The sequence below is a fragment of the Pavona decussata genome, unplaced genomic scaffold, assembly GCF_977016875.1.
Source record: "Pavona decussata unplaced genomic scaffold, jaPavDecu1.1 SCAFFOLD_137, whole genome shotgun sequence".
Lineage (NCBI taxonomy): Eukaryota > Metazoa > Cnidaria > Anthozoa > Scleractinia > Agariciidae > Pavona > Pavona decussata.
Window position 1 is genome coordinate 257,363 of NW_028145550.1, and position 60,948 is coordinate 318,310.

General features: G+C 37.9%; 1 protein-coding gene and 4 long non-coding RNA genes across 6 annotated transcripts in view; 4 read left to right on the forward strand and 1 right to left on the reverse strand.

Annotated features, from left to right (window-relative positions):
- The window catches only part of LOC146467139 (uncharacterized), a 76,876-nt gene extending 65,295 nt beyond the window's left edge, over positions 1 to 11,581 (forward strand). The window contains exons 1-4 of one of the 2 annotated variants that reach the window (XR_014867758.1): positions 1,556 to 1,594; positions 9,495 to 9,582; positions 9,715 to 9,817; positions 9,898 to 11,581. This is a non-coding gene — a long non-coding RNA (uncharacterized LOC146467139). Of the gene's footprint in view, positions 1 to 1,555; positions 1,595 to 9,416; positions 9,583 to 9,714; positions 9,818 to 9,897 lie in introns of those variants that run through there. The other variant, XR_014867759.1, reaches the window with a different exon arrangement.
- Positions 11,582 to 11,767: 186 nt separating this feature from the next.
- On the forward strand, positions 11,768 to 14,512 carry LOC146467148 (uncharacterized). The gene is made up of 2 exons (XR_014867767.1): positions 11,768 to 12,388; positions 14,299 to 14,512. It is a non-coding gene; the product is annotated as an uncharacterized LOC146467148 (long non-coding RNA).
- Positions 14,513 to 19,580: 5,068 nt separating this feature from the next.
- Positions 19,581 to 21,290, forward strand: LOC146467149 (uncharacterized). Its single transcript, XR_014867765.1, has 2 exons — positions 19,581 to 19,820; positions 21,055 to 21,290. It is a non-coding gene; the product is annotated as an uncharacterized LOC146467149 (long non-coding RNA).
- Positions 21,291 to 26,658: 5,368 nt separating this feature from the next.
- Positions 26,659 to 30,215, reverse strand: LOC146467150 (uncharacterized). Its single transcript, XR_014867788.1, has 2 exons — positions 29,180 to 30,215; positions 26,659 to 26,902 (listed from the first exon to the last, which is right to left on the reverse strand). It is a non-coding gene; the product is annotated as an uncharacterized LOC146467150 (long non-coding RNA).
- Positions 30,216 to 34,453: 4,238 nt separating this feature from the next.
- LOC146467151 (uncharacterized) lies at positions 34,454 to 60,639 on the forward strand. Its single transcript, XM_085126095.1, has 22 exons — positions 34,454 to 34,816; positions 35,724 to 35,755; positions 40,630 to 40,735; positions 42,637 to 42,721; positions 44,042 to 44,145; positions 45,012 to 45,126; positions 46,229 to 46,361; positions 47,432 to 47,507; positions 48,322 to 48,459; positions 49,018 to 49,086; positions 49,363 to 49,482; positions 50,467 to 50,508; positions 52,008 to 52,097; positions 52,932 to 53,012; positions 53,561 to 53,645; positions 54,180 to 54,270; positions 54,876 to 54,945; positions 55,815 to 55,961; positions 56,962 to 57,047; positions 58,018 to 58,081; positions 59,007 to 59,201; positions 60,076 to 60,639. Exons 1-22 carry the CDS (start codon positions 34,601 to 34,603, stop codon positions 60,127 to 60,129), a joined length of 2,199 nt encoding a protein of 732 aa, XP_084982221.1. The 5' UTR covers positions 34,454 to 34,600; the 3' UTR covers positions 60,130 to 60,639.
- The last annotated feature ends 309 nt before the right edge of the window (positions 60,640 to 60,948 follow it).

Here is a 60,948-nt window from a genome sequence, read left to right on the forward strand (position 1 = left end):
GGCCGCCGTGTGCACTCGAACTTGTTACGGTGGCCAAATTACGGCTTATCAACTCACTCAATAAAAACAAACATTCGTTTTTACTCCGCCACTTACGCACCACCACATTGTTTTGAAACTGACTCCATGACTGACTGACTGACTGACTGACTGACTGACTGACTGACTAGCTGGCTGGTTGGCTGGCTGGCTGGCTGGCTGACTGGCTGACTGACCGACTGACTGACTGACTGACTGACTGACTGACTGACTGACTGACTGACTGACTGACTGACTGACTGAGATGCTGAGCGATCAGAACTAAATGCTGACTGACTAACGGGTTGGCTGAATTATATACTGACTGATAGATTGAATTTCTGACAGACCAACATATTGCCTTATTGAGAGACTGGTCAACTGCTGCTAAGTTTGCATTAGCGCAGTGTAAATTATGAAGAATTCAAATGCGCTGTAATGTAAACATCCCTAATGAATCCGAATAGTATGTGACGAATTCCGATGATATTTAGGAGAACAGAGACGTTTCTTCCACGTCTGCAGGCTGAATGAGCAACTGACACAGCAACGTTAATTAACTCGTAAAAACACCGACCAACTCTATAAAGAACTGCCGTTCTGTCCAAAAACTAGAAGTGAGTTTGTATATTAGCAGCCCGGTGGCATGGTACACAAGGGTGGTAAATGTAGTGTACTCTATTGTAATGTGACGAAAGTAGCACTGCAAAAAAAAAAAATCAGAAACAAAAACAACATCGAACTCTTCAAAGTCTATTCTTTACATTTTTCTTTTTATAAGCCAATAATTTTCAGCGAGTCTTGAAATCGCAAAATTTACTTCTGTGACACCACAAGAGGTTATGATTTACCAATATATACTGCAATCATTAAACTTAGGACGCTTTTCAAGCTGAAAACTAAACTTGGACACGAAAACTGCTTTCAGGTAATTTCAACCTTAATAGATTAAAACATCACGTTAATGCGCAATCCGACAGCAAAACGACCATCATTCACACGCAAGCTTTGTTGACAGAAGTGGCTAAAAGATCAAGCATTTGTTCGTAACTCAAAATGTTGGATGAAAATGTTTGTTAAATGCAAAGTCGAGAGAACCGGCTAAACATTAAAATATGTTTTTCAGCCCGATGTTGGACGAAAACGTTTGATAGGTTAGCCGGGACATGAGAAACAAAATTTCATCGCTAGCAGAAGATTCCAAACGACGTCTAAGTTTGCGTCATAAAAAGTTCACTCAGAATCAGAGTTTGAAATTTTGTGGGGGAGACATCGTTGAGTTTACCGTGAAATGGGTCTTATAGAAAAACTCTCGAGCACGATAATTAATACCGAAAGGAGGGGCAAGAAGTGTTTTCACATAATGATTTTTCTCGATCGTTCATTACCGGGGGCTTTTAGAAGCGGCATTTCACCGCGCGCAGATGAATTCAAATGACGCGTAAATTTTGCGTCATAAAGGAAAAGTTCGTTAGAATACGTTTGACACTTTTGAGAGTGAGACATCCGTTGGTTTATCGTAACATGAATTTTATAGAAAATTCTCTAGCACGACAATGAATACCGAAATACAAAGGTCAGCTTACTGATCTTATCTTCCTGTTAAATTAGTAAGGGAAGTAGCCATGTTGATTCATTGCATTTTAACGAAAACGACGTTTATCTATACGTTCATGTGAGAGAGTTAAGTGCTAAAAAAAAATGAAAAACAAACTAATAACTAGTGACCAAAGCTTTCTTTATCTTTCATGGAAATCGTTACAAATTGAACTATGAGTTGGAACTTTACTTTAACCGGTGTTTCCTGAGAAAGAAAAAGTTATGAGTCAAATACATAGCCGTAGTGAAAAACAACTTTCTTTCCATGGAGCGAGCCTGGAATTGTAGCAGCGCGCGAGAAATATAGTGCACGCCATAACAACATCACTGCCAGTTTTTTTGTTTAGTTTTGTTTTGTTTTTCTGGTAGCGAAAGATGACGGAACTAGCAAATTCAGTTTTCTGGACCAAACTTCACTTTGCCCTAGTCTTAACACAATAAATAAAACGGCGGCCTTAACTAAAACTTGCAACAGAGAATTATTGTAAGTTTAAGCTACAGCTACATCGGCCTCAAACATTCTCAGTCCAATTCCTAAATCAATGAACATCTGTAGACAGACTCTTTGTAGTATAGGCTCAAAAAGTTTCGTCGGTAAGCTTAGAAAACATCTGTTAGTATGTCCTGTGTTTTCATCCAGATAGATTTTTATTCAAGAATACATCTATTTTGTGGGAGAACAAAATTAATTGCAATTCACCGGAGTCTGAAGTTATCCATTTTTGTTAGCCGATTAAGTTAACAGTTCCACTGTTTGAAAACTAGCGATAAGCGGCTGCCCTGGGTTTATCCCAACCTGACGTGTGCCCAAGGAAAAAAGTTTTACCACCTACTAGATTCATTATTGCATGCAAGTCGCGTATAATCCTAGTTCTAGGGTAACCATAAGTTGCCTTGCAAAAAAGGAACGCCAAGTAGAGATGAAACAAGTCTTCCATCTCTGCTTCGTGTTTTCTTTCTGCCTTCAGTCGAACAGGAGAGTCGTACAAGAAAATATTCTAAATAGTTTCATAGCTTCTTTTAAATGCTCCAAGAAGAGGGAAAAACTCACTGAGGTTTAAAGGAGCGTGAAGTGGAGATGAAAGAGTTCTTGCATCTCTGCTTTACGTTTTTTTCTCTGATCAAGTCAATCGGAAGAGGCGTATAAGAAATTGTTCTAAATAGTTCCATAGCTTCTTTGAAATACTCCAAGAAGAGGGAAAAAACTCAGTGAGATTTAAAGGAGCTTAAAGTGGAGATGAAAGATTTCTTGCATTTCTGCTTTATGTTTAAAATTTTCATTCTCTCTCAAGTCGTCCGGTAGAGTCGTGCAATAAACTGTTGTAAATAGTTTCATAGCTTCTTTGAAATACTCCAAGAAGGGGAAAAACTCACTGAGATATAAAGGAGCGTAAAGTGGAGATGAAGGAGTTGTTGCATCACTGCTTTATGTTTTCTTTCTCTCCCGGGTCACACGGAAGAGACGTAAAGTGGAGATGAAAGATTTCTTGCATCTCTGCTTTATATGGTTTCTTTCTTTCTCAAGTCACATCGAATAGTCGTAGAAGACAATGTTCTTATTAGTGTAATAGCTTCTTTAAAGATGCCCTATGAAAAGGAAAAAATGCTTGCTGAGGTATAAAGGAGTGTAAAGAGGAGATGAAAGAGTCGCTTGCATTTCTGCTTTGTGGTTTCTTTCTGTCACAAGTCACACCGAAAAGTCGTAGAAGGAAATTTTCTTATTAGTGTAATAGCTTCTTTAAAGATGCCCTAAGAAAAGGAAAAAAAGATTACTGAGGTTAAAAGGAGTGTAAAGAGGAGACGAAAGAGTTCTTGCATTTCTGCTTTGTGGTTTCTTTCTGTCACAAGCCACACCGAAAAGTCGTAGAAGGAAATGTTCTTATTTGCTATAGTGTAATAGCTTCTTTTAAATGCCCTAAGAAAAGGAAAACAAGCTCACTGAAGTATAAAGGAGCGTAAACTGAAGATGAAATATTTCTTGCATTTCTGCTTTATGGTTTCTTTCTTTCTCAAATAACACGGAAGTGTCCTGCAAGAAATGTTTTCTTAATAGTTTCATAGCCTCTTTTAAATGCCCTAATTAAAGGGAAAAAGAATTACCGAGGTCTAAAGGAGTGTAAAGTGGAGATAAAAGAGTTCTTGGCCATGGATCTCTGCTTTATGCTTTCTTTCCGTCTCATGCAAGTCACCCTGAAGAGTCGCAAATGAAATTGTTCTTGCATCTCTTCTTTATGCTCTGTTTCTGTCTCACGTCACACGCAATGGCGTACAAGAAAATGTTCTTAATAGTTTTAAACCTTTTAAGTGCCCCAAGAAGAGGAAAAAATAGACTGCAAGCAGTCCCTTTCTGGATAGTCGAGAGGTCGCGCGAAATAGCCGAGCGCGAAAAAAAACTAGAGCGAACGAGCGGAAGGGGGCTTGGGGAGAGGCGAAAAAAAGGGGAAAGGAAAAGAAAGGGAGTGCGCTCTTAGCTGTAACAGACGCGTTCAGGGTAACTCCGCCCACAATTCGTTAAGCCCATTAAAAATCCAATTAAAATGACAGCTAATAGATAACAACTCCGCATTGTTATTCAATGACCAGAACACCGGGCCAGAACATTAGGAGCGAAGGGAATAATCGGCGAGCTTCTTCGAAAAGGCCAAAATTCCAATTTTTCTTCAGGGCCCAGAGTAAAAGAAATCAACGACACAAACGCTCGAAGTGTAATTAAGAGCGTGGCTCAAAACAACTGGAAAGCTGTTGTTATATCATTTTAAAGCATCTTGCGGTGAATTCTGCCGACAAAGCTTGTTTGTTACAGTTAAGAGCGCAGTCCCTTTCTTTTCCTTCTCTCCCCCAGTCTCTTCTCGTTTATTTCTCCTCGCTCCAGTCTCGCTGCGCTATGAGCACACCATCTCGACTAACCAGAAAGGGACTGCTTGCAGTCTAAGGAAAAAACTTCCTGAGGGATCAAGGAACGCTTTATGTTTTCTTTCTCTCCCAAGTCATACGTAAGAGTGGTGCACGAAATTGTTCTAAATAGTTTCATAGCTTCTTTTAAATGCCCTAAGAAAAGGAAAAAACTTCCTGAGGTATAAAGGAATGGAAAGCAGAGATGAAAGAGTTCTTGTATTTCTGCTTTATGCGTTCTTTCTCTGTCAAGTCGTCCAGTAGCGTCGCGCAAGAAATTGTTCTAAATAAATTCATAGCTTCTTTTAAATGCCCTAAAGCATACGTATAAAGCAACGTAAAGTAGAGATGAAAGATTTCTTGCATCTCTGCTTTATGGTTTCTTTCTGTCTCAAGTCACACGGAAGAGTCCTAGAAGAAAATTTTCTAACTAGTTTCATAGCTTCTTTTAAAGGTTCCGAGAAGAGAGGAAAATCGTTGAGGTCAAAGGAACGTAAAATGGAGATGAAAGAGTTCTTTCTTCCATCTCCTTTCTATGGTTCCTTTCTGCCCTATGTTACACCGAAGAGTCGAACAAGAAATTTTTCTAAATAGTTTCATTGGTTCTTTTAAACACCGCAAGAAAAGGGAGAAACTTACTGAGGCATGAAGGAGCGTAAAGAGGAGATAAAAGAGTTCTTGCATTTCTGATTTATGTTTTCTCTCTCTCTCAAGTCGTTCGGTAAAGTCGTGCAATAAATTGCTTTAAATAGTTTAATGGCCAACTTTAACTGCTCCAAGAACAGGAAAAAGCTCACTGAGGTATAAAGGAACGTAAAGTGGAGACAAGAAGACTTCTTGCATTTCTGCTTTATGTATTCTTTCTGTCTCAAGTCATACCGAGGAGTCGTACAAGAAATGTTCTAAACAGTTTCATAGCTTCCTTTAAATGCTCCAAGAAGAGGAAAAACTCACTGAGCTATAAAGGAACGTAAAGTGGAGATGAAAGATTTCTCGATCTCTGCTTCATGCTTTCTCTCTCTCTCTCAAGTGACACGGAAGAGTCGTAGAAGAAGTTGTTCTGACTAGCCGGCTTCTTTTAAATGCTCCAAGAAGAGGAAAAAGCTTATTGAGGTACCAAGGAACTTAAAGTGGATATGAAAGAGTTCTTGCATCTCTGCTTTGTTGAAGTGTCGTCAAAGAAATGTTTTAAATGGTTTCATAGCTCAAGAAGAGGAAAAATCTTACTGAGTAATAAACGAGAGTAAGTGGAGATGAAAGATTTCTTGCATCTCTGCTTTATGGTTTCTTTCTGTGTCAAGTCACACGAGAGTCGTAAAAGAAAATGTTCTTATTAGTTTCATAGCTTCTTTAAAATGCTCCAAGAAGATGAAAAAACTTGCTGAGGTATCAAGTAACGTAAAGTGGATATGAAAGAGTTCTTGCATCTCTGCTTTATGCTTTCTTTCTGTCTGTTCTTTCTCTCTCAATTCACACAGAAGAGATGTACAAGGAATAGTTCTAAATGTTTTCATAGCTTCCTTTTAATGTTCTAAGTAGAGGAAAAACTCACTGAGCTGTAAAGGACCTTATGCGTTCTCTCTCTAATCACAGGGAAGAGTGGTACAAGAAATTGTTCTAACTACTTTCATAGCTTCTTTTAAATTCTCCAAGAAGAGGAAAAAAACTCACTGAGATATAAAGGAGCGTGAAGGGGAGATGAAAGAGTTCTTACAACTCTTCTTCGTGCCTTCTTTCTATCTCAAGTCCAACGGCAGAGACGCAGGAGGAACTGTTCTTGTTAGCTTGATAGGTTCTCAGTTTGAAATGCCCTCAAAAGAAGAAATAAGTCATGGAGTTATACAGGAAAGTCATGTGGAGATGAAAGAGTCTTTGCATCTCTACTTTATGCTTTCTTTCTCTCGATGATTGTGCAAGAAATTGGTATAAATGGTTTCATAGCTTCTTTTAAATGGTGCAAAATAGAGAAATCTCACCGAGGTATAAAGGAGCGTGAAGTGGAGATGAAAGAGTTCTTGCAACTCTTCTTTGTGCTCTCGTTCTGTCTCAAGTCGCACGGCAGGGACGCAGAAGAAACTGTTCTTTTTAGCTTCATAGGTTCCTTTTAAATGCTCTCAGAAGAGGAAATAACTCATGGAGGTATGAAGGAACGTAAAGTGGAGATAAAAGGGTTCTTGCATTTCCTGCTTTATGTTTCCTTTATCTCTCAAATCACACTTGTCTCCGGAAGAGTGGTAGAAGAAATTGTTTTAAACAGTTTCATAGCTTCTTTTAACTGCTCCAAGAAGGGGAAAAATCTCACTACTTTATAAAGGTACATAAAGTGGAGATGAAAGAGTTCTTGAATCTCTTCTTTATGCTTTCCTTCTGCCTGCTATTTCGATTCTCTCGGACGTCATCAAGAAGAGTCGTGCAAGAAATTATTCTCAATAGATACATAGATTTTTTGAAATGCTCCAAGAAGAGGGAAAATCTCACTGAGATATAAAGGAGCGTAAAGTGGAGATGAAAGAGTTCTTGCGTCTCAGTCTGCTTTATGTTATCTTTCTGTCGCCAGTCACAGTGAAGGTTTGTACAAGAAATTGTTCTTTAAATAGTTTCATAGTTTTCTTTAAATGCTCCAAGGAAGAGGAAGAAACTCTAGGAGGTATAAAGGAGCCTAAGGTGGAGATGAAAAAGTTCTTGCAACTCTGCTTTATGTTTTATTTCTCTCAAGTAACACTTAAGAGTCGTACAAGAAATTGTTGTAACTAATTTTCATAGCTTCGTTTACAATGCTCCATGAAGAAGTAAAATGTTGAGGTATAAAGGAGCGTCAAGTGGAGTTGAGAGGGTTATTTCTTCCGTCTCCACTTGATGTGTCCTTTTTGGCTCAAGTCAGACGGAAAAGTTGTACAAGAAATTGTTCCATCATAATTTCGTTTCAAGACTCAAAAAAAAAAAAACCCTTGTTAAGGTCTAAAACAGCCTAACGTGGAAATGAGAAAGGTCTTTCATCTCAGCTTCAGGTTTTTTTCTGTCTTTCAATCGAGACAACATCGGAACTCAAGTTTTAACTCGGTTTGTTTTTTGTTGTGACAGCAGATCGATAGCTACTGTAGTTAGCTGCAGTAAATGTAGGAGATGTGCTGCATGAGGAGTAGTAAATTAGGTTAAACCAATGAGAAATTACAAAAAAACTTATTTGGAACAAATTAAAACAAAACTAAAGCGCTTAATATCCATACTTGGCTTAATTCAGTAACATTATACGTACGCGGGTTGGTTCTCAACTGCACATCGGCGCAGTCCGATGAACACTTTAATAGAACAGAAATTACAAAGGTAAACGAGTGTCAAAACATGGCGGCGCCATTTTACAAAAGCACACTGATGTTCAGCTTCCTCCGCGAGGGAACCCGAGAGCGAAAAGTAGAACAAGCGCTGAGATTTTGGCCTGCGAGCTCAAGACAACTTTGAAAGAGTTCAATCTCCGCAGCAAATATTAAAAAGTAATTTCTTAACACACCTGGAGGGTGAGCGGTCGCTGCGATGCAACCTGGAGCAAAAAATCAAAATGTCACAAGCTAAAGGCTTCTTTCGACCTTTCAGAATCACTCCTCCACTTGATCACTCTTGCATCCCTCGCTATTAGGTCCAATCTCCGTCTCCACTGCGACAAGTATGGGACTGAAGGGACTGAACTGCGGGACTACATTAGTCTATTGCACCTCGGTACTCATGAACTCTCTTCCCAGTGCAGTAGCTCTTGTACAGGACTGTTACTCGAGATCTGCGCACTTTACCGTCTTGACCTGGAAACGCATCTTTCACTAGCGAAACCGATAATCTTCTCTTGGAGACTGTCACGGCATCCAAGCAGGTATGCGGTCTTGTATACAGCTTCAGTGCGTGCTAATAGCAGGAGCTGGTATATCACCAACGTTGACCCAGGTCATGTTGTGCACGTCTGGATCCCTGTCTGTCTTTAGATCACGCCACAAGAAACGATGGCAATGTTGTTCTAAGGGCTTCAAGTGGTTGGAGTTCAGCATCTTACGAATGTCCCCCACGAGTGCCACCTACACCTCGTCCTCTTTCCAGCGAAGCAATACATCGATCAGATTGTTCATGTCTGTCCGGTCTCTTAGACAGATAGGAGTTAAGGGAAATTCCTTGGTATACTTGACTGGAATTAAACAATCCACCCACAGGGGTAGAATTTGACCGTGGGTTGACCACTGCCAAGTGAGAAATGTGAAACGTGGGACCATCCCATTACTGCAAAACATCCTGGAACAACTCTTTTCGCGAAACTTTGAGCCACCATATCCTGCATCTGTTTCTGGTAAGTTCAGCCCAGTTCATATCCTTGCTTGGATGTGGTTCTCTCAGTCTTCTTTAGAGTAGCTAAGGCTGTTCCATAACTGTTGGGTAGCGTTGATGGATTTTCGAACCAAGGATAACTTGTTACCCAGCACTGATTCACTTAGTCATATACTCAAGGCTCTCTTGAATAATTTTAACTTCTGCTTCTCCCTGAATCAGTAGTTGTGTCCAACAGTTGGAAAATTTTCCACAGCGACATCCATCACACCTCGGAGTGGTTTCCTTGACGTTTCATACATTTGTAAACTGGTACAGGATTGTACAGCGTTACACAGGGTTTTGAGGTCCGCGTTCTTTCTTTTCTTTTTTTGTCTTTTTTGCTGACGTCTATCAGCTCAACAGATTCAAAGCCTTCTTGCTGAAATTCGGAGTGAGTGTTTGAATGCGGACATGATAGACCTCATTCTTAATTTTAGACTTGTCAATTGTCTCAATGAGAATTGAATCTCGCTCCGTTGCTTCAACCAGGTCAGGATGGCAGTTTACCTTGCAGGCTGACTCCAAACTTCCCTCTCATAATACTTAAATTCTCCCCACAGTTGCCTCCTCATACTTTGGGTGCAAGCCGAAGTAGTCACACCCGGAAGAATGTCCACCTGTTTTGTCTTCCTCTGCAGGGATTCTGGGTCAAAGTCAGGGACCGACTCTCCCTAGAATTTCGTGTCAAGCTTACTGAAAGGACCAGCAATTCTGTCCATATCAAAGGTAGTGAAATTTCTTATCAGTACTTGTTATTAATGTGAACTGATACTGCCGAGTGTCATAAGTTTTTTCAACATTTCCCATAGTCGTAACATCAAGTGTTAACTTAAGTTTTTTCGCTCTGACTGTCAACAGCCTGGTGGGTCATGTAAGTTGTGTTGGAAAAACCATCACAGAGTATAGTGACAATCCTGCCACGCTCACGTACCTTTTCTTGCTGGATGGGCTACAACGCAAGGTTAGCTTCTTTGGAGGCGTGATGTGCTTTCTCAACAGGAACATGATTAACAGTCTTGGGGCCTTCCTTTGCTATCTCAGATGTGAGGACGTAACGACTCTCACTTTCACAACAGGAACACGGTTTCTTGTTGGGGCAATTAAGTTGCGGGTGGTCTCCAAAACAAATGAAGCCACACATCATTTATTCTATGACAAGTAAGAGCGCGACAGAATCAGATAATCATAATATTTACAGAATAAAACTTCCGCGAAGCTTTATGATGTGCGAAGATGAAAAACACTTATACCATACGTATGGATAATAACTATTCCTCCTTGAATAATTTCGAACTAATTCAGCACGAAAATTGCGATTGCGTGGGTGTTTGAAAAACAGCAGGAATAATATATTACTGACTCCCTTTCTGATCTGTAAATGATGAACAAAATGGCATTCAGGAAGGTTTAGAATATGATGTACCAACCCAGATACATAAACGCCGGCAGCTATAGCGAATTCCGTTATTAAATTGTCAATGTTTAAATGTACTTTACTATTAAAATTGAGACTAGTATTGGCCTTGAGTATATCCAGAAGACGCAAATGCCAGCTGCTATCTGTCAATTTTTAACTTCAACCCACCTTTTCAAGTTCCCCTCTAATAAACTTCCTCATTTCTTTCATTGCCACGTCCTTGATGTTCAGTTATCAAAATCCTAGTTGTTTAATTAGTATCCATGGACTCCCAACGAGAAAACCTCTCGGATAAGGAAGAAAAACCGTAGGCCCCGTCTCACAGTACTTTCACTTAATCGGTCTCTGTGGGACGTAAAAGAACCACTAGCGACGTAACAAATCTCTGACAGTGACCACCCCTAGTGTCTATCTCAAATTCACATTCACATTAGCTAGGGGGCATTCATAACTCTACTTCATTAAGTATAAATTGCGCCTCAAGTAGTCTGGAAAAGTCCCCCACACAGTGTCGCAAATTATGCCTGAAAAGCCCCGAGGGAAGTGGATAATAAGATATCTGGTTTTAAAACAGCGAGCGTTTAGTAAAGCAAAAACATGTTCAGGTGGTGATTTCTACCGTTTGCCGTGTATGTAATTCTAAATCTCTCTATAGTAGTCAAGCACTTCGTATAATCAACGGTTTTTGCCAGACAAAAGTCCATAAAGTATATCTAATAAGATGGCTTGATGTGTAGTATCACGGTTTATTATAGCGACAAGAGTGTTTTAATGGAAAATACGTCACTCGTAAAAGTCATACGAAGGTACATCCGGGACCCAAGTGGCGTATTTTCCATATCCTTACTAGTAAGGATATGAAAAGGCTTTTTCGTGGTTGTCAGTTGGGCAAAGAGTCGGTGAAATAAAGCGAGCGATAAATTCGCCTACATCGCGAGCGAGTAAAACATTGTTTTAAAGACGAGAAAATGAAATTCAAATCCTCAAGCCACCATGCAATATCCTCTATGTACTTTTACGACTCGTGCCGTAAATTTTGATGAGCCCGCAGATGAGTCAAAGTACAAACAATGAATGAAAAATATACAGCGATATCACACATCAAAACAGTTAATACGAGATTTATTATCTTAGTAAACTTTTCCTGATAAGGCCCAAAGAAAACCATGATGAGTGCGCGGGCGATACTTGAGTTGTCTTTCACTGTTCAAATAACCTCCAACCCGGTTTTTCCCCTTTTTTACTGTCAAGTATAAACCAACTTTACAATGATTATCTCTAGTCAACACAGCCGGGGGGCTTATAAATTAGCCTTGAAAACTTTTCAGGCAAGATCGCTCGGTGGACAATTGAGTTGACAATAATGCCCTACATAAGTTTGCTATTAAAAATGATAAATGTTTTGTCAAAAAATCATTAGTAAGACGGATAAGTTATAAAAATAAACCAACCAAAAAGCGTTTTTTCAATTATGCATAGTTTTAAAAAGTGTGGTTCCAGTGAAAATGTTCATTTTCTTTCCAGTAAGGCAAAAGCGATGATTTCGTAGAAAACATGGCGGCTGAAATCGAGTGTATGCTCCTGTTTTGTTTCGTAGTAAATTTTCAACCGTCAGCGTTGCAAAAAAAAAGGGCTAGATTCTGTTGGCTCAACAATCTTAAACTTGTCGGCAGCTGAAAATTAGTAACCTACTCTTCTCCTGTTTAATGCAACTTTCCTCAATTAAAAATTCATTAATCTTGTCAACAATAGCATCCAACTTTCGTCAAACGACAAATTACGACTCTATATGACCAATTTCAATGAAGAAATTGCTTTCAGTAACGCCTCCAATAGGCTCTATAAAAGAAGTCATTGAGCTATAGACACGGTATATTCTAGCAGAGCACTTACAGCTCACTCACTCCAAGCGAATTCACACTGTTCATCGCTATGAAGAAGTTCTCGCCCTCCCTGGGTTTCCTTTGTCTCTACGTTTCATTGGTTTTCCTGTTGGTGAATTATCAGTATGCAGAGGCATTGGTTGTATTTCCATGCAATGTTCGTTCAGAGAAAGGAAAATGTAAAAAGCTGGAGGCAACTGGAAACTCAGTCCTCGAACATCGAAATGTTAAGGCAAGTGGACTTATTTTGTGGGTTACTGATAACCTAGAGCCCAGAAGGATAATTTGGGGGGATTTTGCCTGCGGAGACTTTGAGCTGAATAGCTTTTTAATCTTCTAGTTCTGAATATCACTTAACTTCGTTAGTTTTTTGAAAAATTTACCTGGGAACAATTCGATGTGGTTGGTTAATGATCAGGGAATTCGATGTTACAATGGCAGCCAATTTTTGACGGAGAGGTTTTTCAGAAAATGGAATATTCCTGTTTTAATAAAAGAAAAATTACTTTTTTGCAGCGACTTCCATGTTTTTAGCTCATTTTAGTGTTCTTCTGTTGGTTTTGATTTTGTTCAATTTTGGTGGTTCCTGAAATTAATCAAACTTTTCGTTAGATGAACTTTTCACAACAAAGCTATCATTAGAAAATTCAAAATTGCGGTTAAAGTATAAAGCTTACGAAATCAATACGTATTTCCACTGTCTTTGTTTAAGGGTTTCAAATCTGTAGAATTAAAGATCTTACTTAACGTTTAACTAACGTTATTGGGCTCAAAAATGTAAGGCTATGTCTAATTAATCTATAAGGGAAAAACAAGGTTACCGGGTTGGTGAGTGTGGTTCGATTTCATCACTTACTGTGTACAGTCAACTCTCGCGTTGCAGACACTTCGCTATCACGGACATCCCGATAATACGGACAGCAGCTAAATCCCCGGCAAAAATAAATTACAGACATTTGACTGAAATAAATTCCCACTATTACGGACTCTCGCTACAATGAACTCTCGCCTTGCAGACATCTCGCTATTACCGACACCCCGATAATACGGACGGCAACTAAATCCCTAGCAAAAATAAATTACAGACGTTTGATTGAAATAAATTCCCGTTTTTACGGTCTATTACGGACTCTCGCTCTAAGGGACTCTAACTCGCGGTCCCGAGGGTGCCCTTAATAAAAGGAGTTTTGCACGAAAAGAGTCTGCATAAGGGTGCTGGGTCCCGTTTCTCGAAAGTCCGGTAACTTACCGGGCACGATAAGTGTCTTTGGTGATAAATGTTTTTTTACAGAAGTCAATTTTTGTTAGCTTTGAATACTAAATTTTAAAATCTTATAATTCTATGAACACATTGGCCAAGTACCATGTCTGTAATCACTCTGTAATCGGCGAAAAAACATTTCAAAATACACTTATCGGGCCCCGTAAGTTACCGGGTCTTTCGAGAAACGGGCCCCTGGATTCTTAGCTATCAGTTAAAATTAAGCCCGATTTCTCAGGTATCAGTTTAAATTTCGGCCATTTCTCATCTATCGCGATCGCCGGGTTACCTATGCAGTTAACTTTTATTCCTCACGTGTAAACGTAACCCAACTCTTATTTACTGCCTGTGCGCTCGGGTAGCAGGCCAAGTACGTCTAAATCTCTTCGGAATGTCTCAATCACCTCAGAAATTTGCATTTAGTCGGATAGGGAAGCTTAAAGTTTCTTTTCATCAGAATGGCAGCTGAAAATTTTGTAACTGTGGCAAAATAAATGCTTTCGTTTTCGAAGCGGGAAAATATTTCGTTAAAAACGCGAAAAAAGGTTACTAACAGGTAGCATTTTCATTAAAGCAACAACGTCTGGGCGGTAAATTTGGGGTCGGAATAAAATTTCATTTCCTAACACTTTCTCAGTACGACTAAAATTTACCGCTACAGCATTTAGACAGATCAATCTGTATTAGCTCAGTTACACAAGTTATCTCCGTTAAAGGGGCAGAGAGCTAATTTGGCAACACAGGAGACAGTATTTTGATTGTTTTTGCTTAAGTGTTCTTGCATGTTGGATTCCCATAATTAATAGTCCCGTCACAAAAATATAAAACACACTTGTTATAATTCAATCCTCTAACAGTTCCCTACTTGATCTTGTTTTTAGTTCTTGCGTCACCAAAGAAACATTTGTGAGGTCGCACGTTCACTTAACTGTCATCAAGAAGACTAAAACATCTTGAGGTAGAGACTGGTGGAGGCCCTTAGAGAAAACATCTAACATCAACGAGATCCTATCAAGAAGCTATTTTGTCACGCTAAATGGCCATTGTAATTTAGTTTACCAAGACAGGCGAAATAAAAGGCAAAATAAAGCCTAATTAGTTTATGTCTTCTATACCTTACTATCCATGCTTAAAGGAGCAGCCTCACCTATTTTTGTGTTACTTTGAATAGTCAAAAGGCATATTTGAATTGATGGAATCCTCAAAATAATGATTCAGTTTTGTTACCAATGACCCTACTAAAGCACAGACACTAGTAGTAATTATGTATGGCTGCAGATTGCTAGGATGGAAATGGATTGCAACTTGAAAAAATTGGCTAACTCAGTTTTAACCCTTTCCCGACCAAGAGTGCCATATGGCACAAGACGCCGGCAATTATGAGCTCAGTATTTGGTCAATTTGTGTGAAATTTGCACGACCAAAAGATCTTTGAAAGATCTATAAAATTGAAGGCATAAAATCATGCCCCCCTCCTATATGAGACTTGATTTACCACCCCTCAAACTTTTGGATTTTTTTTTCTTTGTACATTAAGGGTCCAGTTGATATCTTACAACAAGCAATGCACTGAGAGCTGTACATTAAGCTATAGTTTAGGGGGATACCCAGTATGTACAACGAATAAGAAAATTTTCAATGTTTTTGTTCTTTCGTTTTGGACTTTTCTCACTCTCATATGTGACCTCCTCCACCTCTGTTGGTGTGATTTATAGCACACTCCAGAAAATACCTTTTAAATGGTATATCACATGTGGTCTCCCAGTTCATAGTTAGCGATTTAGAAAAATTCGCCATTTCCCTCGGACGGGAAAGGGTTAAAGTTCCTCCTGCGTATCGTAGAGAAGTCGCTAAAAACTGATTATAGCTTGTTCTTCCTCGGTTAAAGCCTTTAACATTTCAGTTCTGCCTGGCGCTCTAACAGCAATTTTGTGTTAGAATTCGAAAAAGCTTCTTTGTCAAATATATGAGCAGTTTTGACAAACATTGCAGCAAAATTGCCGTGTCAGTTCCCCTCTAAACCCTTCACTCCCAATCATACATTTTTTTTTGAATCGTATGATATCATACACTTCTATTATGAAAAATTTCTCTACCAAATTTCGTGAAATTCTAACGAGAAGTGCCCTGAGAAATAAAGACATCTCTACTTTAATAGTCTTAAAAAATCATTTTTAGTAAACCGTACATGCATTACATTATACTGTCTTTTCACAGCAAAGACGATAACATCGTAAAAGAGTGGGATTTCTAGATCTCGAACTTAAATGTTACTTGCATAATTCGGAGCGCATAAAATTGTTTACATACAACGGAAAATTTGGCTTTGCAATCAACAGGAGGTTCAATAAAATGCTCGCTTAGTTTGTTTTCCTGAAGTTCTGTACGCGCACTGCCTCTCTTCAGGAAAGGCTTCTGAGCTTGCCTTGTCAAAAAAAAAAAAAAAAAGAATGCAAGGAGGGGGAGGATAGTGGGGTGGGGAGCCGACTTACTTTGGCCTTCCGAGCCTTCCCCCCCCCCCCCCCCGCCTGCCCTAGCTCTCATTTGATATGAAATTCAAAAAAGAAGAAAAAGAAAAGAAAACAAAAAAAAAAAAGACCGCAAGACGAACAGGTGCATTTGAAGAAAGAGCTCTTCGCGCTTGTGCAAGGGAAGGGCTGAGAACGAATCAATCGTTTTTCTTTTCTTTTTTGTTTTGTTTTTTTTTTTCTTCTTTTGGAACGGCGGGGTGAAACAGCTTGCGCCGGAACGCCTGTAGAAAGAGCGAAGCCCGTTGTTTTATAGAAACAGTCACGTCTTATTTTTTTAACATCAAACGTCGGCAAAAATAATGAAATGAAGATATAGATGGCGCCACAAAAGACGGAAATGTCTCATTTATAATAGAAGCGATTCAGTTACGCGTTAAAATGTTCATACATCAGCTACGAAGCAAATTAAAAACAGTGCTTGAGATATTCTTTTCCCAAATTGATTAATCTGCGAACATCCTTTGTACGGTGCTACCAGTGAGGCTCTCATGCACATACAGCCTTTGTTTTGGTTAGGAAACTAAGAAAGGCTGGAGGTTTAATAGGTCATTGTCAGACGTTCAACTAGGCCAGCAGGGGTGCCCTTGAACGGTTTGTTTCAATAGAATACCTGTTCGAAAAGACATTGCCCGCCTCGAGAAATCCGAATTAAGTTGCGAAGAAAAGCAAACGTTTAAATTTCCTTTAGCGAAAGCGGGTCACCTCAAACTTCCGCAACACGGAAAAATTAATCCCTTGAATTTGTTTTCGAAAAAGAAAAATACGGGGTTAGAAATGCGAAAAAAGTCAGTTAGCATTTTCGGAAAGCGAACAGCGACGCGTAAATTCGGGAAATAAGGGGGGGAATCCATTCCCTAAAATTTTCGGCAGTTTAAATTTTTAGCTAATAAGGAATCCGAAAATATTTTAGCATAAAATATAAAAATAAAAGATCAAACTGTGTTATTTTTCACAAATTTACCTTTAAAAAGGCCATGAAATTATATGGGAATACAGCGAACAACATTTTAACAACTCTGCTTTGTTGTTTTTGTTGGGCTCTTCTAGGCGAGATCATCCTTTTTACCGTTTGGCACCAACTGACCTACGCCTGCAGTTTAACGTATTTCGTCCACTTTTTAAATTATACTTAACACGCCGAGATTTGTATTATTTTCTGTTTAGAAATATAGCTTTCGGTTTCATAGTAGGAAAAAAAGATAAATTAAAAATAACCTTTCAGTGAGCGTTTTTGTCGATTGTCAAAAACGTCCCATGATATTTTTCCGCCAATACAGCTGCAGAACTGAATTAAGACAGTTTGATAGAAAAGGTGCACGGTAAATTGATGGGAAAGAAAACTCACAGCTCTTTCAAACTAAATTGGGCGGTAACATTTGTGCGATATGAGATGGATCAGTTGTTGCGTAGGAAAAATGAGAAGCGCAAAAATTATTTGAGAGTTTTATCGTCAATGATGTTGCTTGCAATCACTTAACCTTCGCTAGCCGTCGGCAAATGTGCGTTTAATTATAGAAATTTGCCTTTTCAGTCCCTAGTCATAATGAAAAGGTGTTTTAAGATCGAATTGTTTAGAAAACTAAGCTTAATTCCTCTCCGATAAAGCAAATTGAAAAAAATTGTTAATACATAGATCGAATAAGACAAAATTGCAGTTACGTCAGTTTTCAAATGATGATCGTTGTGGGAGTCTCGGAGAAAATATATTGAAACAAGGAGGATAACAGGTTGAGATATTTTGCAAACAATGGTTAGTAATTACTGCATTCCCCCTGATTTATTAAGTCAAGAAAGGTAGAAAAAAAAAGGAAAGGCAAGAGAATTTCAAAGAACTAGAAAAGATTGCCTTCCATTCATTTCGTGAAAAGTGGGCCCTCTATGTAGTAGCGGAATTTTAATACCTTTTCACTAAGCAAATCCTTTGACACAGAACTTTACTCTTGAACCTAAATACGCCAAAACGTTTGCGGGTTTTTGCATATTTAGCCGACCAGCATGTAACTTCTCCCCACCAAATTACTACTCGATCGACCATTCGGGTCATGAGAATGAAGGGGATGATCATCAAAGATAGAATGTCTTGATGTTCAAACAAATTCTCTCAACTAATACCATTAGAGATCTATACAGAACGGCAAGGAGAATGCGTCAATGCGGAGAATGCAAACAGGTTGAATACACTGAGATATTATTAAGCTTTTGCCGGAATATCAAGAGAGAAAATGTTGTCTTCCCTGTTCCCAGCTGATCGTTTTTTGGCCTTCTCATATTTGCGTAAGCTACGCTATGATCTGTTCGGGTGCTTAAGCCGACAATTGAAGTCGCAGAAAGTTTTAGGGAATGGAATCTTCCGAATTTACGAGCCGTTGCTGGTTTTACGAGATACTAGCTACTAGCTGGTCGACCTTACTTCGCATTTTTGTCAAAATATCTACCCATCCAAAACGAAAGGAATAAGTGTTCCAGTGAAACGAAATTTAAAGCTGAAGTTTTTCCGAGGAAATTCGACGCCATTTTGACGGGTAGGCAAACAGGCTTGAAATAACAGTGTTTGTATGGAAATCCGATGTCAAATAATTTTCATAAAACATCGCTTCTGAAAAATTCATGAATTGGAAACTTTTGGCACTAGGAAAAGGATTTTAAGGAAAAAATTGGAGGGATGTAGGTGTGACACAAAAGAGTCCAGTCGTGTTTTGAACTTTCCATACATTTCCCTGTATTTTTTTCCCCGCGAACTATTTCTAGTAGCAGTTCACGGCTGGTTCGCTGCACAGGTAAATGTATGGAAAGTTCAAAACACGACTGGACGCTTTCTGTCACAGCTACATCCCTCCAATTTTGTTCTTAAAATCCTTTTCCTGGTGCCAAAAGTTTCCAATTCATGACTTTTTCAGAATCGATGTTTCAAGAAAATTATTTGACACTGGATTTCCATACAAACACTGTTATTTCAAGCCTGTTTGCCTACCCGTCAAAATGGCGTCGAAAACCGTGATACAAGAGGCCTATTCTTAGGCGATTCAGTAAGGTGTACCGGAACACATATCCATCAAAATGAACTGTTGGAAGCCAGGTTAGCTACTTTCCTCTGTGCTTGCAGAACAACAGGAAATAAACTTCAACTATATTTGGATCGTTAACATATGCACACAGATGTTTCACTCACAGACTGGTGGCTGCGAACAGCCAATGGACTTAGTACTAATTGAGCCTAATAGCTTCCTTTTTGTCGGAAAGAGCGAGAATAATTCATGATAATGGAAACGGTTTTCGGGAACACAACTTGAACACAAAATAATAGGTCAACGTTTGAGAATCAGTAAATTAAGCAACCCTTTCGTGGATTCTTGCGATTAATACAATTGCTTAAACAACTCGATGATAAAATCTCAACTTTTGTGCGTGTGTTTCTTTGTGGTGAACTTGTTAACAATGTTGACAATAAAAAACAGGTCACAGCGGAAACAATTTATATTTATCCATCAAGTCACTGTGGTTAGCTATACTCCTAATCAGTGTTTTTACTCGCATTATAATCCTTTTTGTTGCAATTAAAAGGTGACAGCAACAGGAAGATAAAAGCCTTGACCCTTAATAATAAAGCTAATTGAAAGGAAAAATATTTAAATAACAAAGCGAACGAGATGTATAAAAAGCAACCGTTATCTAGACTGTGAACATCGTGCATTTTACCTCCACCAAAACTCCAGTCCTTGGCAGCGCTGTTTATCGCTATGAAGTTCTCGCCCGCCTTGGTTTTCCTTTGTCTTTGTGTTTCAACTTTGCTGTTGGCTGGTAATCAAGATGCAGAGGCACTCGCTGTGCATCCAAAAAACACTGGTCGGAGAGAGATGTTCAAAAAATCAGAGGTAAAAAATACCAGGAGCTTCTAACGGTTCACTTCGGTGGATTTCTGATAGGAAGACCTTTAAATTGCCTCAGAATTTTGGATTTAGTTTTCAAGAACATCTCAAGTTTTCTTCGGCAAAATGCCAGCTCAAAACTTCGTAACACTGTAAAACTAATTTCCATTTCGTCTTTAGAAGTGCAAATGTGTCGATAAAAATACGAGAAAAAGTCAGCTAGCATCCGTCCTAAAGCCAACAGCATCTCCTAAATTCAGGGAAACAGATTCCAATTCCTGAAATCTAAAGCCCTGTATTCACACCAACAAAACATGTTTAATTAAACCAGGTTTAACAAAATGAAAATTGTTAAGAGAAAGCTGAATCATTGGCTTTGACATAGGATTCAAGTAAACTTTAATATATGCTTTCATTTGGGCTTAATCTGGGGTCGACAAAAATCCGAAAGCAGCTTTTATGAAGGAAACAACTTTAAACTGTGTTTAATTTAACTAGACAGCTTTAAAACGTGTTTAAGCCATGGTGTGGATGGGGCATTGTAGTCTGCAGCTTAAATTTTCATATTAAAGATCCGTACAGATCTAACTGAACTAGTTTACACAAATTTGCCTTTAAAAGGCCACAAAACGATCTGTGAACAGAGAAGACATTATACATTCTTTTAAGTAATTTGCTTAAGCTTTCTCGTTGGCCGGCGCTCCTAAGATATAAGGTATAATAATTTTTTTAACAGCTGACAGGTATTGGGCGCTAAAGCTTCACTGTGACGGATATTTTGCTATATTTTGATAAAAAACTGTACTACTCAAATATTTAACATAGAACCTTTCCTTCACATCAGTGAAATTGTTCGTAGAGCACCGAACCGGAAGGAAAATATCAAACGGATTTTTCTAATGACGAACAAACCATAAACCAGTTTTTAGTAAGTCCTGCAAAATACACAGGGAGAACTTGAAAACATTGGCCAATTTTTCAAGTTGTAATCTCATATCCATTTCCATCCAAGTCATCTGCAGCAGAAGATAACAAATACCAGCTTATGCCTACTCGTTAGGTAATTGTTAACAATACTGAACCATTATGTTTTAACATTTAAATCGATGCAAATATATTTTTGCACTATTCAAACGCACACGAAAAATCGGTGACACTGCGGCTTTAAAATACTGAAATACGCTTCAAGAACATTATAACATTTGTCATATACTTAATAACTATTTATTTTCCTTTCCAGTTCGGTCTTTCCCGAAGGGGCATTTGTGACGCCGCACGTTCACTAAACTGCCAGAGAGACGAAGTTGCAAGAATGAACGATGATTAGCAAAGTATTAGCAAGGTCTGAATGATGCTGATGCATAACTGACTGAAAACTGTAATAAGCCACTGGAAGCTAAAGAAGCTAGTATAAAATAAAAAGAGATGGTAATTTCCTGTTTAAAGTCTCTCAATAAAGAAACAACATGATTATGATTTTGCATTTTAACTAAGCTTAATAAAAGTTGGTTACACGTTAGTGGGTTTTGTCCCTTAAAGATCTAAAGAAACAGCAGTCAAAGTAAGATATTACTGAGATATTACTGCTCAGTGTAGTATGAAATTTTAGCGAGAGTTTAATTTTATTTCGTGATTTTAAGATCTTTTGTATTCTGCGAGAACCGACCAAACTGTTGCGATCCAGCAAGTCGAACAATGGACGAGTTTTTTTTTTTTTTTTTTTTCAATTTTCGGACAATTTCTGTCTGTAAAATATGGAAATCGTAACGTGAAATTCTATGGATATTGACAAGTACACCAAATTGCTCCCAGATCAATCTTAGCCGAAACTCACAAACTTAAGTTCAGTTATTACTGTTCAAATTCCCCCTTCTCCCCCCCGGAATAATACACCCCCAAACCCCTCCCCCTCCCAATCCCCCCGGTTAAATGACAGTTAGGGACGGTGGCATAAGTAGTTGTTACACAGGAATGGTGCAAATATTTCTCGTGTTTATTGATAACGCAAAACCACTCAGCATTTTAATAGAAATGGAAAACGAAGGACATGCAGTTATGGTCACGTGACAATAAATCCGTCAACGCAGTAGCAGGTGTTTATAAATCTCTCCTCGCGTTTTTAATGATCATTGACAACAATTATTTTCTTTTTGAAAATACAGCTTTCGATAGATAGAAAGAAACTTTTTGGGAACAGCGGCAAAAACTTCAAAGTTTAACAGTTCAGTGGGCATTTTATCATCTGGAAATGTTCACATTAGAAATTGATCCCGGCAGAAAACAAACTGCCTACCGATTTTGAAGCCTAACAGCTGCAGAAGCGAATTAAAGCAGTTTGATAAGGTAGGCGCGTGGACGCTGATGTGACTGAGATCTGAATATATAATTTTCCTGATGACTTTTGTTTTCGGAGGGCTAGAATTCGCAAGTCTTGTAAGATTGAGCGGTAAAATTTGTGCGGGTAAAATGTTACCGATATTTGAGTGTACCACGTACAAACAAAGACAAGCACGGCACTTCATTCTTGAACAAAACCTAAAGACTTGTTCCAATCGTTTTCCCAAATTTTTCTTCCCCATGATATTATCGAGATCTGGATTTTCAACTTTTTAAAGAGGTGGTTTTATATGTAAATCGCAGTCTTAAAAAAGTTTAATTCGTTGCCAAATTGCGAGGTCGAAGAAAATCAATGGAAACAAGATAAGTTCAAATTAATTATTTTTAAAGACAATAGTCGTGGAAGGTTCGGGGGAAATATTGAAACGGAGGAAATTAGTTATGAAAATATTGGGAATAACAATAGGCCTATTCCTTCATTTTCGACTAAGTACACAACTCTTTTCTTATACCCAGCGTATCTGTGAAGCTTTTACAGGCGTTTGCAATGTACAATCGGTCCAACTTCTCATGGCCTTATTACGTTTGAGTAAATTTCAAATGCATTAAGCTACGAGGGCAAAAGTATGTCAAAGGGTTATCATTTAGGAAGACAGCTAGGCTAGGTTCAAAGGCATATCGAGGCATAATAACAACACGTTTATTTGCTTCATTTCAGTACACAAATCCGTTGATACTCAAGTCTTTTTTCTTACACGCAATCCGCGAAGCTTTTGCAAAAGGGAATATACCTGTTTATATATTAAACACTCTTTTTGGTCCTCCGGTTGCCACAGTGGCTGACGTCAGTAATATCTCCGCTTCAGTATAACCGGCAATTTGACGCACGTTAATCGTTTATGGCCTTATTTCGGCACCATGTTTGGGCAAATGTCCAATGCATCGATCAAACCGGGAGAGCAAAATTATGTCATACGGGCTAACTCATCACGCTGAGATATTAATTTGTCTTAAGAGAAAAAGTCATAAGTTGAGGCAGGCAGCTGAGCTATATTCAAAGGTCCATACTCGCTATTTAGCCAATTTTAAATTATTAGTGCGGGAGAACTATAGATTAAATATTTCGCCCTTTGACCATAAAAAGAAAAGAAAATCCCATGGAACCCTTTTATTTGAAACCGAATCACTTTAAGTACAAAACTGACCATCCAGATGCCTATTCCCACCCCCTCCCCCCACCCCACCGTGGTTGCAGAAGCAGTTTTAACACAATGTAAAATTTTCACGTTTTCTCACCGATAACACAGACATATAGCTTCCAGTACCGATTGGTGGCTTTCAAAAGGACTGATTACCCATAATAGCTACCCATAATAGCTACCCATAATGTGAGAAACGTTATACTTCATAAATACAACTTTAGAAAACAGAATAAAAGTTTGGGAATCGGTAAACTCAGCATCATTCGCAGGGATTCTTTTATTTAAAAAGATAAAAGAAAAGGAACGAATTTTTAAAACAGCTGGTTAGTAAAAAGTCGTTTTTGGTGAGTCCCATTGTGTGCACTAATATTGAGTGTTAAACTGGCAAACGTGTTCGCAGATGGAACAGCATAAACTGTCGAGTGATTTAAACACTTTTCTGTGTTTTTTCCTTAATTGCCGTTTTGCTTTAATTATTAAAAGGCCTTTTATAAAAGAGACAAGCGGTAAAAAGAAATTCTTGACCCTACACAGCTAATTAGAAAAGAAGCCTGACATGCAGTTTAAATAACAAAGCGAGCGAACTGTATCAAACTCAACCGTTACCAGTAAACTCAGTGTGCACATAAAATTTTTCTTCTCCAAAACTCTAGTCCGCGAACGGTTTTTGTCGCTATAAAAAAAATATCGTCCTCGCTGATTTTCCTTTGTTTCTTTGTTTCAGCTTTGCTGATAGCTGGTTATCAAGATGTCGCCAAGACAGTCGTTTCACATCCAATTCACATTCGTCGGAGAGGGATATTTCAAACGTCATGAGGAATATTGAATTTGACTAGATCTTTTTCAGTTATTAATAAGGCAAGCTAAATGAACCTGTGGGGCTGCTAATTGGTTTTCATACATATTTCTGTTTTTATTATTAGGTTAAGTAACATTGAACGTAAAGAGCTGCCTAACATAACATTTTTATAAATTACACCTTTTGCTGTTCATTTACGCAAAATATACATTCATTTACGCCAACAGTTGAAACTATACGAGAAATATACGTTCATTAGCACTTCCATGAACTTTATTAACGCGAACGAACTTTCAATAACGCTATTTGCTTATGTATTAATATTCAATAGCGTCAACGGATGATCAATTGCACCTTTGGACAATCAAAGATAACAAATACACTTTCAATCTCGCGCAAAGGTTCATAATTAACGTCATTAGAAAATCAATTGCATAGTATGACAATCAATGGAGTATTAGAGACATACGATAATGCAACTTGCATGGAGACGCACAATCAATTGCACCTTCACACAATCGTTTATTCGAAATGGGAGGTTCGACTGTACCTCAAACTCACATTCACATTAGCTAGGGGGCATTCATAACTTTACTTCATTGACTGTAAACTACGCCACAAGTAGTCTTCTAAAGTTCCCCACGCACAATGTTGCATATGCTTCTTGGATAGCTACATAAATTCCCACTGAAAATAGGTGACAATTTCCTCTTTAATGTTCCTTTCTCAGTTAATAATTATTATCACTGAAGATGAGGAAGTCTGTTTCCTCTGATTTCTAAACGCCTTGAAATTGGTTAAAAAAAAAATCGAAGCGCAGCCGAGATTTTGTTCTCACCAGCTACGTGAATGTGAATTTGAGATAGACACTAGGGATGGTCACTGGCAGAGATTTATTATGTCCTTAGTAGTTCTTTTACCTCCCAAAGAGTCAGATTGAAGTAATGTGAGACAAGGCCTACGGGTTTTCGTCCTTATCGAGAAGACGACAAATTCTAACCTTTTCCCCTGGGTGTTGGTCCCGCCGGGAATCGAACCCAGGCCTACCGCTCCACAGTCTGATACTCAACCAACTGACCTACCGTATTTATTCGATTAAGCGCGGACCTTCGAATAAAGCGCCCACCCCACCCCCCTTCCAATTAAAAAAAAAAAAACACATTTCTGTACTTGCGCTATCCGATCGCGAAGTAAGAGGAGCGTCAGTAGTGTTCCAAAATTTGTTTTAGATACGGTGGTCAACGAACTTTTATATTGTTTATGCCTTCTTTATGATAGCTTTTGCACTTTGTTTTGTCTTGTTGAAGCGAAATAAACTTGTTATGCATTGTTTTGCAATTCTCTCAAAATGTCCTCGCTTGCTGAAAATGTTGGGAATATTATAAGCGCCTACCCTCGAATAAGCGCCCAAAATAGGCCCAAAATTAAATAAGCGCCCAGGACGGTTAATCGAGTAAATATGGTAATTTAACAGGCGGTGGTCAATTCAACATAACACGTTCAACTTTTCAGAGAGTACTAGTTTGCCAAGCTCTTTCAATTTATGAGGCGCATTTATCTACCGATATATTTGTAATTTAGAGCGTTTTTCATTTGACTGTCGTAAAACCAAACCCAAAACAATTACTCTGACCAATCATAAGCGAAGCAAACAGCGCAATGAACCAATCATAACTCGAAGCAAATACAAGTAACCCGCGCCAAGCGCGGGAAAACGCGTGCGCACGAGGCACGATTGGTTTTGGTTTTGCTTCTTATTGGTTGAAAAAGTGGCGCGAATTTCGCTCACATAGCGAAGTAAAGCAAAACCAAAGCAATTACAAACTTACTTTCGACACTCAATTGAAGAGCGCTCTATGTCAATCAGTATGGTAATGACAAACTAAAGGTATGAACGAAGATCTCCCCGTACCTTTTAGAGACGGTGCCTAGTAATACCGGAGTATTTTTTGTGCGGTTTATGACTATGCGGAAAAAGCAGATCTTATCAAGGGCTATGGAAATCCAAAAAGGAAATTAGGGGTAACCACGCGTTTTTCAGAGATAATTAAGCAATAATATCTCTAAAAAGCGCCAAAATATAAAGCAATGTATGGGATTTTTTTCCTAAATTGAAGCTTAAAAAATGTATGGTTACCCCCAGTTTTCTTTCGAGATAATTTCTCTGTATAGTTTTAAACCGTGCAAAAATATCCCTGTATCAGTAGGCACCACCCATAGAAAATCCGAGTATCTCGAGATGCGCAGATCGTATGCGCAGCAACAATAGTAGGCACCGTCCTTAATTTATCCGTTAGCTGTCAAACTCTCGCACTAAATATAAATGGACGAAAAACAAATTAATGAGGTAGAGTGGTTTCTAAACTGCACTTATCCCAGTGAAAATTTTCCCCATCTGTTTTCTTTTCTATTTTTATAACGTGCCGCTTTTTGAGTTCCAAAAATGAGATATGCAGTTAGGAAGAACAAACGGCATGCAAGATAACAAGATAACGGAGGACCGGAACAACGCCAAATTGAAAGCTTTTATTTTATTGACGAAAAGGGGAAGCTTATAGTCAACATTGTTTTAATAGCTACATTGTTGTTAGGTTATTATTTAAAAATATGTCAGTTTTACAGGTTTCTGTATAACGGCGTCATATGACTGGCAGTCGGTTCCTTGATGATGTCTTGGCGGGATTATCTTCTTCTTGGCATTTCATTAAACGAGCCGCCTCGCAAATGTTTCTTCTTCGATGAAGATCCGACTGAAAATAGAACCGACAAAGGACAAACCACGTCATCATATCAACAAAAGTAGAACTTTTGTTTGATATTAATATGAGTGACACATTTTTGTATAATTTATCCCCTTTTTATCCAAAGTTCATGGCTTGATTTGATTCGGGTGATGTATTTGTAAGCCTATAATGTTGCGTTCGATAACTGTACACTCTTTTTTATTTTATTTTATAAGAACGTCTAATTTTGAGGCTGAGGCTGAGCGTTCTTATTATTTTTGGCTATTTGAGCGTGAAAAGTTCTTAAAATGTTCTTAAGTTACCTGTTATAGTATTTCAATAAATCAATGCGGACGTGATCAAGACACCTATTATTTGGGTTAATTGGACAATATAGAATGGAGTTTTACATGTACTATTTTATCCGTATTTATAATGTTCATTTTAAAAAAATTAACACTTTTTCGAAATGAAAACGTCTTAGCTGACTCTCAGCCTGGGTAATGTTCTTAGTATGTTCTTAAATTTTAGTTAATCTCAGCCGCAACGGTTTTACAAAAAAGTCGGGTTCTTTAAAAAAAGAAGAGAGTGTATTCTGGATTAAGAATAAGCGGAATAGCTGCTGCATTTCTCTTTTCAAGTAAATTTGGGAAGACATTTCTGCAAACTTTCGCTGACACATGATAATTTAAGAGTGATTTTATACTCCAGTTATTCCAAAAGCCTCTGATGAGGGATTTTTGGACATCCTTGTTCCGGAATAGGGTAAAATCGAACTCACCCTAAGTCTTCTGATAAAATCCTAGAGTGTTTTAAGAATTCGTGACTAAAATATACTGTGCAACACTCGCCGGGGACGCTGTTTGTTACACTAAAATAGGTGAACCTGCCTTTTGCTGGAGATACAAGTATTAACACTATGTAAGTCCGTTAAATTTTTTTGAAAACAAAGGCTGGGAACACTATTCTCTTACTAGCCGTTTGCGGTTCTGAAGATTTGTAGAATTCTTTAGCTTGTGCTTGTGTTAATTCTTGGAAACGCATCATAGAGTTAATGGAACTGGATCAAAACGCATGTACTGAGAAACTGTGGCAGAAAAACTATTTTAATTTAACCTCAGGTGCATTCTTTTGAAAAAATCTTGGCTATTCTTATTCCGGTTCAGGAACAACATAATGCATGGAATATTACTTCCCAAAAGAATCCATTTAACCCTATTCTCGTTAAACCGAAAACCTTCTCAAAAGAACACAATTTCCCTTATCCTATAAGTAAACTACGTCCCCCAAAAAACATGAATACCGTCTATTCTGTGAATTCCCCTTTATCGCGATAATTTAAAATTTTGATTTAGTCGGCCAGGATGAACAAAAAAAGCCATCGTCCCTGCTAAAAAGAGAAACTTCAATTAGTCAGAAAAGGCAGAGTTCGAGAGCTTTCTCTTTTAAACTATTTCGAAGATAAAATTTTGTTCAAGTCTGACATTTTTATAGACGTTTGATGTCAACGGGCAAGTTTTGCCTGTCTTCATAAAAACTTCTAGATCTGCCGCTAAAATTCCTGAATATACACGGATTGAACTAAATCTTCCCTCAGTGTTTTAGTAGACAATTAAGACTCTCAAAATTGGCCGTTTTGCTAATTTCGAGGAGCTCTTTCCAGTAATGTGAATGGTTTTTTGTTGCGTAGCTTATATGAAATTTTTAAATTACCTTAATAAAAGTCTATAGTCCTGGCAAAAGAACGCGCCCTTTGAATTTTTCAAAGTTGCGTTCATTGCTTCCTGCAGACAACTGATCACTTCGGCAACTGGAAGAATATTTCGTTGTGTTTGTGCGCATTTTCTTGTTTCTTTTATTTTTTCTTTTCGTTTTCATACATTTATCTGTTAAAACACCAGTTTAGACTGTGTTTGACTCGACGGCAAAAGTAAGGAGAAAAGATTTGTTTTTCTTACTGAGTGCCAATGCATGAACCGCGAGACAGTGCTTATGAAAGAGGTAATATCAAAGTACTGATCGCAACTGGTAAATGTAATGCTCTGTTCATACTACTCGGATACTGTACCGGATTGTGTGTAGCTCCTCGCAATTTCTTAGAATAAAAGAGAATAACCTAAAGCAACGTGTAATGCAAACGTCTTTGAAAAGTCGAATTACTGATCTTCATATTTGTCAACGAATGCCTACACAAGCGGAATTAATCGTAGCTTAACTCAAATTCACAAATGTCAGCAATATGTGCGAAACCGAAACTTATTACACAAAACTGTTTAACTGCTGACAGTGATACGGTAATTTTACCTCTGTCTTCCCAGGCAACATTTCTCTGCGACCACGGGTGTTTTTTGTCCATACAGCGAACGCCTCAACTTCTTGATAACCAACCAACAGCAAGCTAGAGACCAAAAGACAAAGAAAAGCCAGTGAACACGAGAACTTCTTCATTGCAGCGAACAGCAAAGATCAGCAGGTTCGGAGTGTAGATTCTTCTGAGAGGATATGCGCCACGTGCGAAGTTTACTAATAAATGTTGCTTTTTATACACTTTGCTCGCGTCGCTATTTAAATGTTTTTTTAATGAGTTAAAGAGGCGTTCGCGACTTTGTCTTGTACTGAAAGGACTTCCATTAAAATTTAATGGAATGTTTGGCTATTAATTGTTTTTTAATTAACGTAAAAAGAAAACCTACAAAGGAAAGCAATGGAATGATAAGGCTTGTAAACACACAACAGTTTTGTTAAAATACACCTGGAAACAAGTAAGATCGTGTGTTTGGCCATCAATGACGAAATGAAACAAACACTTTAGACATTTTTAGTAACCATTACTGTGATTAATAGCGCTTTCATGCGGATCCACCATAAATTAAACCCACGCGGATGTGATCTATCTTTCGAGCTATATATTTCAACAGCTACAACTTTTATCGCGTCCGTTTTAGCTTAAGAAGCGCGTCAGTGGTCTATTGTTTTTATTAAAACTTTACAATTCTATTGCCGCGTCGTTTCACCGGAATAATACTTAAGTTGCTAGCGACCAATCGCATCACGCCAAGCGTTTGAGGTTTGTTAGCAACTTTTTTATAGACATCAGCTGATGTTGCGATACCGGAGAAAAAACTTTGAACTATGAGAATTGAAAGAAACAGTTTCCTGTTTTGTTTAACCTCGTGACTGATAATCTTTCAGCGATCAATGAAAGGTTTGAGAGCAGAATTATTTTTAGTCAACTCGGTGTTAATTTGAAGTTCCCTTAACTCAACTTGGCAGCTGCTTTGTAAAGCAGAAAATTACACGAGGTTTTCGCTGTTGTATATAAAGTAAGTGTTGTTTTCATGAAAACATTTAATATACTGCAGGCATTACAGTGGCGGATCATAAAAGCTCAAGTGATTAATACATAGTTTGTTAAATTTCGTGATCATACGCAGAGTAAAAGTACTGAAGTTTAGAGATGAACAAAAATTTTCAGCCGGCGTCTTGTTTCATACTTACAACTAAAAGTAGCTCTTATTTACCTTTTTGACTGGCAGTTGAATTTGATCTGAGGTAATTTTATTGAAAGAATGATGTTGCCGTGTTTAGATCGAAATTAAAAGAAGTAAAAATTAAAAAGAACTATAGATTATAGGAAACCGTGAAATTAACCCATTTTTTGTTTAAAGATGTCCAACAGAGCGCATTAAGTTCCTAAAGTATTTTGAGTTTATTTTATATTAATAAAAGCTGTCATTTCGTGACGATTATGACTCAGAACAGTCCTACGAAAAAGAAAAATTTCGAAGTGAACCGGAAACTTGGACAGTTTCAGTTTTTATCCTAATATGAAAAGAGAGTCGATACATTTTTGTGGCACAAGGCATACATAAAATAAAATAAAAATAAAATAGGAATTTCAGTGGCACAAAAACAGGGGGCTCTTTGTCTACTGTTTGCCGCTTGAATTACAACTTGGAACTATAAGGCACTATCGCACACTACCTATCTATATGTACTGATCGATATAGTGGCGAGGACATCTCACAAAATCATAAGCAATTCCGAGTAAAATGTTTATGCAGTGCATTTTACACGTTGCATGTCTGTAGCGAGAGCAGGACATTGTTTTATATTAATGAAAACATGTGCACATATAGACTGCTTACATGTAACCGTGAGACGGAAGCTAAAATTGAACAGTAGAACAGTAGAACGCTTGTTTAATTTTTTAACTTAGGACTGGAACAGTTGAAATTTCGAAAACGGTGGAGAAAGGAAGCCAAGGACAAAGAAACTTTATTTTGAAAGCAATAACAACATTTACATTTGTCTAAACAAAGTTAATTAATTCCGCAAGCTTTAATACGCCCAATGCGTCCTGTGAAGTTGTGTTCTATGAATAATAAATAAAACAAATTAGAGTAATTAATAATTATTTGACCTCAGTACACTGGACAAAACTCTCTCAAATAACCAAATATTTGTAAAATTGATATTTGTAATCCAGATGATTTTGAAAAAAGTTGAAAGTTTTTGTTCTTCATTGTCAAGTAAATTGAAAATTGTTTCCTTAAGGTAGTCCTTTCATTAGTTCTAAGCCATTTTAAAGAGATGGCTTTAAGGATACTTCCTGGGTTCGCGGGTGTCCTTTGGAAAAAAAATCGTACGCGCGCAAGTTTTAATAAACCTCTAACAAACTATATATCATTATAAAGCTTAATAAATGTAGTTTCCTATAAAAAATATAATTGAGCGATCTTTTCTTTTTTTAAGTGCCAGGAGCCAGTAGAACCTCGAATCGACCGATGGTCGTTCCATTGAATTAATCGGTTATCGAACGCCGCGCGAAGAACGAAATCGCTGCACAGTGTTATTCACAAGGCATCAATCAACAAAAAGGTGTCAGGCTTTTTCGAAATTCTGATTGGTTATTTAGATATCCACGTCTAAAGTTTGAGTAGCAAAAAATATTTGAGTCGTGTTGCGTAAACAGTCGCTACGGGAAAAATATTTTGAAAATCAAAATTCCCTGACACCTTTTTGTTTGTCATTATTCCTCGAATCTTCTGGCCAAATTTCACGACAATCCGTCAAAACCACATACCCTATTAATTCGTTCAAAGTCGACATACTCTGCCAAAATTCAAGTGCGAGTTTTCGCTCGATAAAGGTTTGCAAGAAAAACGAGCCTCCACAGGAGATTATGACACCTCATTAGGTGGCGAGCCAATCGGGCAACAGGACCCCATGGCGTCAACAACAATAGCACAGAATTTCGCGGAAAAAGTATCGCGTTGCAGACACGTTTTAGAGTCCGCTGTTGTGATCGATCGAGATGGGAAAAGTGGCGAAAGGAAAACGTAAAAATCAACCAGGAAAACGGGGAAAAACCAAGGCTAACGAAACCAGAAGCGCGTCAGCGGAGAGTTTGCCAAACTGTGCACTCCTCGGAGGAGTGCACTGATAATCTATTGGGTGGGTTGTTCGTTTTGATTGCGTGTAATGTAATTAACGCTTCAACCCGGGCGCTTCAAGCTAAAGCGATTATTCATTTCGTATCAAAGGAAATGTATAATGAAAGAAAATCGCATTTTTACTGTTATTTAGGTACGATGGTGATTTCTTCGTAAGAAATATTCAAGATAGCGTGGAGCGGAGCAAAAAGCAAGAGAAAGGGCCACGCAGAACGCGCTATCTCCAGTATTACCCGTGGGCTGATACGCTTCTGTTGAGTTCTATTTCATCGGTCTAATTCTTGCTGATTTTATTCCAATGTTTCATTACAAACGCGCAGTAAAACGTTATTTGGTTTTATCTCGCTGCAGAAGAAAGAAATCGGCCCAGAGGATGCAGAATATGATATTTCATATTTTCACAGGACGCTTGCAAAGTTACCCTGCAGGACTTTTGCACGGCAATCGACCTCTGTGTACTTGATCCAATATCAGTGGATTAATTTGAAGGCCGCTGCTCCAGTTCTTCGTGATCAACTTCGACAGAACCTTCAACGTCGACTAGAGTTTCTTGGTCGAACCAAGAGCCTTTGTTGCTCTCTGCAAGATCGCGTTTTCGATCTTCGCTGAAACCTATCTTTCCCTTTTTCTTAGGCCCTGGCTTCTTCCGGGATTTTATCCACAGGCTCTTTTCGTTTTTTGATGACTTTTCCATGTGGGAAGCGCCGGCAAAGAATAGAAAATTCGAAGTGAGAAATTTTCTGCAGGCGAGATGTGAACAAAATATGCTTATTTCTGAAATACGAGCTCCCAGATGAAGCGTTTGCCGCGAAAATTCCTCTGGGGCGTCTCGCACTAAGAAGATTATGACACCTTTTTTATTTATTTACTTTTAGATGGAAATACGTTTTCCTAAATATCTCGCGCGCTTTTTAATATTTTTCAATTTTTTTTTCAGTAAATGTTAGATAAAATCCCCAAATTCTATTTGGTCGAAAAAAATGTTTTTTCCCTTTTTTACCCTATCGAACCCAGGAAGTACCCTTAAGAAAAGGCGCCGAAAACAAAGTCTGCGTTTCTATTTTAATCCGATGTGAAGTGAAAAAAGAAGTATGAAAAAAAAAAAAAAAAAAAAATCGAGAGACAACGAAAATTATCTAAGGGTTTGTACGGGAACCGACAATTTTTCGACAAACAATCGCGCATCATAGCTTTTTACGAGGAAAATCAATAAAATAAACTTACCATTGTGATAATCTGTATAGCTTTTGTCTTCCTCGAGAATCGTAGATTTCTTTATCCCGTAAACGTTCCTTTGAACGGGATCTAGAAAATTGCCAAGAATCTCCAATGCGCGGACCCAAAGGACTTTCGTTTTCCTGCGAACTAGGAAAACGGAATTCGAACTTCTACTTTCGTCACTTTTGTTTACTGTTTCCACTACTGACTTTGGAAAACGCAATTCCAATTTCCATTTCCGTTTTTCATCTTCCTTGTTTCTACGACATTGGAAAACGGAATTCGATCTTCCATTTTTGTTTTTTGTTTTCCAACAACTTTGGAAATGTATAAATAAACTGAGAGTGACAAGCCAGCGCAACTCCCGCGCGCGTGTCTTAGCCTTTTATAATTTAGCTTGAACGAGTATCAGCGTCTTTCAAATCAAGTATGGTTTTTTCTTAAGACCTTTTAATACTGCCCCTGTGAATTTGTAGCGGGTTTGGAGGATTTGTGGAACCTTAGTCATGAACAACCGTATGTTTAACATCAAATTAATTTCTGTTTCAACAATTTTGAAATCTCTTTATTTTAAATTTGACAACTTATTCGGCCTGATACTCAGGTTGTGAGTCTATTTTCTTGATCCTCTTTTCAATGAAGGGCCTATAAAGTAAGATAAAACAATTTTTCTGTCGACATATTGCAGTTCCCATAGAAGCCCATGCAGTTTTCACACCATTCTTTTTTTCAATTTTGGGATGCTGTGAAAAGATCCGTAGAATAAAGTTCCTCGGTGACATTTGTACAAGTTAAAACAAGAAATTGATCGAGATTGTTATTGAAAATCTTGCTCCAGTCCGCTGAGTCCAGTCCACAAAACGGCGAAATATTTCGATTGGGACTACATAACGTATTTCATAGTGGTCACCGCTGGAGGATCTCGAAGATGGCGATGGAAGATATATAGCAAAGCTTGTAACTTACAACTTGCAAGTTCGCGATCGTAAGATGGTGCAGAAAGTAAGAGGCAGTTCAAAGAAGAATTTTGATTATAATTAAGGTGCAAAATATGCAAGTCTGCCGCTTGGTGAAGCTCTCGACTTTGCCTGTGCGCCCACTGTACTGTTGGGCTCCTCTCCGTGGTCTATCCTCTCTGAGTTTCATTTCAAGGCTGTTTGGCATATCTGCCAGCGAGCCAAAGCCGAAGAGAGTACCGAATCATGAGACTGTACACGGTGTTGAACTTCAAGATGATTTTTCTTGGCTAAAAAACCGCGGATCCAAGGTGAGCAAAAGTGTAGTATTGCTTGGATGGGGGCTCACGTGGCTTGAGGTGGAGGCTGTAGTCTAACTTGGAGCATGATTGAAGAGTTAAGAACCCCAACAAAGAAACTTTAAGGAATATTCCTCTTTTTAAGGGGTATAGGGGCCAATGGCAATTTTCAGTCTCCAGCCTATCTGCACCCTCTCCCCTTTCCCCCCACCCCCCAAACACACTCTCACCAACCCCGGTCACCGGCCTTCCTGACCGATTATATGTTTGGTAGTGTCCAAGTCTTTGCATATTTATCAGCTCACCAAACAATTACAGTGGGGTTGGTTGGTCATTTTCTGGCCTGGTTGTGTTGAGGCATAGGGGTGGCAAGGTTGGGGGGGGGGGGGGGTGGGGGTGGGATGGGAAGGTCACTGAAAACATTTCACATAAACTGGTAAGGTGTCAGGGGTGTTTCAAAATGACTAAAGGTGATAATTGCAAAATATTTTGCTATAATTTGATTTTTATTCATTTCTATACCCCAGCAAAACCGTCAGCAACGCATGCTATTCAATTACAATTTATTTGTTATTGAGTGTTGAAACTATTGATTTTTATCACCCTGGGTTAGGTACCTCTAAGTTAAGGTGAGGTAAGGCTAACTGAAATTCAAGAAGAAGAAGAAGGATCGGTGAGAATTAGAGCTATAACTTTCACTAATTGTTTTATCTGCACTTGTGTCAATTCTTGTACAATCTCATAAAGTTTTGTTCTACAGCTGTATGTTTGCTTTCTTTTCACTACTTTCTGCCATATATGTTCTATTAAGCAATCAGCTGAATTTATCTGCTTTCTAATTACACCTCTCTCTGCTTTATCTAAAAGATAATTATCTTGAAAATCAATTTTAATTAGTGAATTCTGTTTTCTAATCCAGGCTGTACGGAAATACATAAAAGCAGAAAACAGGTAGGATTACACTGACGTATTTCACTATCTACCTGTAAATGACACCTTTTTGAGGTTTATTTAATTAGTACATTTAAATAAATTTGTTCACAGTCTGCTGTTCCTGGAGCTCTTCTCTCCAAGAATCTCCTTTTCATAACATAGATCTTGCCATATCAAACTCTCTGTCAATAAAGAACAGAAAATGGTTTGGGGAAATGAGAGGCTCAAGCAGTGACAGTGGCTTATAAGATTTGCTATTTTTTGATGCACCACTATTGTACTCATCATCATCATTATCATCATCATCATCATCATCATCATCATCATCATCATCATTAGACTGATGGTTTTCGGACTTTGCGACCTCAACTTTAAATAGTTTCTATAAAGCCATTTCTTTTTCTTTTTGAAGTCAAAAGGCATAGTTAGTAACTTTAAGTTAAGAACTATACTGCATAAAAGAATGAAAGAAAATGATTGAAATGTGTGCTCTTGATGGCAGTTTTAAAGTCGATGAAGTCGTCAAGTCAACAAAAGTTGTGGTAAGGGCTAAAATTAAGTGGTAAACTCTGATTTTGACCAATTCTGGGGGTTATCTAGATACCATTTAATTATTTCGGAGCTCATGAGTTACCACCAACCTTTTGAAATCATGTTTTTCCCGAGTGTTTGAAACCACCACAAAATGTGTTACACTAAACCGTACATTCGAAGAAAAAAAAATTTGGAACAATTTCAAAAGCGTATTTCCGAAGTCAAATCAAAATACGAAAGGCTGTTTTCAATGCCTTATCCTGAAATTTACGTAAATGATGGAGATAAGCAATAGTTAACTGTCTTTAAAGTCAGAACTGATAATATTTCTGTTTTGTATTTTTTTTCAAAGTTTCATTTTAGGTACCCCTGTTAGCTTCCGGGGTTACATAGTCCACTTAATTTGCGGTAACGGAGAAGTATAGAAGTATTTGAAGTACGTTTTGACGGGAGTTCGTCTATTTGAAATGGCGATAACGTTTATCTAAGACAATGACGTGACTTGAGTTTGGAGTTGTTTTCTCAAAACCACGAGACGTGAGATCAATGTCTTTTAACGGTGAGGTCGCATTTTCCACAGAATTTGAGTGAGATATGAAAGACCATTTTCGGGAAAAATTTGAAACGTTTTCAATTTGTGAGGACGAGTTTGGTTCCAGGGAAGTTTCAGACATGAGAGATGTCACGTTCAAAGTCACTTTACAAGAGACAAATATTGGTACCTGAAGCTTATTATAACAATTCAACTTGTCAACTACAAAAGTTGACTTTTTTTTTGCGTTTCCGCCTTGAGGCTTTCTCAAAGAAAAACTGTCATAAGCAGCGCAGAACCGAAACCAACATGTAATTTTATTTGCCCTTCGACTTACTGCTAAACGCGTGGATACGACGCGTTACACTTTTGCATGGCCGCTTGTTGCCACTGTTAGGACTAATCAGTCGGAGGGATATTGACAGAACTTAAAGTTATCAAAACAGCAATTTCCATCGTGCGATCCGGGCTTAAGAAAAATCTCAACATAACGTTAACTAGGGAAGAATTAAAGCCACGCAATGATATTGTTTTCTCTCCGATTTACGTTTAACTGCTACGAAGACCCACCCTCATTTTTGGGCTCCAGGATGGGAATATCCGAGACGTGTTGATTTTAATGAATTGAAATTAGAACCAGGGAGACATACCTAATCAAGCAGGGCTAAAGACCAAGTGAAGTTCGCCAAGAAGATACGACGAACCTGACGTGATTTGTTAGTTTTTGAGTCGAGCTCCCTTCGCTAACGTTTCCCAACGTGCATTTAGAGGGTGCTTTTCACATGTGATCAACAATGTTGGAATCATGCTCATTGTATAAAGAAGGTAAGGTGATTTGCTTGACATATGATTTTCTTCTCATTCCTACACAGTTAATAGGCCGTTTTACCGTTGTGCGCTTAGTGCCCTGGCCTTTTATTGGAAGCGAGGGTGAGGGTGATCATGTTTTGATATAAACCTCACTGCTTTTCATATGTAGATGCACTTGTTAGCATAAGAACAGCGTAAAAAGTATGAAAAGTAGTGAGGTCTGTATCAACAACAAGGCCAGCACAAGCCTCCCTTCCAATCCAAGGCCAGGTCACTAAGCAGATTCAGATCTAATGTTGTTAGCTTCAGTTGGTGGTATTTTTTTATTTTTCTTGTTTTCAAACTGTGCCTTTCAAATTGTGTCTTTAAAAATTATCTCAGAACGTTTTAATGTCTGAGCCACCTTATCAGAAAAGGTTTTATGTCAAATGGGTCCAATCAATCTTTGATTCATGTCGAAGACATTCCAGCTACATGAAGAGCTCCAAGAAATGAATTAAGTAGTGTTATACTAGGGTATAGCACAGTGCTTGACTCAAGAAATCGCAGGCTTCGTAGCTTGTTGTTAAACACGTTGTTCTTTACTTAGCTTAAAAATCACAGCAACTACAACAGCAACTTTGCCAACATTGCATTATGGTAATGAAGAGTTGACAGCTCGTCGCTGTCAAACTAACATTACAAATGTGATAAAATCTAGCTACTTTCTTCATTACATTTCACTAGTTCTATTTAAGTGTTCCGTCAAATAACACAACGAGGGCAATATAAAAAAAATACGCAACGCACAATTTTATCGCGTTAAACTTGACATTATTTAAACACAATGAAAGCGGATAAAAATTTGAATAAAAGTCGTTGCCAAGGAACCCTTAACTATCAACAAGGTTTTTGTCAATTTCCATAAATTATGGCGGAGCGTGCTTGCACGATCAAAGCCTATTTAAAAAACACTGTAGGTGTAGGGTACAACCGGATTGGAACAATAGGTGTTTTCGTTTAACAATCACCAGTCTTTACAATGGTTAGTTTTCTAAGTTATTGAAGGTAAAAGTAATAAAAGGTAATAACATAAACTGGCGAAAATTTCGTTGGAAAGACGGCAGAATTACACCAAAAACTATCAAAAACGGGTACACTTAACTGTTTGAAACAATAGAACTTCGTGATTCACAGTTCCAATATTAGAGATTCTAAAGAACTTTTTCATAATCCGGGCTACTATTCATACTATTTAAAGTATCTTGAGATGGTGGTTTTTTCTCCTTGTTCCATAAGATGTTCAGACAGAATAATTGATCTTGGATAAATGTCATTGTCATCTTTCAAATAGTGAGGTCAAATAAGCTGTCTAGTAAACTGCTGTAATGTAACAAAAACATACAATAAAATTGGTATCAAGCCATTCTACATACAACCCCGTCTGTTTTATCACATTTTCTTCCGATGGTTGTGCTTAAAATGGTGAAATAATAATTCAATATAACCTTCCATAGAGATGTCCACTTTCAAGAAAGTAAACAACCATTATTTAATACCATTATTAAAATAGAACTTTCTTATTTAGTCTATTATTTTAGGCTGAGAGGCACGTGTGGGCTCTCAAAGGACTTTATAAATCTGTCACGAAACTTGATCCTACTAAGACAAAAAAACGAGAGTGAATTGTCTGGAATGGAGCAAACGGAAGAAGAGACTATTCAGGAAGCGAGAGCTTTTATGAGAGAAAGCGAAGCAAGCAAACTGCAAAAAACACGAGGAATGTGCTCCCAGCAGATCAAAGAAAAGAAAAGCAGCATTCTATTTGCTGAAAGCTACTGGTTATAAATACCAACCAAAAATAAGAAAAGTTGTTCCCCCAAAACAAACGAAAACAAAAACACCAATCAATCGGAATCTGTAAAAGACACAGATCCGTAGAACGTTATAACGGTGTGAACCTTACATATCAAAGTAAACAAATAGAACAGGCGTCAAACGCGGAAAGTGCATGCGGGAAGACACTGATTGGTTTTAGTTTTCCTTCTAATTTGTCATGAGAAAGTCAATGGCGTTGAGTTCTTTAAACAATCAAAAAACGTAGTGAGGGAAAAAAATTTCCACTCCCAATCCAAAGCCACTCTATTACAAACATTCGGTCAGTACTTGTTCACAAAGAATGTGTACGTTGCTCGGATGCCCCTGAGTAAGAGTTTGTAATTTCTCTGGATCATTTAAGTGTTTATACTGACTCTAACTGTGTTACTTTGGCTTAAAGTTTAAGGAAATATTGAAGTTTTTTTTAAGGATGTTTCTCTTCTACTTGTCGCCTTTGTTGTAAAGGGAGTTTTGGTAAAATTATGGAATCTCTGTGTTTCCATCAGCGAGTGGCCCACCTGCTTATATTTAGAGCTACGTTTTTGCTAGAGTTTAAAAGATTTGTCGATAAAAGGCTGTCATTGCATTCTTTTAACAGATATATTTTTTGGTTTCGTGCTGCTGTTATGATTCGCAGTGGGCATTTATTGATTCAGTTGAGCCGACTGTCACTCTTACATTTTCTGCTCAAAATTTAAGATTTCTGTTTTCCATAACTGAAAGGTTTGTCTCCGGAAGAACGTATTACCATATCACTGAACAAAGTTTCCTAAGCTACCTTGCTTAATCCTAAGTTGTCCGTGTGACACAGTTAAGCATAGGAACAATTAACATGCAAAAACCAACTTAGTCGTTAAGTCCACAGAAAAAAGTCGTTGAGTCCACCGAAAAGTCGTTGAGTCCACCAAAAAGTCGTTAAGTCCACTCTGCCGTTGGTCGTCAAGTCAACTCAAAGTCGCAATGTCAACATTATGGTTGCTAAGTCCACATTCTTAAGTCGCTGAGTCAACAAAAAAAGGTACCAAGTCCACCATCAGTCTAATCATCATTGTCATCATCATCATCCTCATCATCGTCATCATCATCATCATTATCATCGTCTTTGTTATTGTCGTCATAATGGTTCAAGTCTACTCATTTGAGCTTGATTCTTTTGTAGTTATGCAGCAGCTGCACTAGCCGATACAGAAAGATTCCAGGAAAAACTGACTAAAGAAATGAGTGACTGGGTTGAGACACACTGTGACGATGAGTCAGTGCCTGAGGTGAGTCAATCAGAAATGTCCAATGTGTGCTTCAAAAGAAATCTACAGTAAGTATTGTGTTCATTGGGTAGTGTGAATAGATGATTGTACATAATTTCACTGTAGATGAACCAATGTGGTTGTTCTTGTCTGGGTGGAAGTGCTTCAATCTAGTTTAATTAAACATGCTTTTGTTAGTGTGGATGGACCTTAAGTCTAAAAGCAACCATTACTAGCATTGCATGTATAAATAATAATATTATACATTATGCTTAAACCCAGTTCCTGAACCTCTTCCTAACTTGAATCTAGCATTAAAAGGTATAACGTAAAATGTACTTGAAGGTAGTATTAATATTACATTACAATCTTTTGATGGCTGCAAAATGTGATGATGATGTATAGAAATTCCTTCACTTGTTCAGCACAACCACCATGTAGATCTACCATCTTGGTGATGTGAACTTCTCCAAAACCTCAGAAAACCAAGATTATAATTGAGCCAATATAATTAACCTAAGAAATGCAGAAATATGTCAAAAATGCTAAGTTACAACTTACAGTTAAACTTACTTTACAGTTTTTGGTAAAAAGGCTAAAATGTTCAAATTTCAAGATATATATGGAGGGCAAAATCTTGTTGCCATGGAAACATGAAGTCATGTACACAATGAGTTGTTGCACAAATTAAACTACTGCCAAATGAACAAATAATTTATTTAAACAATAAAAGAAAAAGTCACAAAGTCTGGTAGTCTCTCTCGCAGCCGTTCTGTGTCTCGTCATGCAATGCTCCTCCCCACAAACAGCTGCTCACATTTGAACCATATTCCTTTCACGATTTTAGCCAATCACAGCTACAGTTCCATTCCTGGAACTACCTCGTGCCAAATTATCTCTTGATGACTCGCCCAATCATACTGTAGCCCGTGTTTTATCGTCAGATAATTTGATGAGAATCACGTTAAAATGAGGTTGACATACCTGTGCGACTCCCACTGCGCGTCCGTTGTGTTGATAAAAGCCTTTTCAGTTTTGCTTTTACAAGTATATCTTAAAGCGATTATCCTTTCGTATAAGAGATTCTTCCCTTTTGATCAAAATGTGATGCAACCGCTCTGCTTAATGGTGTTCGTCTTGATCGTGAGGGAATTCTCAAATATACTGAATGGACCGAGGTTTTTTTACTGATCATTCTGAGCCATTTGGATTAGTTTTTGATATGCTGGCTGGGACATTTGATTAGGTTTATCGGCTTGGATTAACTGCAAGATTTCAGGTAGCGCTAAATAAAATGTTATCTGTGAAGACACAGGTTCTGTGTATTGCTATACCCGTGATTTCGCATATGCCCTTTGTATCTCACTACAGGAAGATTGCAGGATGTTTGTTCATCATGGTTCATCGTTGTCTCTCGCTTGTCATTGTTGTCCCGATGTCATTTTTTCGTGCGAAAACGTACGTCATTCTCGCTTCGCTGATACATGATTGGCCCCTTCAATAAGACCACAAAAAACAACAGGAAAGGAATGTGGTTCGAATGTGAACAGCCATTTGTGGGGAGGAGCATTGCGTGACGAGACACAGAATGGCTGGAAGGGAGACTAAAACTTTGGTGGTGTTTTGCACTAAGCTGTAAATCTTAAAAGTCAGTGTTAGCACTTGTGTGTGTCTTAAGTCCACCCATCCCCCAGGCAGACTGAATGAGATCAGCACTCGTGCTTTCTACGTACTCTTGTTACTTAATGACTGACATTGTAACTTAATACAATACCACTCTGTTTAACATGCAAAAGTTACTTAGAAGTGTATGACTCCTTATTATTTAAGGGAACTACACTGATATTCTAAAGGTACTGTAGGTTCATGTGACTGTTTATAAACTGCAAATCATAAAATTATACTTTTGATTTGTTTTATAGGAACTGGATGGTTTTATTTATTACTTAAGTAATCCACCAAAAGACTTCTTTCTTCCTGTTTATTGTAGAAGGAAGATATTAGAAGGTAAGACAACAAAACAGTGCCCTGTATTTTTTTTTCAATTTTGTTCATTATTTTAAATAAAGAAAATAATTCTTTTAGTTAGAAGGGGCATGTTTTTAACAATGATGTATCCTTTGTGAATGAAAACAAAGATCGGTGAAGCAGCACACATTGTAAGCCAGAAAGAAATCTTGCCATTCATGCAATTTTCTCACTGTAATGATGGTCATGCAGGCACTAAAGATATAACTGTATTATTTATATATTTTGCAAAATTGAGTCAAATCTGAGCAAAATGTACTGTCAAACAACTTAAAATTGGACATACTGTAAGATGGTTAATAAGTCATTCTTTACACTGTAGCTGAAAGAATGCTGCTCTTTCTAATCACTGGTTACATGTACTTCATCTGCCTGCTGTTCCCACTTGAGGACTTCCCCCTCACAACCCCCTGTAGCCACATAAGACAATTATGCCCACGTCCCTCCTGTGTTATACTCTAATAATGATATTAGATTGTAAATCACTTCATCCTGCACAGAGTAACCTTCATTTGAGTTGCAGGGTGAAGAAAGCCTTTATAATACATGTACTTTCCTGACCTCTCATGTAAATCATACACAGTGTACATTGTAACTTATTCTCCGTAAAGACCAAAATCATATTTTAAGAAGTTTTGTCTTACATGTACCTCAGAACTAGAACAACTGCTGACATAGTTACTTGGCCATTGTTCTGTGGTATTAAAGGTAGCTAGAGAAAATTATATCTTGAAGTAAGATTCTGGTCGTTATGATGTGTTTGTACTGGAACTTTAATTCTTCTTTATCACAGAAATTTTAAATTTTGATGTAGGCCAGGGAAAGAAATCCATCAACGCTGTTATTGTAGTACTAGTAAAATGGCCAAGTTTTAGAGTCCCCAGTCTTCCAAAATAATAATTAAAGTGAATATTGATAAAATTATGGTTCCATTAAGTCTGAGAATTTAAGAAGATTACAACATTTTTTAATTAGTAAGACATGTTTGATAATAATAATAATAATAATAATAATAATAATAATAATAATAATAATACCTTAATACATTAATTTTGTAAGAAGATTGACAATGTTTGCCTATCTGCATGCCAATTGTTAAATTTTCTAAATTCACTGAATTACTGACAGTAGCTGTATTATAGTCTTCATTATTTTAAATGATACATGTAAGACTCTTATAAGCTTGGCCATTTTAATGCATCCAAAAGATATTGTTTGCTACCTGATCAACCTACATAAAAATTTAAATTTTCAGTGATAAAGGGCCATTGACTGAGCTGTTTATTACCTGTTTGTTAGATGGCTCCTATGGTGACCCAGAAATAATACTGAATCAAAATGAACTCAAAGAGCGATATCCTCACGTGTCCATACCTGTTATTAAAATGTCACCTTCAAGAAAGGTAAGATGCTGTTATGTGTTCACTAAAAATTTTGTGACATCTTGCCTTTCCACATATTTATACGTCATACATGTATAAAGACATCTGTTTTCAGCACTTAAAATTCACAGAGTGGCTCTTTCATCCACTGTTTCCTGGTCAAATTAGAATTTGGGATTGTCGGTTTTTGTGAAAAAACAGAGTACCGGGAGAAAAACCCTTGGAGCAGGGACAAGAACCAGCAACAAACTCAATCCACATTATGACATGACAACACTGGGAATCAAACCCAGGCCACACTAGTGGGAGGCAAGAGCTCTCACCACCATGACATCCCTGCTCCCTAGCCCTGCAACAGATAAAGATGACTGTAACATCAAGGTTCCACCAGAAGGGGTGGCGAATCGCGGTTGACCTTAAAAACGTACATGTATAACTTATGTGTCCTGCAAACTTTTGGTCAAATTTCACAAATCTTGCATCAGAGTACATAATAATTACTGTTATTTCTTGGCAAAGCCATTTCAGATTTTCTATTTCAAAGGAGGTTGTGGGTTTATGCACAGAAAATAATACTACATGTAGTTTTGCTGTCTCACAAAGTCTTGACTTTACCACTCACCACTCTGTATCAGATATAATAAAAATTATTATTTGCTCACTGGAATTAATAGTAGTTAACAGGTGATATGGGTGTTGAAGCCCTCAATGACATCCCTGATCATTTATCTAATCATTATATGCAGATGTCTCAGAAAATTAAGAACCTTACAGTATGAAGGCCCATGAACAACGGGAAACAAAAATGTCTTGAGCTGATCTCTAGTATCTGCCATTACACTTGTCTATGATTAAAAACAGGTCTTGGATTTCATTTATTTTTTCAGTTTATTGCCTTTCTGCTGGACAGAAAAGGAGAAGGAACTCACTCATGTTATATCAACGAGGCATATGAAGGCCAGATGAATACTGTAGATGTTATACACAATGTTGTCAATTTTGGTATGTTGTAAGCAGATTATCTACGCAGTACTGGTACATAACTGGAATTACATTAAATTAATTACAAATTGTTCAAAGTCATGTACATTGTTAACGTTCAGACCTTTTTGCCTTTGTTTTTGGTGGCAGAATCAGATCGCTACATGTGTTTTAAGTGTGTCTATTTTTTTTTCCAATGCTAGACTTCCAGAAACCTTGAATGCCAGTCAGGAGAAAACATGTTGTTGAGTTGTGGAAGAAGCCATTATTTTTCAACATCTCCAAATTACCCATAAGCTTAGACAGAAGTTACATGTAACTTAAATTAATACCATCCTTTTTTGACACCAGAAAAATTCCTAATAAAATTGTGTGTTTATGTCATAATAATAACAATAACAATAACAATAACAATAACGATAACAATAACAATAACAATAACAATAACAATATTATAACATTAACAATAACAATAACAATAACAATAACAATAGCAATAGCAATAATAATAATAATAATAATAATAATAATAATAATAATAAAAATAATAACAATAATAATAAAAATGATAATTATAATAATAATGATAATAATAATAATAATAATAATAATAATAATAATAAAAAATAATCTCTTTATTAACATATACTAACTACAGCAAATTGTTATTTACAAGTTAAAAGTTGAAAAAAGAACTATTAAAACCTATTTACAATTCATTTCAATTTCGAGACTAATTTTCAAGCACAAGTTTTTTTAAAGAAAAAACAAATAATAATTATAATAAATAATAATAATAATAATAATAATAATAATAATAATATTTAATAAAAAACATTTTTATCAACATATTCCAAACTATTTATAAGTTAAAAGTTCCAATTCCAAAAAATCCAATTCACAGAAAATCAACGGACACACGCTTGGCCAGCGTTTAGGCGACAGTCATCATTGAAATCCCCTTGTGGAATTTTGTGGAAAGGTGTCCTGGAGCCTCTTACGCATGTGTGTAATAATAATAATAATAATAATAATATAATTTTGTTTCTAATTTATATGTAGCACCATGGATCACCTTAACTTATATTCGACTGATAACAGAGGTTATGTACTTCCGTTTTAGAATGGGGAAGTGATGATCTCACTCTGTTCTATACCAGGCCTGATGGTATGAAGCGGCCATATGCTCTTTTAAAACACAAAACTTGTGAGAGTATATTTAAAGATGTGTGTCTGCATGAAGAAAAAGATGAGAGGTACCGTACTATAACTGTATATATTATGTATTTCCAGAGGTTATCCCTTGCCAGTTTTTGTAGCAAGTAATTGCTAGGTCAGTATTGTTCTCCCCCTGGATTGGATGCTACACATCAATCTCGTACCCAGAGTCCTCAGGCTCTTTGGCCAGCGGTTTGTTGCCAGGAGAAACTCTGGGGAACTGGAATTTTATTACCACAGCAGAAATCAAGATTTCTGTGGTAAAAAAATTTTGCAAACTGTTACGGGACAGCCAATCAAAGAATTAAAATTTTTTTAAGTTCTTCCGAGTCTCTACTGGCGACCATCCTCTGGCTTTTCTGGGTATGAGATTGGCTACATGTACGTCCATAGCAAGTTTTTCTCCCTCTTTATTTGGGCCCCTGCAAAGTAATTGGTCAGGTATCCCTGACTGTATGTCTGACAGTTCACCAGTGCCTATTTATACTCCTGGGTGGAGATGCACAATATGATGGCAAGCACCTAACACAATGTCCACTATAGATTGCAAAGGACTTTTCACTCTGTCATTTTTCACCTGTTCCAGAGCCTTTTTTGAACACGTACGTACCACACACATTGTAATTTAAAGCATTCTCTGGTTACAAGTTAAAAAAAGGTTAAAACCAGCTTTCGATTGCCAGTCTGCAATCTTTGACAAGTGATGAATAAAAAGCACAGACAATTATTCATCACTTGTCAAAGATTGCAGGCTGGCAATCGAAAGCTCATTTCAACCTTTTTTTAACTTTTAACCAGAATGCTTTAAATCATTATGTCTTACGCTGGTTACTTATACATTGTTTAACCACACACATTCCTACCAATGCTGCTAATATATGATTGACTGTTTTGGATTCTGCATGTACACGTAAATGCCCCCCTCTTCCTTTAATGTTTTTGGCCTTTTGAGGACCTCCTTGGAATTTGCATGCCCTTCTGAGGGGGAGGGGGATAGGGATGTTTCTGGAACTTACACAAATATAACAGCCGACCAAAATTACCTCTTTGCCAAATACAAGTAGACTTAATTTTATAGTTATAACACTGAATATCCAATTTTACTTAGATATGTTGTTGATGTGAGTGCTACTAAAGACCGCAAGTTTATTACCATCAACTGTAACTCAAGATCAACCTCTGAGGTAAGCCCACTTCAGCTAAGTCTAAGTTTGTACATGTACAGAGAAAGTGCATTCATAATTTTAATAAGGCTGAACATGGTGTCAGATCACTTGATTAAAAGTACTTTTACAGTGTGCAACACGCAGCACAAAGCACAAAGCTAGTAATTAGTTAGACATACCAATCCACCAGAAGGTGTACAGTTAATAATTGAAATTTAGGCTGTTATCAACAGTCAAGCTCTACACTGAACTTGATACCTTAGATCAAGGCTGGTTAAGTTGGAAAGAAGCTTTGAACAGAGTATCTGACAGAGGTATCCATAGCAACCCCAGAAGAGGCAATTACTGGAGAGAGAGAAAGGTCTCAATGGCTAATCATACACTGATACATCATGACAGTGTACTTGCGAGAGAGTTGCTTACGGAATATTATATCAATCCATGCAATCAAGTTTAAGTGATCAGCACTGCAAAAGATCTCAGGGCACTCGATGAAACTGTACAATGGGGAAACTGCAGGCTAGAATTAATTTTCGCTAAAGTACAGTTGCCTAAAATAATTACATTTTCAACTGGTTGAACAGTAATACTGTAGTACAATGATATACCATAAAATTTTTGTTGCATGAATGATTAGAAAATTGAAGTTATGTAACACAGGTTTTCAGCCATCTAACTTTCTTTTCCAGTCTGTCATCTTACCCACTCAGGTTAAGTGTATAGACTACAAGTACATGTTTATTACGTTTAAAAACAGCAATTATATCATATAAGATCTTAGATCAATGCTGTTTAAGCTGAGGACTTTCAAATTGTCTTTCATGATTACCAGGTTAGCATTGCTGACATAAGAGATGGGTCGGTGATATCATGGCCTGTTCACCATAGAGAACATGGTATGGAGTACTATGTGGACCACAGAGGCGATCAGTTCTACATCATAACTAATGCTGATGGTAAGAACTACAAGGTAAGAACAAGCTGTCTGGATTAGAGAAGCCTGTTGGGTAGTGGGGAGGGGAGTAAGGTATAATAACAGTATCGGTAATGTGGTGGTGGGGGGAGGTGGGGGGAGGTGGGGGGCTGAGGTATGAATGTTGTCAAGTTTTTGGACCCTAAAAAAAGTCTTACAGTGCTTTCTCTTTGCCAGAACTGGCCAGTCACAGTGGCCAGTCTGTGAACCGAATGTGTCATTTTGAAGAGATGGTGCTGCAAAATCTTGAAAAATAATCACTCCAAAAACAGTACATGCCATCGTGATGAAATTTGAAGGCCTGGGATAAAACATATGCTTTAAATACATTACATACATTCTGTTTACGAACTGACTGGGACTGGCCAGCCAATTCTGACAAATGCCAAGTGCCCTCACAGGTGTATGTGATAAGCTTAATATTGGACCCAAAAAAGTCCAGTGGCCCAGAATGCAACCCCCAAAAAGTCCATACTGAGAGATGTTTCATCCTTTGAAGCAAAGTGTTTTGAAGTTGTTGTGTTCAGACGTTGTTGCTCTTTGTTTATTCACCAGATAGTGACAGCACCAGGAGATGATCCTGGCAAAGTCAACTGGAAAACGTTTATTGAAGCTAAACCAGATGTGAGTTTGTAAATTTGGTTTTATTTCATTCAAAATTCTGTACGGATTGGATTGGACTGGGTAACTTTATTTCAACACGGTAAATTCCTCAGTTACAGAATTGAAAATTAATTTGATGAAAACTAATATCCTAAATATACAGTCTATAGACTTTTACTCTTAGACTTAAATACTACCTGAAAAAAAAAATTAATAATGTTATTGCTTTGCATATTGTTGTTCATAAGTGGACCTTTATATGAGCTTTGAAGTTTTCTTTTATTTTTTTTCTTCTAGATATATTTTGACGACATGGATATATTTAAAGATTACTGTGTGATTTACGAACGCCACAGGACGATTCCTCAGATTCGTATTATACCCTTTGACAAACCTGAAGATCAGTATGTTGTGCAGGTGGGGTGTGCATCATGCTCAATAAAATAGCATAAAATTGATTCACAAATTTAACTTGTAGGAGGGATAGAACCAATAAATTAACACGAAAAAAGAAAGAAATAGAAATATAAACAAAGCCAGGAGAACGTACAAGTAATTGTAAGTACAATTGCATTGTACTCCACAACGAGAGGAAAGATTGGATGACGAGCAAAAGAGCGTCTGCGAGGGAGACTATCCTTTGGCTTATCCTGATAGAAAATAATTTTCAACACTATTTGATTTCAACGGACAAATTATGTAAGAATTTCTAAATATGCTCAAAGCCTTGTGAAGTCCAAACACCATCCTCGCAGACTAGTTGTTTTGTTGTTGTTTTTAAAGAGGACATGTCCAAGTTGCCCCTAAGGGGTTTTTGGCAAAGCGTAGCCTGACACAAAACTATCCATATGGAAATCAAGTCGTATATGAAGGGTCATTTTCATCTGAAAGGCTTTGCATCAGGACGCACTTTGAAAACGGGTCTGGAGGCAAGTTGGAAATGATCTTTTGAGTACGTTTCTTCTGTAATGGTCGTAGGAAAGACACATGGATAAGGGGGTTACATGTAGTATCTAAAGAAACTGCGGTGCTGCCTTGGTGGGGAGAAGAAACGAATGTTTGGTTGATCAACAAAGTTGATAACTAAAGGTAAATTGGCCACTGTAAAGCAATTCAAGTGCAGACGTTTCGAATGTCAGCCCTTCGTCAGAGCGACGCATGGCCCAGCCACGCCTCTGTTATACCAGAGTATTTTCTCATGTCATTGGCCATATCCTCTACGCCCTTATAAGTAAAATATAATTTTGGATTCACAGCACTGTTTGATTACGCTACTAACCCTACATTATGTAGGGTTAGTGGTTTCACTCTTTTGCTGTTGTCAAGTAGGGTACCTGGAATGCATGTGACTAGAAGTCCATTTCTTCTAAATTTAACATTATTATAAAATATTTTTTGCAGCTTCCCAAAGATGTATGTGTTCTAGAGGCGGGCTCTAACCAGGTGAGAGAGCTGCTGAACATTTTATTTTTTTATTTCAAAAGTGAAGAATGACTCTAATTCTGAAACCTGAATTCCATGTAAGCGATGACATGCTACATCTAGATGAATGTCACTTTCAGTTGATGGATAATGAATTAGCTTCCTACACGCCGTCGTCTTTTGGGGAGTCATGTTAACATCCTCTCTACAAACTCCTGATTATTTGTAATAGATGGGTGTAATTAGAAAATAGTCAACAATACATTTCAGCTTAACCTCAGCGCAGTCTTAGCGGCGCGTACTTACACTATAAAATAGAGACTTTTTGCTTTGAGTACTAGTACAAGAACGTGAATGAATCTCAACTCGTCAGTCCGACTTTTCAAATCTAAGCAGCCACGACGATGACGTCAACGAAAACGTCAGAAAACAAAAACTTTAATAAGCAAAACACTGGCTCTACACGTGCGTTATACACTTTAGTATATTTCTTTGCCGTCCTCGGCAAAGCAACAACGTGAAATGCCCAAATTCAAGGTTTTATGGAGAACGTGAACGCATAATGATTAATTTTCCTTTCTCATTCTGAACTTTAAAGCCGCTCCTTTGACGTTAGCTCCTGGATAGTTAGGCCACATTACACAAACTAAATGAGTAGAAATTTTCGCGAATTTATTCAAAAAACGAGAATGTAATTTTTAGGTTCTGTTTTCGTTGACGTCGTCGTCGTCTCTGCTTAAGGTCCGTAGTCTCTTGCTTTGAACACTTTAATATCGTTTCTAGAGTCTGGAAAGAGCGGGATTTCAGGGAACTTGAAATTTGAAAGTCGTACTCGCACATGTACTCCAATCTAAAGGTCCCTAAGGACCCGTTCAATGTGAAATGTTCAAAAGGTTCAATTAAAATGAAAAAAAAAAAATCTTGCTAGTTTGCTGAAGAAGTACAGTTGTAGTGTCGATGGTTTGGTCGTTGTTGTTTTGCAGAGGGCGGCGAAGAAATAGGCCATTTTACAGTTGTGTGCTTAGTGACCTGGTCTTGAATTGGAAGCGAGGCTGGCGGTGACCTTGTTTTGATACAGACCACACTGCCTTTCATATGTAAATGCAAATAGTTAGCATAAGAACAGTATGATCTACATATGAAAAGCAGTGAGGTTTGTATCAAAACAAGGTCACCCCCAGCCTCGCTAAGAATCCAAGACCAGGTCACTTAGCACACAACTGTAAAATGGGCTATTGTACCAAAATGCATAACACACGTTCGGATACCTATTCAGTGTTTAGTGGTGTTCCCGTTGGTGTTGCCGTCGTCGTTGCTTACGTCTCTTATACGAATTCCCTAAAAGTCATTACACAGGAGGCGAATTATGAATTGTCTACTGTAGAATCTACTCAATATATCACTTTTTAAATTTCATTGACGGGAGAGCCTTGAATATGTCACCAAAGCATAGGTTCTTTATGTACAGTGTTTATGTTCCAATGTGCTTTATAGTTCCCTTTTGTCTTATGTTACGCCAGATGTTTGACCATCACCGTGCGCGTGTGTCAGTATCATCACCAATTTTACCTGCTCGTGTCCTGGAGTACAACATGGACACTAAATCAATGGTATGTTAAGTGTAATAGGACATTTTCACTATGGCGTCATTTGACTACAACTACCAGAATACTTAAGTTTTTTGTTTTCTCATGCTAATTAGAGCTATTGTTCTTTGCTCTCCACTGGGATTATAAAATTTGAATTTGAAAAGGAAAACGATACGAATTCTGGTAGTTGTAGTCAAATGACGCCATCATGAAAATGGCCTATTGGGCCATTCTTTCATCTCGATGCCAGCATGCACCGTTTTGAATTTGATATCAGCCTTTTTTCCGTGTGTTTTTTATTTTGTTTGTTTGTTTGTTTGTTTTTCTTGTCGTCCTGATTTTTCTTATTGTTAGTATATTGAACTATATATATATATATAATATATAAAATTTAAGTTTAGATTTATTAACCCCTTGTTCGTAAAACAATTCGTTTTTTAAACAACCTACTCAGGTATTTGGTAACCGAATTAAAGGTTTCTTTGGAGTAACCACATAAGAATGCATTTCATACCGGTGTTTTGCTATATTCTAATCTATATTGGGAATGGGTATACAATTTAATGGAGTCTGCTGGATTTTTGAATATTGCAATTTCTGGAGTTTTGATTGGCTTAGCACCAATGGTATATGAGCTTATAGAGGCTTCCTCGGGGCATCGTCCTCTTGTCGTCCACTTGCGATTGCAATGTTGGTTTCTATGCGATGATTATAGCCAACGAGGCTCTCGTTGGCTATCTATCAACTCGTCTCAAATGCGGGCTCGTAGAGCAATTGTTAAATAGCACCTAGGAGAAAGGGTTCCCAAGGTTCACCACAAACAAATTTATTCATACTCTGTAAACATTTTCTCAGACTGAAAAACTTACATTCACTGAGAAGCCAGCCTTTGATAGCTCAGAATTCTGCTGCACCAGACATGAGATTCAAAGCAAGGTATGTTGATTGGCATCTTTTGACTGCTGTTTAAACCCTATATAACGCAGGTAAGGGTTGTTTCATGGTGACCATTCTCTGACCTGTATGTTCTATATATCTGCGCTAGCTGACTATGCAAGAACGTATAATTCCGAACGCATTGCTAATATTTGTAAAAAAAAAAAAAAAAAAAAAAATAATAATAATAATAATAATAATAATAATAATAATAATAATAATAATAATAATAATAATAATAATAATAATAACTGGGCAATGCCAGGCTCTTTTAGAACTGCATACGACAACTTTTAACCTGCTGTAGACTTGCGAGAAATCTTCGCCCTTCATTTGACACCACTCGACGTTCAATCTGACTATCGTTCTTTTGCCTTGTGGAATTTTGTTACTGACAGACGTTCGGGTTGGTCAAAGAGTTAAGACATTCTTATATCAAGACTAGAAATATTTTTTTTAAACCAGCGCAACTATAGTGTTAAAGCGTGTAAATTAGCCGCAAAATATACTTTTAGCTCCTTGCATAACTTCTCTTTCTTTTCAATCAGGATGGAACTTTCGTCCCCATCACGATATTTCACCACAAAGATCTCAAAAAGAATGGAACAAACCCAATGTTACTTCACGTATATGGTAAATTACACTTTTGTCTAGTGCCTACCTACTTTGCGTTTATCTCGAGCTGTGGTGATAACTTATCACTTGTGAGAGCGAGGCTAAGTGCAAAGCTTTTCGTATGAAAATTAGTTTTCATTCATATGCAAACAAAACTGATTTTCATATGAAAAGCTTTGCAAGTAGCCTCACTTTCATAATGAGGTTCAAAGCAACTTGGAGATGGCCTATTGCTGCTCAGAAGCTTTAACTTGAACCAATAATCTTTGAGTGAACCTGTAGATACCCTGCATTCTGTAGATCAAAGGTAACTTGTCTGACAAAGTACTGCCAGTTTAGTAACAACAATTGAAGTATCGCATTTATTCTTAATTGCTTTTTATATTGTGAAGAGTGATGAGATTAGAATATGTGCTGGTCTGAAATGACGAAGGATGGAAAAGAATGAGTTTGTTTGGTGAGAAATAACAGAGGGTCACCCCCAGGACTGGATTATTAAGATATTGTTATTAAGATTATTGTTAACATAGTTTGCCCTCCTTTGTCTTGCAGGCTCATATGGAATTAATGTGAACATGGGTTTTGAAGTGGAGAGGTTAAGCCTGTTGAAGCGTGGCTGGTGTCTGGCTTTCTGTCATGTCAGGTGATTCTGAGTAGAATGTAATTGCACGCAATATAAGATGCGGTCCTGAAGAATTTCATTACATGCAACATGCAGTTGCGTTGCACAGCTAACAGCTTTGTGCAGAAGTAAAAACTTTCCTTCTCTGTTGATGGTAGTACATCGAAAAGTTGCACGGCAGATGTTTTAATTTTTCTACTTAATTTTTCTTTAAACCTTTAGTCATACGATGTGTTTTTTGGTCAGTGACACGGCCATACTCAGAAAAAAGGTCATAGGTTCGACTCCTGTTGGGAGAAGTCGAGAGTATGCCTGTGTCATGGACGATCATATGCATAGCATGCTTCATATGATCGCTGAAGTTTAGAGACTGTCAAACGTATCCATTTGAACTGCAAAGGAATAGACCTTTATCACATTGCGGCCATGTTGAGTCTCAGGAGAATAAAAGCTTTGTTTTTGCACGGCAAGCCTCGCACTGAATTCGCGTCTGGCCAAGGCTTGCCGTGCGAAAACAAAGCTTTTTATTACTCGGAGACTCAACATGGCGGCCGAGTGATAAGGGTCTATTGTATCAGTTCCTTAACTTTGATTCTTTATTTTAACTGAATTTGTTTTATTTCCAGAGGTGGTGGTGAGCTGGGTCGAGAATGGTACTTACAAGGAAAGTTAAAAAATAAACACAAAGGATTTGAGGTAAGGCTGTATGCAGCGCTTTTAAGTGTAATGTTTGGCGAAAAGTGACCTCAGTAAACAATAGTAAGAAAAATGAGAACTATATAGAACCTAGTTTATTTAATGGCCAATTTCTCACGAGTCTCCTATAGCTCAGTGACAGAGCGTCTATTCCCTTTTTCCGAGTTTGCCTGTGTTACTCACTGAATAATACATCATTCTCATGAATCTATTATTTAGCATGTTGTTCGCATACGTACACACTACACCAGTCGGATACACTAACCGCTGATCTGCTGGGAGACTGGTAGCGAACGACGCCATATACTAGCTTCATGTGTGGCACGCGTCCACTTAGCAACGACAATTTTTTTAATGAGCAAAACAATCGCTCTCCGCCTGCGTTTTAAATTTTGGTACATTTATTTGCCGTCTTCTGTTAAGTGACAACGTAAAATGATCACATTCAAGGTTTTGTCGAGAACATGAGAACAAGATGGTGTATTTTTCGTTTTCAGTTTCTTAATGTGAACGCTGCTCTTATCAATTTGGTTCTTCGGTAGTATGCCGTTTTTGTACAAGCTGAACGAGTTGAAATAATGGCGAAGTAGCAAAAATAAAATACTAAAAAAATTATTTTCAAGTAACGTAAACGTTGTCGTTGGTGTTACCGTCGTCGCTGCTTATAATTAAGTTCCCTAACTGGTGGCAAATCTCGGCAGGTCATAACAAAAGAAAAGAGAGATTTAGTATTTAGAAATGTTTCTTGCATTGGATAAAGAAAACAATTAGCAAAAATGTTGTAAGAAATTCAAACAAAAGTGGTAAGGAAACAGACTTACTATAGGCCTTTTGCACTCATCTAAAACGTTATTTTTTTATGACTTCAGGATTTTGAAGCCTGTGCACAAGCTCTGCACCGTCTGGGGTATTCCACTCCTGAGCTAACAGCTGCCTCCGGGACAAGTGCAGGAGGATTGATAGTAGGAGCCGTCTGTAATAGGTCACCAGGACTCTTCAAGGCTGTTATTCTTAAGGTGGATTGACTAATTTATTGAATGAATGTACTAGGTTGCTCATTTACTGATTGCTGATTTTAATGTGATGTTTTGATGACATTATCTCTGATTGCTTTTCGTTTTCCAGTCGGCTTTGTTACCGTTGCTTGATCGAACATCGATTTCGCGGATTTCAAAGCGATGAGGAGGCAGCGTGGTCGAGTGGTTAGGGCGCCGGACTTGAAATCCGGTGGTCCCGGGTTCAAGTCCCGCTCTGACTGCTAGCCGAAGTTGTTTCTCGGTAGCCCCGAGTTCAACTCCTCGGCCGCGCTTGTAAATAGCCAGCAGGTCTGCCTCCTGCCAGTTGGGAATTTTAACCATGTTATTTTCAATTTATACTATTTCTTTACGAGGTTTAATGCTCGGCCCCACTAGCGCTTGTGCTATAAACACTGCCGAGGGTAAAAAAAGGTTATTACTATTATTATTATTATTATTATTATTATTATTATTATTATTATTATTATTATTATTAGTATTATTATTATTTTTATTATTATTATTATTTCTGTGAGAAGTTTAGTTGTAGGAGAGAATTGGATACTAGCAGTCCCATTCTTTTTAGTTGAGGGGCGAAAGCTAAAACTAATTATGCAGTACCCGCACCCTTATAAGCTGCAGCTACATTGTTTGTTGTTGTTGTTATTGTTGTTGTTGTTTTTTTCGGGGGGTGGGCTGAGAACATTGTACTGTTGTTCGTTCTTTTGACCCCTCAACCAATCATGTAAGACGTTGCAAACAATGCAGGTCGCCCAAGATTAAGACGCAGCAAAGCGAAGAAGCAACACAGTCAGTGTGAAAGGAGAGCAACTGTTCCTTTGCTTCTTTTGCTCACCATCTCGAAGGTCAAAAAGGACTACATCGATGTAATTGTAACCAACCAATCAAAGATTCCTTTGAGGGGCCGCTTCAAGGCAGGATTTTGGTTCTATCCAAATTAAAATAACTGAGTTATAATGCGTGTCATTATGTTCTATAGGTTCCATTTTTAGATATTTTGACGTCCATGTTGGATCCATCTCTCCCGCTGACCATTCAGGAATACGAGGAGTGGGGTGAACCCGGGTAAGACTGCAACCATTGTTATTGTTGTTGTTGTTGTTGTTTCGTTTGGTTCATTTTCGTACCTTAACCCTTTAACCCCTAAGAGTGCCAATTAGCACATAATTCAATAACTCTTTTAATATTAATTTTGACAGATTTCTATGAATTTTTGACTCGGAGATGGTCTTGTGAAGGTCTACTCATTAAAAGGATAAAAACTTAACCCCCTCCCATATGCGATATGGTTGACCACCCCCATAACTTTTAAACTTTTTCCCCCTAACAGGATTGGGACGTTTTTGAACTTTTAAATTTTTACGTTTTAAGGCCATTTATCTCAGAGCCATAACTTCCTAGCAGTTATACGCGTAACTAACATTTCCCAATTCTTTTTACGAGTGCTACCTGGCCTGTACGCTATTAGACACTATTGTTCCCTCAGTAATTCGAGTATAGTTGCATTTTATACACCACTTGTGCGAAAAAGGGGTACGTGAAGCGTGCATGTGCAGTAAGCCACTACCTCTCTGCAAACTCTTTTTTTCAACTCAACCTCAGGCTATTCTTCTTCTTCTTCTTCTTCTTTTTTTTTTGAGGACGTTTTTTATCATTATTTTATTTATTTGTCTTTTATTTTATTAGCCTTAAACTACAGAGAATGCAACATTTACAGTAATAAACACCGCATAGACTACTTATAATAATTACAATACTGACAGTAACAATACCTACTATACTTGTAATAATTATAACTATACTTTCGATATTAAGGGCATTGTTGTGACGTATTAAGTCGTAGAGGACGATCCTGGTTGCGTGATCATATCATCGCCATTGAATTACTAATTAAAGCACAAAATTAGGTGGGTGAAAACCTGGTAAATCGACCTGTGAATATGACGTCTGTCAAAGGTCACTCAATATTCTTTAGAACCTTATAAGTGCATCTTGCATAAAAAAAAAAAAAAAAACACGTCCATCTTTTTTCCAGGTCAAGTGAAAGTGACTTTCATTACATCAAGTCATATTGCCCATACCAGAACATTAGGGATCAGGTGCGTATTGCTTTGAAGGGTTTTCGGTCACTTCGCCCCATGCAAGATCGCAGATCGCTCCACACTACGGTTAGATCGCTCCACGTGATAGTTAAATCGCTCTATGCGGGTCACCATTGGAGCTTAAAGTGTATAACTTTGAATTCTGTCAGTGAAACTCCACTGTTATTAACTTCCCACTGCACTTTTTAAAATCTTTCCAGGTAATCTTCTAAGCCTAAAATAAATAAATAAAGAAATCCTCTAAGCTCTGCATTCATGTGAAACTTTTAATATTCTGCTTGTTTATTTTCGAAAATTTGGTCCTCGAGCGAGTTTGAATTTCGTACTTTTAACTTTTTTCCACCAATAAACTTGCCTGAATTTTTGACAGATATATCTTCCTGGAAAATATGCGGAGTGTATTCAATCTTCTGCTACCTCATGCACTATTCCAAGCTTTTCATCCGTAAGGGATGTCGGGTAATTGTTTGATTCGCGTCTCCGGGAAAGAGCTCTTAATCAAGGGTAGGTGCTGATTGAAAAAACCTTTCACAGTTACTGTCAAAATTCCCGCGCGCTTATTGGTTCGTTGTTGTTGTCTCTAAGAGTACAGACAGTACAATTGACGTCAGATGTAACACGCGTGCTTTCTCAGCGGAAAATAAAGCCAATTCCACACGTACTTTTCCCATGTTAATGTAAAAAACAAAAACAAAAAAACAACAACAACAACAAATCGACGGCTGTTTTCTATGGTCTATACGACCATAAAATGACGCCATAAAATGTTGAAAACTTGACAGTGAAACCACTCGCCCACTTGAGTTTTGAACATTTTATGACGTCATTTTATGGTCTGTAAGAGTACACGCCATAGAAAACAGCCGTCGGGCGCGATTTGTTAAGTTAATTGTGTAACCCGTGTGCCCCTTTGTCCTTACAGCCTTACCCTGCTGTGATGGTCGGCTCTTCAATGAATGATGACCGTGTGCCGTACTGGCTGCCTCTGAAGTGGGTGGCTCGTCTCAGAGACCAGTTGTCAAGTCTGCAGACATCCGAGACACCGCTTGTTGTGTGCAATGTTGATTATTACTCTGGACACTTTGGATCAGAAAATACTTACCGGCGGTTTGAACAGGTACAGAAACGAACGAATGGAGGGAGGGACGGATCGATGGACGTACGATCAAATCAGTGATTGATTGATTGATTGATTGATTGATTGATTGATTGATTGATTGATTGATTGATTGATTGATTGATTGATTGATTGATGGTTTGATTAATTGATCGATCGATCGAACGGACAGACGTACGGACGAATGCATGAAGCAAAATATGGACCAACGGTCAGCGTAACGTTGATATGTCGATCGAAAGAGCGGGTGAGCAAGGGAGGGAATGGACAAACGAACGAACAAACGAGTTGAACGCGCATGGCTATTTCGTTTGCCAGTTCTGACTTTGGAACATGTAGCTACGTATTGGTAATTACATGTAGCTCATGCTTAACTTAGGTACAAAGTAATTTCAAGTGTGAAGTGAAAGGTATTGAAGTAGTTTCTGTGGCACTTTTTTTTTATCCTTGTGCAATGTGGTAATGACGTTTAAGTCTGAATGAAAGCCTAAAGCACTTTGACGCGTTTTATATAGACTGTTCACAGTCCCCCTATTTTTCCGTGGGATTGTCGACACGGGTACGCTTCGATGGAGCTGTTGCCATCTTGGTTAGTAAAAGTTAGCGCGATCTAGGGAGAGTGTCTGAAGTACCGAGGGGAGTGGAGTGGGGGTTAGTTGAGAGGGGGAGCGAAATTTTTCCCGCCGCCTCCCCACTCCCGCTCCCCTCGGTAGTTTAGACACTCTCTCCAGATCGCGCTCGCTTTTACAAACCAAGATGGCGACAGCTCCATCGAAACGTACCAGTCTCGAGAATCCCACGGAAAAATAGGGGGACTGTGAATAGTTTTTTATTGTTCAGTTCTGAATATTAACATACGTTGTTTGTTTCTTAGGCAGCAAAAGAGTATGCCTTTCTCCACAAAGTATTAGGACTGCCACTGAAGTAGACTCAAGGGTGGCAGGTCGCAGAGATCATAAGTGCACCTTGCACAAAGACCAGCAACGTAAAGCATCCTTGACATAAACAATGCGGAGCGGAAAGGCGGAACGTGAATAAATGAAGAAACGAAGGCAACGAAAAGTCTTTCCACACCTACAACCAATAGGTTACTTCTGGAGTCCCGTACCGTTGGCGGCACAAAGCCATTTGACTAGAGGTACCATGTCCCTCAAGGAAGCTGTTTGAAAGGGATTATGCCTTTATGTTAATAACAGTTTGAGAAGCCAAAGGTTGCAGTTCTACCTATGACAGCCCCACCCCTTCAAAAAATGTTCCATTTTTGTTAAAAGTCGCTATATCAAGATACAGAAGCTCTTGACTTGTTTCTTTGACCATGGATGATAAAAATGTATTGCCGCAACTGGCCATAGTCGAGCCAACCTTTTCAAATCTGCTCTGGTTTTTGTTTTTTTAACCGGACCTCCATTCTTGCAATAAATTGAGGCTAACTCTTGGCTTTAAGTCTGAACTCCCTTTCTCTGGTACACCTGAAAACATTATTATACTGCACAAAAAAACAGCCTTAAGTTTTGCCAATATTCGCTTGAAATTTTCCGTGGTCTGCAATTTTGGAGTTTGCGGCATCACATTGTTTGCTGCGTAATAATTGGACAACCTGTGACGCTCCAACTTCTTATGGAACTGAAATATTATATCCATGTTTGCCAAAGAAACTCGAAATTAGGCCAGTATTTCCAATAAGCCTCCAGTTTTTGGAGTAGCTGAGGTACGGTATCTAAACATGAGTTGATGTTCCCTTTGTTTT

Excerpts from the sequence above, each read along its gene's own strand:
- LOC146467151 (XM_085126095.1), top strand. The coding sequence starts at position 34,601 with ATGCAAGTCTGCCGCTTGGTGAAGCTCTCGACTTTGCCTGTGCGCCCA. Across the intron at positions 47,508-48,321 it reads ACTCAAGATCAACCTCTGAG|GTTAGCATTGCTGACATAAG; the intron begins GTAAGCCCACTT and ends CATGATTACCAG. Across the intron at positions 54,271-54,875 it reads CTGGCTTTCTGTCATGTCAG|AGGTGGTGGTGAGCTGGGTC; the intron begins GTGATTCTGAGT and ends TTTTATTTCCAG.